This window comes from Amblyomma maculatum, chromosome 8 (assembly GCF_055883805.1).
Source record: "Amblyomma maculatum isolate TAMU_Amacu chromosome 8, ASM5588380v1, whole genome shotgun sequence".
In the NCBI taxonomy this organism is placed as follows: domain Eukaryota; kingdom Metazoa; phylum Arthropoda; class Arachnida; order Ixodida; family Ixodidae; genus Amblyomma; species Amblyomma maculatum.
In genome coordinates, this window is record NC_139351.1 from 54,728,255 (window position 1) to 54,800,343 (window position 72,089).

At 44.4% G+C, this 72,089-nt stretch overlaps 1 protein-coding gene across 1 annotated transcript; it reads left to right on the plus strand.

Annotated features, from left to right (window-relative positions):
- Positions 1 to 5,578: 5,578 nt before the first annotated feature.
- LOC146181185 (uncharacterized) lies at positions 5,579 to 49,626 on the plus strand. Its single transcript, XM_084575720.1, has 13 exons — positions 5,579 to 5,591; positions 6,177 to 6,248; positions 26,787 to 26,873; positions 30,408 to 30,624; positions 33,903 to 34,079; positions 36,675 to 36,851; positions 38,995 to 39,082; positions 40,421 to 40,545; positions 41,498 to 41,556; positions 42,567 to 42,648; positions 45,027 to 45,111; positions 47,463 to 47,535; positions 47,995 to 49,626. The coding sequence occupies exons 1-13, from the start codon at positions 5,579 to 5,581 to the stop codon at positions 48,153 to 48,155; spliced, it is 1,416 nt and encodes a 471-aa protein (XP_084431846.1). The 3' UTR covers positions 48,156 to 49,626.
- Positions 49,627 to 72,089: the final 22,463 nt, after the last annotated feature.

Sequence of the window (72,089 nt, forward strand, 5' to 3'; positions counted from 1 at the left end):
AGCAGCAGCAGCAGCAGCAGCAGCAGCAGCAGCAGCAGCAGCAGCAGCAGCAGCAGCAGCAGCAGCAGCAGCAGCAGCAGCAGCAGCAGCAGCAGCAGCAGCAGCAGCAGCAGCAGCAGCAGCAGCAGCAGCAGCAGCAGCAGCAGCAGCAGCAGCAGCAGCAGCAGCAGCAGCAGCAGCAGCAGCAGCAGCAGCAGCAGCAGCAGCAGCAGCAGCAGCAGCAGCAGCAGCAGCAGCAGCAGCAGCAGCAGCAGCAGCAGCAGCAGCAGCAGCAGCAGCAGCAGCAGCAGCAGCAGCAGCAGCAGCAGCAGCAGCAGCAGCAGCAGCAGCAGCAGCAGCAGCAGCAGCAGCAGCAGCAGCAGCAGCAGCAGCAGCAGCAGCAGCAGCAGCAGCAGCAGCAGCAGCAGCAGCAGCAGCAGCAGCAGCAGCAGCAGCAGCAGCAGCAGCAGCAGCAGCAGCAGCAGCAGCAGCAGCAGCAGCAGCAGCAGCAGCAGCAGCAGCAGCAGCAGCAGCAGCAGCAGCAGCAGCAGCAGCAGCAGCAGCAGCAGCAGCAGCAGCAGCAGCAGCAGCAGCAGCAGCAGCAGCAGCAGCAGCAGCAGCAGCAGCAGCAGCAGCAGCAGCAGCAGCAGCAGCAGCAGCAGCAGCAGCAGCAGCAGCAGCAGCAGCAGCAGCAGCAGCAGCAGCAGCAGCAGCAGCAGCAGCAGCAGCAGCAGCAGCAGCAGCAGCAGCAGCAGCAGCAGCAGCAGCAGCAGCAGCAGCAGCAGCAGCAGCAGCAGCAGCAGCAGCAGCAGCAGCAGCAGCAGCAGCAGCAGCAGCAGCAGCAGCAGCAGCAGCAGCAGCAGCAGCAGCAGCAGCAGCAGCAGCAGCAGCAGCAGCAGCAGCAGCAGCAGCAGCAGCAGCAGCAGCAGCAGCAGCAGCAGCAGCAGCAGCAGCAGCAGCAGCAGCAGCAGCAGCAGCAGCAGCAGCAGCAGCAGCAGCAGCAGCAGCAGCAGCAGCAGCAGCAGCAGCAGCAGCAGCAGCAGCAGCAGCAGCAGCAGCAGCAGCAGCAGCAGCAGCAGCAGCAGCAGCAGCAGCAGCAGCAGCAGCAGCAGCAGCAGCAGCAGCAGCAGCAGCAGCAGCAGCAGCAGCAGCAGCAGCAGCAGCAGCAGCAGCAGCAGCAGCAGCAGCAGCAGCAGCAGCAGCAGCAGCAGCAGCAGCAGCAGCAGCAGCAGCAGCAGCAGCAGCAGCAGCAGCAGCAGCAGCAGCAGCAGCAGCAGCAGCAGCAGCAGCAGCAGCAGCAGCAGCAGCAGCAGCAGCAGCAGCAGCAGCAGCAGCAGCAGCAGCAGCAGCAGCAGCAGCAGCAGCAGCAGCAGCAGCAGCAGCAGCAGCAGCAGCAGCAGCAGCAACAACAACAACAACAACAACAACAACAACCTGACTATACTCACTGCAGGGCGAAGGCCTCTCCTATATTTCTCCAATTAACCCGGTTCTGTGCTAGCTACTTCCACTTGACCCCCGCGAACTTCTTAACCTCATCCGCCCACCTAACTTTCTGCCGCCCCCTGCTACGCTTTCCTTCCCTTGGAATCCAGTTTGTTACCCTAAGCGACCATCGGTTATCCTCTCTTCGCACAACATGTCCTGCCCATGCCCATTTCTTCTTCTTGATTTCCACTAGAATATCAGTAACTTGAGGTATTTCTCTGATCCACTCAAGCATGGTTCCTATTCCTAATGTTACCCCTACCATTTTTCGTTCCATAGCCCTCTGGATTGTCCTCAACTTAAGTAGAACTCTCTTGGTTAGCCTCCACGTTTCAGCCCCATAAGTGAGTACAGGTAAGATGGAAACGATGAGCTTAAGTACCCCAATAATGCAGCACCTTACTCTAATAGGGCGTGATAAGAGAATAATGTAGAAGGAAAAAGAAGCTTACGCCGTTGCTCTTGCAATTCAACTAGGGTCAACCAGAACTAAACTGAAATAAATGTTTTCGCTTTTACCGATGGTGCCAGTCTAAAACCTGCTTTACAGCACTGCAGATTGGTTGTTTTTTTTTTAGCCTTTCATGATGCATATGTCAGTCGGCGAGTTGGACAGCTAGTAACCTCAAGCAGCTGTCGGTGTCTTATTTTACTTCTATTACTACCAGGTGCTTATTTTTGTGTTATTTTAGACACCGTCTTTAGATTTGAAAAATTACGATTCTAGCCTTCGCTGCATTCTCGGACCTTTTCATTGTGTCATTCGTGATGTTAAAGGTGTCTAAATTCTATGAAGATCAATTTGCCCAATTATCTGACCTCATCAAGTAGCGCGATAAGCGCATAGCTGAATGAACAAAGGAAAAAAAAGGTTCGTTCAGGGTGGCATGAATTTTGAAATGGCAACAAGCATTTCAGGCGTTGCTGGCGGCGTAAAGGCATGTAGCAGTTGCAGCTTCCCGAAATTCTTCCAAACATTTTCACGCCCAGTCCCGCTGCAAAAAATGTACAATCGCTTCAAAGGATGAGGCATACTGTATTCTATTTATAAACAAACCGGAAAGCAATAAAATAAAAAAGGTAACCGGGATCATAACGGATATTCTCTTGATGTGCTTAACCGCGGAGGTTTGCATGCATAATGCATTGTGATGATATCCAGGGCTCCCTTTTTATCCTGTTCTACACAATAGCTCTTGTTCACAATTCAGGACCGAGAACGGCTTCAGTGCAGAGTCTCTCGTTTTATATCCAGCAGATCATGCGAAGACAAGAGCGTCAGGAAGACTTTGTGTTTCCCTCCCGAGAACAAGAACTCTCAGGGCGGTAAAAAACTGGGTCATCACATTATAATATTTTTTTTTTGCTTTTGGCAGTAAAGATACCCGATCCCTAGGCGAGAAGAGAGAGAGAGATACAATTTTTTTGCCCTAGATGTTGTGAAAATAGGGCAGGTGGCTCCTGCGTTGCCCCCCGGGGGTGGCGACAACCTGGGCTCACGAAATAAATCCAAGCTGTGAGCTGTTGTCTAGGGAAAGAAATTCACGAGCTAACGAAAGCAATGATTACAATTTGAATTTCTCCACTCACTTCTATTTTTATGGCTTGCTCCGTGGCCCTCTCATTCTGCAAGGAGTAATAATAATAATAATTGGTTCACAACAAGGGAAGGCGCAGTATCTGTCATGCTTGTTTCTTGGACGCCTGAACCGCGCCGTGAGGGATCGGAGGAAGGTGGGAATGAAAGGGCAAAGAGAGAAAGAGGAGCCGTAGTGAAGGGCTAAGGAGTAGTTTCGACCACCTAGGAATCTTTGGTTTGGTTTGGTTTGGTTTGTAGGGTTTAACGTCCTAAAGCAACTCAGGCTATGAAAGACGCCGTAGTGGAGGACTCCGGAAATTTCGACCACCTGGGGTTCTTTAACGTGCACTGACATCGCACAGCACACGGGCGCCTTGCTTTTCGCCAACGTACTCAGCATCGCAGACCACATGGATGCCTCTTTCTTTCGCCTCCATCGAAACGCAGTCGCCTGCTGTCGAGATAGAACCCAGGAACTCCGGCACAGTAGCTGGGTGTCTTAACACTATACCACCACAGTGGGGTATTGTGCAAAGAGGATATCAGCATTGAGCACAAACAAGTTACTAGTAGTCCCTACGCAGTCATCACTATCGTTTATTATCAGTGATTTCACTTAAACATTCATATTATGGTTTTCGACCAGAAAGTCGTCAGTGGGTTAAATGACAAACATTTTTATGTTTTATGTCGCGTAACGTTTTCCCATTCGGGGCCAATTAATACAGTACGTGCTATGACTTGCTAAAGCAAAAACGTTTTGTTTCGTTTACCTGGCGTACCTAAAACGAGCAAGCTATGAAATGCCAATTTACTGCAACGAGAGCAAGCAAATTGTGGTTCGCAATAAAGTGACTTGCAGCAGCTTCCATAATCCGTCAAATACGTCTGTTCCGGATGGCACTACGTGTGTTATTTTCGAGGTAGATCATTCCGACAAAATTTGCTTCCCAGTAAAACATCAAAAATGCCTGGCCCAATTTTTGTTTGCTATCACTATTAAAAAGCAGAACGCCATTTAGCGATGTCGAGTTTACAAATATTAAGACCCTTGTTTAAAATTTACATTTATGAACCACAGACAATACCTTCGTTTTTTATGCTTTGTAATGTTGCTCGACACAGCCTGTAAAGTTGAATGATTCAATATGCAGTAAAATATATTGTGGAAAATATTCTTTTTCAAGTAACTGCTTCATGCTTTTTGCTACAGTGAGTGAGGAATTTGTGGTTACAATGCTGTATATTTTATACTGTTGCTGGCATACTGTTGCAGTACACGTACTGTAAGATAAACGCAAATTGATCAAATCGGAATGGTTGAGAAAACCGCGCCACTCAATAAATAAACCTGCATATAAAGGAACCCTTCTGATTGTAAATGATGGTTAAAATTTGCAGAAATTTTTGCTTAGAAAGTAAATACTATTATTGCACAGTACTGGTAGTACTAAAAAAGCGGGATCAGGAAAGTTGTGCCTGATTAATAGCTTCGCTTAGGAACACAACGGTCATGTATTCTAAGGAAGAGTTGCAAGAATATTAAGGGGGCGTGAGAGTGATACCGCAACTTCTCTCAGCACCATATGGTGAGGCTGAGACACAAATAGCCCCATTGGGACGCGAGGCAAAAAAGGAAAACACCTCACGGAGCCTGCGCACATCAAAGAAATGGCGGCACTGTCTTCCAAAGACTTTATGCCACCGCTAAAAATTTTGTACTTCCTCTTCTTAATCGCATAAAGCGTCGTTTAGCGATGCTGACACCTTCTGTCACTGCGACTTTGCTGTATGCATTGCACTCGAGGAGGCTTGTAGTAGCGCTATGTATGTGACTTGTTTAGGAGTGACCCATAGAGTGTGAAATATTTTTTCTGAGCGATATTTTAGGCCTGTCTAGCGTTGTATAGAGGTGCTCAGTTTTATGTCATGATTTAAATAAAACTCCGTTGCTGCTTTTTTGCTTGCTTACAGTAGAATGTATGTTGTTCATTCCTTTTCAGAAGGTTCTTAAACACTTCCTGTCATGCAGTTCAGCGTGAAGACGACCAGAAGGCGTACCTGGAGGTGATGGTTACAAAGCACATATTTACAGCAGAACATATATGCACAGAGTAAAACTGGAATCAGAAATGAATTTACTAAAATGACACTTCGAGCTACTTAACTCTTTGACCTGACTGGTTAGAGCCTAACTAAAACAGCCACGTAATATGCCAACGCATGGAGCCCCATCTCAGACTCGACTAAACTTTCTTCGCTCACATCCCGTTTTGCACACTCACGAAACAAAGAAATAGGGGTAGTCATTTTCAGCGACCGACCCCAGGTATCAATTGCCCAATGAAGAAATATGCTAGATGGGCATAGCCCCGGGGGTTGGCCTCAGCCTCTAATCCAGGGCCCCGCTAGCAATACAAATTCGTATATAAAAAGAATACGGCGGCATTTTCTCCAGTGAGGGTGTCGAACCCTACTCTGCCGGGAGACTTTCTACCCGCACGCCTCCCACACACCGCCGCCCCATCCACGATGCCACGGCTGGGTAAATCCCTTCCACAGATGAACTGCATGCGCCACCCGTGCCTACCTCTAAGAGAAACTACATGAAAAGGGGCAGGACCACCCAGTCGCTACGCCGGAAGAAAGGGAATCTTCTGACTTGCGCGCTTTGAGAACAATGCCCGAGTCAAATCCTGAGTGCGTCTTAGGGAGCTCTTTGTCGCATCAGCGGAAAATATAAGCGAGACCGCTTTTCGCACTGCCCAAGGTCACAGTAAGAAAAAAAGACCTAAGTACCTATAGGGGAGAAAACCTGGGCCAGGGGGCGCTGCGCCACTCTGTGCGTCAGCGCCCTCCATGGAGACCCCGTCAAAACCTCCGCGCAGCGCGGCCGCGTCGTCTGCTCCCCGCCGCATCGAAAAGCATGCTCTCGTCTGTTTCGCGCTGCTTTCCAGCACGTGTTTGCGCGCGCGCGCTCGGCTGTTTCTCGCCTCCTCCGGCCGCGTTCTGGCCGCCGTAGCGCTACAACAAAGGGGGCGAAAAAAAAAGAACTGGAATGAAAAAGGGACGGCGCGCTTTTTTGCAAAACTCGTGTTGAAACAGTGGTTGTCGGTTTTTTCTTTTTTAGGTATCTCGTACCGCTCGAATCTCTCACCTCTGTTTGTGACTGGCGGTGCCGCAGCAGCCATCGCGGAACCAAGTAGGCTTTAAGAAACAGATATACGTCATTAATGCCATCACTCGGCGCTTATAAAGGGAAAACACATACGTCAATCGTTCGATATATCCTCAGACGCGATCCAGTGTCGGGAGCTTAAGACTGCGCCTTCGCTAAAGGAGATAACTGTACTAGGAATTGCACAGCGTAGCTGTGGAATTAAGAAGACAAAGGTTTCCGTAGAGAGATGTCCCCGCCTGCATGAAAAGTCGTCAGGCATTTCCTCGCTCTTCGTCTCGTGGAGAGAGGAAACTGCCGCAAAAAGGGCATGCCTTGGCTTCCCGTCAGTGACGCGGGTCGTTAAGAAACCACTCATCGTTAAAGGTAGATAGGTCATTGATTTCGGATGGCAGCGCCACAGCACCGAACTCCCCCTGACCGCTGTCAGCAGGAACCAAAGGGTAAGGCGGCATGATTTGTGCCTTTGTAGGGAACGCGTCCTAAACGCACCGAAAACAGGCACCACGGCGCCGGCAGCATCGCCTAAAACGTCTGTCCCCAAAGAGTTGAATAGGCCCCTTTCAAGTGAGCAGTCACAAATGGTAAGGAAGCTCCCCAACCAGCGCCCGGAGCACTCGTACACGCATATCAATTCTCAACGAGAAGGCTCGATCCTTCATTATCTGAACAACATGGAAGAGACATCAAGAGGTGCCGCCTCAAGTCCTTCAAAATACATGTCGCTTGCTCTGCCTTCGAGTAGCGAATTCGCGTTCATGTTTTTTTTTAAATGTCTGAGCCTGCCAAAAACGCTATTTGAAAACAATGTCCGCGGCTGTCAATTAATCATAATTTCTCACTTTCGTGAGCACCGATAAAAAACGTGCCGGGGCACAGAAAAAAGCAAAAATAAGAAACCCCACTGGCAAAGAGCGCCGGCTTTGCGCGCGCAGACGCACGACCATCCCCCCTCGTCTTCACTCTCCTTCTCCCGCTCCGCTTGCATGTGTGTCTACCTGTGGCACACGCTTCCATGCGAGCGGGCTGCGCAGACTCCGCAGACAGCATTGCGCAGCGCGGGCGCGGATGCGCGTAAGTTTTGTAGTTCCTCTCCGCTCCGCTAGAAACCGAGCGCTGGCGTCGCGGAGCAAACTCCAGCTTTGGTTCCCTATTGGGCGCTCGTTAACGGCCAGAACGAAGGGTGCCATATATGTGACCACCCGGCAGCATGTTCCGCTGTGCCTCTCCTCGTGCTGAAAGGGTCCCAGGAAGCCGGCGACGCTGGTCCCATCGTCTTTCCCCACAGGCGGTACACATCATGAGTAGAAAGGGGGGGGGGGGGGGGGCGTCCCCAATACAAGGCTAGGGATGGCGGAAGGGATGCAGTGCTGAGCAGTGGAGGTACGTGTGGGCAAAATAGGGGAGGTGAGTGCAGTAAGGAGTTTAATGTGGGATGAATGACGTCACATATAGCAGCGGCTTGTGCCTTTGATTTGGTAAGGAATTAGCTCGTTTTTCATATATTTTCAAGCGTTTAGCTACATACTCAATTTTATTTATTTACTAATGACTATGGGTATTTGCATTTATATATTATTGTCTGAACTGAAATTAGCGACTATTGTTGCATAGTATGTGAAAATATGTGTTACTTTGAATAGTTGTAAATAATGTATACATGCATTATATGTCAAATATAAACATCGCGTTGAACCATTTTCAAAAACTTCTAATAATGACAAGCATGTGTAATAATGAACCTACTTTTTCTTTTATTATATGTAAATTATAAACATCGTGTTGAACCATATTAAAAAACTTCTGATAACGTAACGGCATGTGAAATATTTAGCCTACTTTTTTCTGAAATTATTCGCTGCTGATATTGCTAAGAACAAATATGTAAGCAATCTTTATACTACTGACTGCTGTATTTTTTTCTCAATGCATGCAGGCTGCCATGAATATTTGCGAAACACAAATTCGTTTTTTTAATATTGTTCAGTCAGAACAGACCTCACATCAAGCTTTGCTGTGACAAGCAGCTTACTGGTATCGGTCAAGAGCAAAGTGTATAGCAGTTGCATTCTACCGGTACTGACCTTTGGGGCTGAAACATGGAGGTTAACGAAAATAGTTCTACTTAAATTGAGGACAACGCAGAAGGCCATGGTACGGAAAATTGTTGATGTAACGTTAAGAGATAGGAAGCGTGCAGAGTGGGTTAGAGAAATAACTCAAGTTACTGACATCCTAGTCGAAATCAAGAATAAGAAATGGGTATGGGCAGGGCATCTAGTTCGAAGAGAGGATAAGTGATGGTCTGATAAGAGCAGCCAATTGGATTCCAAGGAAAGGCAAGCGTAGCGGGGGGCGGTAGAAAATTAGGCAGGTGGATGATATTAAGACATTCGAAGGGGTCAAGTGAATGCAGCTAGCACAGAACTGGGCTAACTGGAAGAAAATGACAGATGTCTTCGCCGTGCAGTGGACATACTCCGGCTGCTGCTCATGATGATGATGATGACGATGATGATAGATTTTAACAAATTTTATCCACTTTTGCACCTCCCCGCCTATCTATGTCTTCATGTAATGAATAGTCTCAAAGCACATTTCTAATGCACAGTGTTATTGTTTCTAGCTTCGGGTGTCTTGTAAGTGACGCAAGGCGATAAACATTTGCAGATTCCAATATACAGTGTTCTGCAACTTCATCGGAACCGTCTAGGAGAATTTTCCCGCCTCCACCGTTTACAAATTTTTCAAGGCGGTTCCAATTATACTTGCAGAACACTGTACATAGTGGTAATTACGTTCTATATTTGTAGCTTTAGAGGTAATTGATTTGAGTTTTTGAGTTGCAGCAGACCTGTGCCTAAATTCCACTTGCAGTTTTGTGTAAAGGCAATACTACTCGATAATAGAGGCCTGATGAATCAGAGGCCCTGCAGTAGCTATTGTGAATGTGCAATGCACTTCATAGGCAATAAAATACTATCATGAACTGATGAGTGGTGTGTGATACATCATTTCTATTTACCAGTTCCACTTATTTCACATGCATATCACAAGTTAGCAATCATGATTTGTTAATGTACAAATCAAGTGACACTTTTCAGATATTTTTATTTCTTGGTTTTATTTATGACTGATTGCCAGAGCTTTGCTCAGCTGAATTTATAGCATACGTAAGTTGCGATGCTTTATATTTCAGATTCCAATGACCTGGTGAAGAAGCTGGGGAAAATAACGAAAAGACTAGAAGCATCAATGGAATCCCCGAACATTGCCTCAGCAACGGTATGGCCCCTGCCATTTAGGTACCTTTAAAAGTGCCAGAGATAGCTCCAAATGCTGAGATGATTTGCAGATATGTTGCTAAATGTAATTAGGTTCCCAATTTTTTTCTAGTTTAATAGTTGGTGGTGCAGGCATGTCATGGTTACCATTTCATAGTTGGCATAACATATTCTCCACCACTAGTTACCAAAATCTCCCACCAGTCTGCACTAACGTCAACATAAAAAACATTTTGACCTGTCTTGGAATACTTTGGTTGCCAACGACTTAGGTCTTTATTATTTATGACTAGTCACTCGGCATCATATGCAATAGGAAGATTGTAATGTGAAGGTTACTTTTTACTATTGTGTACAATATGCCAGTGTTTTACAGTGATGATGCTTTCATTGTTTGCCTCTGCCACTGTGGTGGATTCAGGAATGCATATTCTCTTTAGTAGTGCAAGTATTTTATGTGAAATTGAACTTGATATGTTTGGCAGCTAAAGCTCGTTTCATTAGCACAGACATTGAATAAGTGAGCTGCCGTAAGTATTGAGTGACCTGTGAAATGAAGGGGAATTGATGTTGCCTTAGGTGTATCATAAATCACGCTTTTCGGTTCCTTCTTTTTATTCGTGAATAGCCCCTTCTGCTTGGGCCAAAGTATTGGCCTGCAGTTTTGATAAATAAATAAATAAATAAATAAATAAATAAATAAATAAATAAATAAATAAATAAATAAATAAATAAATAAATAAATAAATAAATAAATAAATAATGTAATGCCACTCTACAAGTAAAGGGAGCAGTTAAAGGGAAGGATGGAAAGAGTGCGCACACGTTATAAACCCCTAGTCAGAAATGTTTCAAGGCTTAGTTTCTTCATAAATACTAAGCCTCAAAATTGTGTAAAAAGCATGGCAATGAATACGTTTCTGTAGTAAAAAATATCACTGCACTTCATTGCACATGGTAGATGCTTAGTAGTCGTAGTCTGTCATGCGGCGTGTGTGCCGGAGTGACAGGATTTGGTATCACAGACCTCACAGCAGGTTCGCTATATTTGAACAACACAAGAGATGGTTAAATTTGCTAAGCCAGAACAGTTACGGTACTCGCGTTTTTGGAATTATAAAAACAGATTTGGCTATTAGAAACAGCTACCAACAGATCTGATTTTGGAACAAGGTGCCTAATGCTAATGATTTACTCAATAAAGAAATTCATTACAAATTTAGTTAAGCAGCATACTAATTCAGATGATTCACTGGTTTTCTTGTGTCTGCCAAGACTAGCATTACAATTCCGCAATGTGGTAGCGCTACCCCAAAAAGCCTTAATGCTTCGCATTATTTGTGTAATGCCCTGTGTATGGAATGTGTATATAGATTGAGTCTGCAGCGGCTGCGCAGCTTATGTTGACCAATATATTGTCACGCTAATGACGACGATTAGTGACGACGATGAAGGATGGTGATGGTGTGGCAGAAGAAGCGTTGGTTTTCTGGGCGCTAGTAGGCTTCATCTTGTTCCGATACATCAGCACTGTAAATAAACACCCCTTCTTATTTCATCGTAACAACTTGGTGGAAGGTGCTCCGTACGATCCCCTCGATCCCTACCTACAGTGCTGCAAGACCAGCTGGAGCTTCGACGTAGTCGAAGCATCACTGGACTGCCACCGCTCACGATCATTATGGACCACACCGACACAAACCATGCAAGCCGCGACGCTGCAAGCCAGGCTGGCGGCATGCCTGCCCACTCCAACCCAATTCCGTCCCAGCCTTACCTGGAACCACGACCTTTTGCCGGAGAAGAAGGTGAGGACGTTGAGAAGTGGCTACTTCATTATCAACGAGTTAGTCGGTACAACCGGTGGGACCCTCTTACATTGCTAACAAGCGTCGTTTTCTTTCTCACTCACACGGCTATGACCTGGTTAGAGAATAACGAGGATAACTTAACTACTTGGGAACGGTTCGACACCGAGTTAAAACTGCGTTTTGGCGATTCTGTTCTCAGCAAAAAGCGGGCTGAGCAGACCCTTGCACAAAGAGCTCAATTGCCCGATGAAACTTGTACAACTTACACAGAAGAGATCCTCAAGTTATGCAAATGCGTCAATTCCAACATGCCGAGGAAGACAGAGTCGGTCACATTTTGAAGGGTATCGCGGCGGACGTGTACAACTTCTTAATCGCCAAAGACAGCCTTGAGACTGTCGCCGATGTCATTAGACACAACTGCGCTTTTCAAGCTTTTAAAACACGTCGTATTGCGCCGAAATTTGGGCGGCTGGCCAACGTGCCTACCGTGGCCAGTCTTGATGACCATGCCCAACTAGATCTTCCGTCAACTATCCGGCAAATCGCGCGCGAAGAACTTCTACGGATCAACACGCTTCCCCTGCATGAATCTGCTGAGGTTTCTGTCCAGAGGGCCTCTAGACGGCCGGCTTCACCACCACAAGCGATTCAAGTGCAGCATTTTTCTCAAGCTCCTGAAATTGCAGCTTCTATTGACTACCCGCCATTGCATTTTGCCAGCCCGACTGCGTCGATGCTTGAAGCCACAAGGTATGACGTCACTTCAAGTGCACCTAGATCAATTCGATCTACAAGGATTCCTGTGCAGTGTTAGCATTCAGCCAGACCTACGATGCGCCCTGCTGTGCCTGGCGCGCATCCACAACAGCATTTTATACCTTCCCCACCGATATGCTACCGCTGCGGCGTCGAAGGTCACATCGCCAGGTACTGCCGCAGTAGGTTCCCGCCACGCTATAACCGCCCGGTGCCTCCAGCAGTACCCAACAATCGGCAATACGGCCCGTTTTCCAGCAATCCAATACTCCCCGTGGGTACTTCGGCAACGTCCAGAACGGGAATATCCGCGACCATTCCCCAGCATCTGAGCGAAGTGTTACTCCTCCACCCGCCTTCCGTGCACGTCGTTCTCCATCACCTCGGCGGCGCCCCATGTCGCCCCATCCGGAAAACTAACCAGCGCGACCGATGGGGGTGAGGCCGCTGGAAATGTGCTGTGTGCCAACATCCCTCCAACTGCAATGCTCAAAAACAAAATTCGTGTGTTTATTGATGGTGTGTGTACATTAGCTTTGGTAGATACATGAGCAAGCAAGTAGGACATGCTACGGAAGAAGGTGATACAGGAGTCATCTAGCCCCTGGGCTGCCCCTGTTATTCTTGTACGTAAGAAAGACGTTTCGTGGCGATTCTGCGTTGATTATCGGCATCTAAATTCTGTTACGAAAAAGGACGTCTATCCTCTTCCTCGCATAGACGATGCCCTCGACTGCCTCTCTGGTGCGTCCTATTTTTCTTGTCTTGTTCTCAGTTCTGGCTACTGGCAAATTCCAATGGACCCTGCGGATAAGAAAACAACAGCCTTCGTAACGCCAGGTGGCCTGTATGAGTTTCATGTTATGCCATTCGGGCTGTGTAATGCGCCAGCCACATTTGAACGCTTTATGGACACATTTTTGCACGGCTTAAAATGGGACATTTGTCTTTGCTATCTGGACGATGTCATATTTGGGAAATCCTTTCAAGAACACAATGACCGTCTAGTACGTGTCTTGAATTGTCTGCACAACGCCGCCCTAATTCTGAACTCTAAAAAGTGCCGCTTTGGAGGGCGCCAAGCGCTGGTGCTAGGACACCTTTTCAATGGTGATGGTGTAATGCCGGATCCCCAGAAAACTGCCGCTGTTGAGTCTTTTAAACCCCAGCAGTAAGTGAAGGAGTTGCGCAGTTTTCTAGGGTTGTGTTCCTATTTTAGACACTTTATACATCGCTTTGCTGACGTTGCTTACCCATTGACGTGCCTTCTCCACAAAAACTCTACTTTTGACTGGACACCACACTGCGACGCGTCATTCCGTCAACTGAAGTTTCTTTTAATATCGAAACCCCTCCTACGTCACTTCCATCCTACTGCATTGACAGAAGTACACACGGACGCTAGTGGAATTGGTCTCGGTGCAGTCCTTGTCCAACGGCACGATGCACGAGAGCATGTTATCGCGTACGCAAGTCGTACCCTGAGCAAGCCGGAGCGAAACTACACAGTCACCGAACAGGAATGCCTAGCTGTAGTTTTCGCTGTGCAGCGTTTCCGTTCATATTTGTACGGACGTTCGTTTACTATCGTAACTGGCCATCATTCACTCTGTTGGCTGCGGCACCTTCGAGACCCATGTGGTCGCCTCGCACGCTGGGCCCTCCGGTTACAGGAATATGACTTTGCCGTGGTGTACAAAAGCGGGAGGGGTCATGCAGACGCAGATTGTCTTTCTAGGATGCCAATGGCCACGACTGGACCTGAAAGCGACGATTTCGACAATTATATATCGACCCTCGAGCTAGCGTTCCCCGACACGAATGTTTTCAAAACGGAACAGCAAAATGATAGCAGTCTGCAGCCTCTCTTTGCCCAAGCCAACGTACCTACAAGCCGGTTTTGTGTGCATGATGGCCTCCTATGGAAAAAGAGTTATTCGCCTGTGGGCCAGCGACACCTACTCGTAGTTTCCAAGACGTTGTGCACAGGCGTATTGCGTGTTATGCATGATGATCCAACTTCTGGGCATTTGGGATCGGTTCGAACACTCCACCGTGCTCAAGAAAGATTTTACTGGCCCAGAATGCGCTCGACGGTTGAACAATGTGTTGCCAGTTGCAAGCAATGTCAATGCCACAAACGTCCAACTGCAACTCCGTCTGGCTTGCTGCACCCTGTGAAGACCCCGACAGCACCGTTTGATCAAGTAGGAATTGACCTCGTAGGTCCGTTTCCGAAGTCCGTGGATGGAAATCGCTGGATTGTAATCTGCGTGGACTATCTCACACGTTACTGTGAAACCGCCGCTCTTCCATCTGCTACGGCGCATCAGGTGTCGCTTTTCTTGCTGCACTCAGTCATCTTACGACACGGGCCGCCACGAACTGTCATCACTGACCGGGGCCGACAATTCACTGCTGATGTTGTTGAAGAGCTCATGCGTTTATGCGCCGTAACTTTCCGACACTCGACGCCATACCATCCCCAGACAAATGGCTTGACTGAGCGCGTCAACAGAACGCTTATCAACATGCTAGCCATGTATGTGGACGCAGGGCATAAGAACTGGGACACCATAGTGCCCTTCATCACTTATGTGTTTAATACCGCCACGCATGAGACGACTGGGTACAGTCCATTTTTTCTGCTCTATGCCAGACCGCCACGTTACTCTCTGGATACTATCCTGCCCTTCACAAACCGTGAAGACCCCTGCCTGGCTGAGACCCTCTGTCTCGCCGAAGAAGCTCGGAGAATCGCCCGATTACGGTCTGGTGCTTCACAAGAACGTTCTAAAGTGCGATATGATGCCAGTCACCGGCGGGTCACGTACTCTGCAGGGGATTTACTTGACTATGGCGTCCAATTCGGCGCCGTGGTCTACATCAAAAACTTTAGGCCCATTATGACGGCCCATATGTGGTTATCAAACGCCTTAGTGATTTAACTTACGGAATAGCCCGCATGACAGCATCGGGTCGCCGGTCTGCCAAAACCGAACTATGTCACGTTGCCCGCTTGAAGCCGTGTCAGCCTCGCACGACTCACGAACACGCCCAGAGGGCTTCGTCTGAGTAAGGGGGAAATGTCACGATAATGACGACGATGAAGGATTTTGATGGTGTGGCAGAAGAAGAAGAACCGTTGGTTTTCTGGGCGCTAGTAGGCTTCACCTTGTTCCGCTACATCAGCACTGTAAATAAACACCCCTTCTTATTTCATCGTAACAATATTGTTATATAACAAGTGTTATATCGTTAAATAGCTTTTGCTATCTATAACTGCCCTGGCAGATCTATAGGACAAAATTAATAAAAAAAGAAATGAGATTATATTGAAAAATAATCTATAACAGTATGGCCTATTTCACTGGATAGATTATTCCGAGTATAGGTGCATTAAACTATTTGCAGTTTCTGAAACTCCTAAGTGAATAAGTTTGATTAAAACTCAGCTTTAAGCTACGCCGTCAAGTAATATATTGTTGGATAGCTAAGTATAACTGCACAGTACCAATTGCAAGCCTTAATTACTGTTCATTTGATGACTTTGACTAGGACTGAAATTTGCGCTTCAACGTGAAGTCACATAATGATGGAAAACTTATGTATGTTATAACTTCACTGATCTAATGCAAGTCGTCACTAAATGCTATTCATTAGTTGTTTTAATGAAGAATTGAACGTTGTGCTATAGCATAAAGTTGTATATCATTGCATAGCTTATATTGGGTATGATTGCGCTACAGTAATTGCTGCTTTTGTTTAACAAGAATTAAGCAGTTAATGTGGTTACTAATAGAAATTTAGCCCAAAATGTAACCAGTATATCATTCAAATATTACCTAAGAGTAAAATCCAAACACCACAGAATATAAACACGAGCCCTTACTGATATTTAAAGTGAAATGTGCTAAACAGATGCAAATTTATTACATTAAGTATTTTGGCAAATTCCTATTCAGGCGTTTTGGTGGAAAAGACCACACGAGATGGGGTACATACGGGCTGCAAAGAAGCAGCGGCAAACTTTTTAGGGGCCTGATGCGGGCAATTTTTTGCCAAAGAACTGAGGGGAAAGGTCCTCTACGGCAAAGGAAGAAACCTGAAAAAAAAGGCAACATGCAAGGAAGCACTGGACGATGTTAGCGTACATTATATCATCGGTAAGCACTGCACTGTAGCAAATTGAGCATGTGACCAGCAAATACCATATATGTGACAGTGATTTAAATAATTTCAACTTCTCTACTTTCAGGTTATATATTGTGGCAACTCTGATACCACAGTGGTGCCAATAAGTAACAGCCTGTTATCAATGGTTTCACGTGAAATTAAATAAAATGCGAAGTTTTGACTTCGACTTCAAGTGTCTATATGAAATTAGAATTGCCTTAAAACCCTTTGGGCTAATTCTAGTCTCAGTGGCCATAACATTCTTCAACACTAATCTATATGCTTCACACTGGAATCTCTAGTAGCATTAGAAACACATCAAAAAATAAACATGTCGAAAAAAACTACAGAACTGTGTCAAAAATACGACAAAATATCCTGTAGTTCTGTCGTAACCATCACATTATTCTGTAGTTTTGTAGTATATTTCTCTAGTTCTGTAGTTTTTCTGTAGTATATTTCTGTTGTCTGTAGTTCTGTAGTACTTTTCTGTTGTAACTACAGAAATTTCTGATGTTACTACAGACTGTTCTGTTGTCACAACAGGTTTCCCGTCAAAAACCGCACAGAAATTCTGTCGTAACATGAGAAAATTTTCTGTAGTTTTTTCCGACTAGGTGGGCACTCATGAATTAAGAGTTCAATAAAAATTCATGACCTGAGTGCATCAGAAAGACGGTGGCCAAATGGCTAATGAAACTCATCAAGAATATATCTAGAAAGTGTAGAGAAATCTGACTGTGTATCATGAGATATATAATCAACCTTTATTCAGAAACTCATTAAGCTTTTTTGTACGGGAAATGAGCCAGTTTCCAGCTTTTTTAGTCGCTAGAGCATGGTAGCCAAGATTATTGAGATGTTTGAATAGACTTGCAAGCAAAGAAACACAATTACGGATTTAACACATCCGTAGTGTATAGTATTGATTCGAAATTTTCTATCCGTCGTCCACGCTGATCGACGGCAATGTTGAAGCCGAGATCTAAATTTAGGCAAGCGCCGCATTACGACCGAAGTTTCAAGAAGCCGTTGTCTGGGGCTTTTAGTTTTTCGATGCAAAACCTTTCTAGCTCCACGGGACAGTTCAAGAAGAATCGGTGATTTTTCAACAGCACATAGTTGAGCAAACACCTATCTTGTTCAGAGGAACAACGCTATACTTAAAAGGAACGATGAAAGAGAACAGCCTCAGAGCCAACAACGAATTTATCTCTGACAAGTCCTAATTACCGATTTTGCCTACACATTCAATTATATACATTTGTGAAACCCGAAGTTCAGAAAATGCTTGCTGCTGTAAAATAATTCATTTGATGTAAAGAAGTTTTCAATTTAGATACCCACACTAAACGTCTTGTTTTGAACACACTACAAGATGCACACTAGTTTTGGAAATAAAATAACACCTTTATTATTTTGTTGTTTATGGCCAGTTGGCGGTTAAACTCCCTAAGCGCGGACCCTAAGGAATACAAGCTTGATACCTTTTTTTTTTATGACATTGACGTGACTTCCATTACTCAAATTTCTACCACAATATCTAAAAGCGTCTAATCATTTATGTGCCATGAACTTCGTGTCATTTGTGGACAGATATAAGCTCATCGCTGCATAGGACGCAGAACGAGTCAGTGTTCAGGCGCCGCAACTTGCAGGAATCAATGAAAATTTTGTGATTTGAGAATACGAAAACGAATATGAAAATACGGAAACAGCACTTGCCAGTATAAAATTAGTATTACTTCAAGCGTCTATATTTCTAAGAGAGTTAAATCAGTTGATTGCTTCAAGCGGTCGTATGGAGAATTCATCAATAAAACGTATAACAGAAATTGTTCACCTGTAAGCTATTTCTCCTAAATGCGTCAATTATTTGAAGGTATTATAGAATTTTGCCCTAGAAGGCGAGCATAGATACAAATGACAAAAAAAATAGTATGGTAGGCTACCATTTTCCAGTCGCCGCACCTAGTCATAAGTAAAGGAGTCTGGTTGAAGTTCGCGAAGTGTGAGCCCCATCGACATGCATTTTGGAGAATAGGTGCTTTTGGGAACTAAGTCTTTTCGAATGCGGCACAACGCACAAGTAGGGAGAATTCCTTATAAATACTTTTGTTTTTCTTTCCCAGATGCAATTGTTCCCGTAGAAGGTTTTGCAAAACGAATATTTTCTATTGGAGGTCACCTACAAATTGAAGACACAATATTATTGGAACCCGTTTAATATGCACTGCTATCAGCATCTGAGATTTATATATTGATTTGTTTGATGATATCGGCAGCTACTATTTACAGGATGGTATAATGCCGCAGGAAATGGAATACGGGGAAAATAAAACATGCGAAAAAAAATATTCAGCCTTGTCTTGGTACGTTCGCATACGCATCGTGCTAAATGTGGCTATTAAAGACAGATGAATAATTTAATATGACAGCTGAGTCTTAATTAGACAGCAAAAAAAAGGAAATTTCGGACCAGAGCATTCATTTGGAAGCAGATTTAACTCTGTAGCAAAACGAAAAATATAAATCGTGCGGGGCCCGCTCCCCTCATGGCCTTCCGAGGAAGGCCTTGTAATAAATCCTTCTCTCGGATATCTTTAAAGCTACTCAAGAGGTCAGGAATTGTTTTCTTAATGTTTTTGCTCTTGCTGAAGGGCTATACTTGTTTTTCATAACTTCCGCCAATTACATGACAGTTTCGTCAGAATAATTTTGATAAACAGTACCATCCATGAGTGGCCTATATTGTGCAAGTTTAGGCATGTGTACAGCTTTTTTACGCCCGCAAAAAAGAACATTTTATTCAGCGTCAGAGAAATAAACGGGGCAGCCTTTTGTGTAACGTGCGATTTAGGTGACAGTTGAGCTGTACTAGATAGCTAAAGACGGGAAAATGTCCAGCAGCTATTTTTTGCAGCCGAGAAAACCTGTTTGCAGTTTTCATTCCGAAGCAAGCTATCTACTCCTGGCGCAAATTGTAGAAAGCGAAGATTAATGGGTGTTTACTCTAACTTCACAACCCAGCGTCGCAAATTATTGCTTTTGTGAGATTTGAACTGAATTTTGAATGAAAGTGCAAATGAGTACTGAGTAATTTGCGCTGTAAAATAGGGGTTTATTGGGCAAATCAGCAGGACTCGATCAGCAGGACTGGGTAGATGAGCGGCGAACACAGCGACAGCGAACAGAGTCAGGTCCAACATGCGCGGCGATCAAGATGTCACCGACTGGAATGTTCCTCGTGCACTTCCTCTTCACAATTACCCGCGTTACGAAGAGGCGCTATCCTGGCGACTTACGGCGTGAGCAAGACAGCAGGGTCGTAATAGGGTTTGAGGCGCTGGACAATCTCACGTCCGCGCCAGCGTAGATCATGGGATGGCGTAACAGGTTCCACCACATAATTAACCGGAGAGGTGCGCTACAGAACTCGGTATGGGCCATGGTATTTAGCAAGAAATTTTGAAGACAGTCCAGGAGCATTGGAAGGTATCCACAGCCACACAAGGGCGCCTGACGGGAAGTCCGGTGTCGCGTGTTGGTTGTCATGGTTGGATTTAAGCGGTACTGGGTGTTAGCCGTGAATGCGCGGGGCAATTTATCGACAGACGCAGGAGTATACTCTGATGCGTCTGGCTGATACGCGAGTATGGTGTCGATTGTAGCAGAGGGGTGACGGCCGTAGAGGAGAGAAAAAAGGAGAGAAGTCAGTAGTAGACTGCGTAGTGGTATTGTAAGCGTACATGACGTACGGAAGGACGAGGTCTCAGTTTGAGTGGTTGGAAGAGAGGTATATAGAGAGCATGTCGCCAAGGGTACGACTGAAACGCTCAGTGAGGCCATTAGTCTGGGCATGATAGGCGGAGGTGGTTTTATGTATAATGTTGCACTTGGTGAGCAAGGCTTACACAACTTCACTGAAGAAAACGTGTCCTCTGTCGCTGAGCAGCTCTCGAGGTGCGCCGTGGCGAAGAACAAATTACTGCGAAATGAAGGAAGCTACTTCTGACGCTGTGCCAGATGGAAGTGCGGCGGTTTCTGCATACCTCGTCAGATGATCAACGGCTACGATAGCCCAGCGTTTGCCGCCCGCAGTTTAGGGAAGCAGCCCGTACAAACCAATGCCGACACGGTCGAAAGGGCGTGTTGGGCTGGGTAATGGCTGCAACGCTCCAGCAGAACGTTGAGGAGATGTCTTGCGACGTTGACAGGTGAGGTATGAGCGAACGTACTTTAGTACGAAGGTGTACACGCCTCGCCAGTAGTAACGCAGCCGGAGATAAGTGTAGGTCTTGAAGACGCCCGCATGATCGGATTGTGGGTCAGCGTGGAAATAGTCACAGATTTGCGAACGTAGCTGCCGGGGAATAACTAGCAACAACTTGTGGCCATCTGCGCAGTAGTTGCGGCGGTAGAGGAGGTCACCACGAATGGCGAAGTGGGAGGCATGGCGGCGGAGAGCACGCGATAGAGAAGCAGCTGTAGGATTGGAGATAAAATCTTGGAGAGAATTTATCGAAGGATCTTGCCGCTCCGCGGACGGCATTTCACTGATGTGAAGCGGTTACGGGGAAATGTCGGAAGAGGAAAGGCTCGCGACCTCAGCTGTAAGGGGGCAGCGGGAAAGTGCATCGGCGTCGTGACGCTTGCGGGCGGAGCGGTAAACAACGCCGACATCATATTCCTGAAGGCGGAGAGCCCATCTTGCCAGTCTGCAGGACGGGTCTTTCAGTGAGGAATGCCAGCACAGCGCATGGTGGTCCGTCACTACGTCAAAAGGGCGGCCATAAAGTTAAGGGCGAAATTTAGTAAGAGCCCAAATAATTGCTAAGCAATATTTCTCAGTGACGGAGTAATTGGATTCAGCCTTTGTGAGTGTACGGCTAGTATAGGCGACCATGTATTCAGTATAACCTGATTTGCGCTGAACAAGCAGCACAGCGCCGAGACAAATACCCATGGCGTCTGTGTGGACCTCAGTAGGCGCTGTGGGGTCGAATTGACGTAGGACAGGCGGTGCCGTGAGGACGTGGTGTAAAGCATTGAAGGCATCGTCACACGCTGCCGACCACGACGAAAGGTCGGAACTGCCGGACAGAAGTTCTGTCATGGGAGCAGCAATGGAAGCAAAATTTCTAATTAAGCGGCGAAAGTAACAGCGCTGCCTGAAGAAGCTACGTAGATTTTTGGTGGAAGTCAGTTTGGGAAAGGCTGCTACGGCACGAAGTTTGGCAGGGTCTGGAGATACACCTTCTTTGGAAACAACGTGGCCGAGAATGGTGAGCTGGTGGGCGGCAAAACTATATTTTTTTTCAATTCAGCTGCAGTCCGGCATCAGAGAGGCAGGTCAAAACGTGCTTCACACGGTAGAGGTGTGTGTCAAAGTCAGGAGAGAAGACGACAATGTCTTCGAGGTAGCAGAGGCACGTCTTCCACTTTAGGCCACGCAAAATGGTGTCCATCATCCACTCAAATGGAAGCAAAATTTCCAATGATTTCCAAATGTTGCCGGAGCATTACAAAGGCCAAACGGCATAACTGTAAATTCGTACAAGCCGTCGGGAGTTACAAAGGCAGTATTGGGGCGATCAGCCGCTTCCAAGGGAACTTCTATTACCCGGAACGTAAATCTAGGGAAGAAAAGAGCTCGGCGCCTTCCAAACAATCGAGAGCGTCGTGGATGCATGGGAGAGGGTAGACGTCCTTTCGCGTAATCTTATTAACGCGGCGATAATCGACACAGAAGTAGGTAGAACCATCTTTCTTCTTCAAGAGGACAACAGGTGACGCCCAAAGGCTGCTTGAGGGCTGAATCACGCCATTCTGGATCATTAGGTCGACTTGCTCTTCAATAGCCTGGCGTTCGGTTGCAGACACACGATAGGGGCGCTGCCGAAGTGGTGCGTGGGTGCCGGTGTCGATGCGATGAGTGACTGTAGACGTTTGGCCCAAGCAACTTTGATAAGAGTCGAAGGAAGAGGGAAAGTGATGTAGTAGGTTCAAAAGCTGAGTGCGCTGCTCTGGAGAAAGGTCGGCGTCGATGAAACGGAGGAAGAAGTCTGTAGAGGGGGTAGCGGGCGCAGGTGAAAGGGGGTTGAGCGCAGTGACGGCACAGTGCGGCGCGTCGTCAGGTTCCTCAGAGATCAGAAGAGATATGATTGGCTGGATACTTCCGAGGCATTCACCGTGGCGCAAAGCAGTAGGGGAGTTAAATGGGTTAGAGACCCATAATATGGAAAGGCCAGCGGAAATAGCGAGCACTGCGTAGGGCAATGGAAGGCACTTGTGGCGCAGGAAAGTATGGGTTGACGTGAAGAGAATGGTGTCATCGCTAACAGAGGCACAAGCGACACGAACAAGCACTGAAGAGCAGAGAGGAAGGTCGATATTTTCGACGACGAGGGCTTTAGCACTGGAATTTGTTGCATCAGCATCGGGTAAGGCATCAGGCACAGTCGAGAACCCCACTTCAGCTCGAGCACAATCGATAATAGCAGCGTGACGTGACAGAAAATCCCAGCCTAAAATTACAGCTTAAAGCAACTTGGCAGCACGACGAACTCAATCGTATAAAGGAAATTCTGGATAACTACTCGAGTGGTGCACGCTGCTAAATGCTTGATATGCTGAGCGCTGGCCGTTCGCAACGAAAGTCCCGCAATTGGCGTCTTCACTTTTTTTAAAGTGCGACATAGTTTGCGTCCATAACCGAAATCACAGCACCAGTCTTAATTAGAGCCATGGCAGCAACACCCTCGACAAAAACTTCAATAAGTTTTCTGGCGACAGATGAGGACTTGGGAAGTTCGATGGGGTTGCAGGTCTCGCCTCAGGAACTGCGGCCTTTAGTTTTCCTCACGTGAATCGTTCTGTCGACGTCGTATCGGAGAGAGAGCGGCGTCGCGGCGACGGTGAACGGCAGTCGGACATGGCTGAGCGGTCTGGGGAGAAATGACGGCTGGCTGGAGGCACAGTAGGCGCGGAATACTGAGGCGTCGGAGACCAGTACCCAGAACTATGAGTAGGTGGTGCCGACACTGGGAGACGGTTTCGGCCATAACGAGAAATATTTCCAGCAAGCCCGCATGTGTAACAAATTGGCCGGTTATCTGTCGTGCGCCAGGGATTACGTTGTCTTGGAGCCGGTCGCATAAACTCTGCAGGTTCTTGCGCAGGCCCAGGAGGCGGCTGAACGTGGGCAGGTGGCGGCGGGGCATGTGTAGGTTGTGGTCGGGCCGCAACAGCCGCATATGTCAAAGGCACTGCGACAGGCATGGATTGAGGGGCCAGAGGAAGAGATTCAGCTACCTGTTCTTGAATAATTTGGCGCAAACTGGGAGCTAGGTGCGCGGAAGATTCTTGATGGCAGGAGATTAGGGAGAGCGGTCGAGCAACGTATTCCCGAATGAAGCTCTTGATTTCTGGCAGGAGCGCAGAATGTTCGCCTGCATCTCTCAGGCCAGCAAGCGACTCGGAGTGCATGGTGTTCGCGCGAGTTATGGCCATTTGTTTGCGAGCTCATCATAACTTTGACACAGTGTGACCGCTTCCGCGACGGAGCGGATATCTCGAGCCGAAAGCATTTGAAAGGCGTCATCATCGATGCCTTGCAGAATGTGCTTGACCTTGTCAGCCTCTGACATCTGTGCGTTCACGCGCTTGCCCAAGTCGACGACGTCCTCGATATAACTGATGAAATTCTCGCCAACCTGCTGAGACCGCGCACGCAAGCGCTGTTCAGCGCGGCGTTTCCTCACAGCCGGACGGCCGAAAACTTTAGAGAAGCTGGCTTTGAGCACGGACCATGATGGAATGTCCGCTTCATGGTTCTGAAACCATAGATTGGCTACGCCGGTGAGACAGAACATCACGTTGCTTAACTTTGTTTCCGCATCCCATTTGTTAAAAGCGCTCACTCGTTCATAGGATGTGAGCCAGTCCTCGACATCGTGGTCGTCAGTGCCGCTGAAGATGGCGGGGTCTCGCTGGCGGAGGGAGCCGGGACAGAAGATGGCCGAGCCAACTTGTACGGCTTGGTGGTTAACGTCCTCAGGCATTGCAGGAGGTGGTAATGTGCGGCTGTGGAGTTCCAGGGCGAGAGGATAGATCTTAACAGGCCCCTCCACCAAATTTAAAATGGGGGTTAATTGGGCAGATCAGCAGGACTAGTTTGGCAGGACTGGGTAGATCAGCGGCGAACACAGCGACAGCGAACACAGTCAGGTCCAACACGCTCAGCGATCACGATGCCACTGACTGGAATGTTCCTCGTGCACTTCTTCCTCTTCACAGCGCGTAATACCACCAGAAACAAGATATTCCCGTGCTAGCTATTACCACCAGAAGCAAGGTATTCCCGTGCTAGCATCATCAAATGCGCGAGAAAGGATTCACTGCTGGTCACATGATATATACACTATATTCAGCGCTGCAGCGGTGGCGTAGTGGTAGAAAATCCGCCTCGCAGCAAGAGGACCGGGGCTCAAATCCCGGTGCCGCGCAACTCTCCACCGGATAAAAAAAAATCCGCGTGTCGATGGAATTGCATACACAGATTTGGGGTGCGACCTGATGCCGGTGAACACCTCCGGCAACGCACTCCCTCACCAGAACAGGAGTTGGCCACAGGAGTATTAATGAGAGGGTTGCAGGCATCGTAATTAGGCTTAATAAGCGGTATAGACTGAAGGTTGTACAGGCCTGTGCACCTACATGTAGTTATGATGACCAGGCAGTTGAAAGCTTCTACGAAGATGTAGAATCGGCCATGCGAAAAGTAAAGACGCAGTATACTGTACTAATGAGCGACTTCAATGCCAAGGTAGGGAAAAAACAGGCAGGAGACAAGGCAGTAGGTGACAATCGCATTGGTGCTAGGAACAGCAGGGGGGAATTCCTAGTTGAGTTTGCAGAGCGCAATAACTTACGAATCATGAATACCTTCTTCAGCAAACGGAAGAACCGGAAATGGACATGGAAAAGTCCTAACGGAGAGACTAAAAATGAAATCGACTTCATAATGTGTTCAACCCCCGCCATTATGCAAGATGTAGAGGTAATCGGGAAAGTGCGATGCAGTGATCAAAGGATGGTGAGGTCCCGCACCATAGAAAACACCCAAACATTTTGGTAATCAAGCTCTATTCGCTTCTGGTGCTCCTGCGGAGGTTTTTGCGTCATGCTAGAAGAGAGACTAATGCACAATTCGTGGTCTTCTTATCAAAATACTTGTTTACTTACAGACACATCGGCTGTACACACCGTACTTCTAACTAGGAATATGAAGTAAGGCCATTAAATCAGTTTTGCGTGTGGTTGCAATCTTCATTACGCACTTCGAGGATTCGCTCCCTATATAACAAGGCGATGCGTAATTAGAGTGGATGATCTGTGCTCACACGTGTGTGCTGCAGGCTTTTCTCTGCGCTCGTGGAGCTTGGTATGAGTGGCTTGAAAGCATGTCACGTCCTGCGGTCCTTTGTTCAACCAATTGAACACATCTTTTCGCGAAGCAGTTCTCTGCTCCTAGTATTGCTCCTCTACAGAGCATGTGGAGCGTTAAATTATTTATCGTGAAGAACGGGGATCCAAGCAGCATTGCGAGCGAGATGGCATAAAGCAAAATTGATTGATGGGATAATTTTTGTCTGCCCATGGATTGAAATTTGTGACCGCGTAAAATTTCATGCTTATCGGTATTCTAATACGTTACATCCATTCTTGAGCGCTGAATGTTAGAGATGCGCTGCTGCACAAAATATGGATTGCAGACCGTTTCATGTTTTTCTTTCGTCTATTTTTAGTGAAGCGCTCTTCGTAGAGGAATTCCATAACATGGACTCTGACTCTCCAGTGTGTGAACATAAATAATTTAACCAGAGTGTACGTCTTGGAAATCATTTGCGCATCATTTCGTGTTCTCTGAGGGAAACTCTTAGACATTATTTCATCTCACTAATTTCAGCTCTATTGCGAGTGATTCAGCACTTTGTACCCTCGCCTTCGTTTTTTTCTTTTGGCCAGAACAATCATGTTCACTTTCATGTCAAGTGTGCTGATCATATTTCATGCTCAAAATTATTGCTTTGAAATAATGTAAACCAAGTGGCATAAATATCTCAGAAATGCAAAAGCCCAATTACAAAGTAAGCCTGGGATTATACGAATGGTGTGTCATTATTACTCGCCCGCTTGGAGGGTCATTTCTAGTGTGATTGCCCCTACATATGAAAATTGTTTTCAAGCTTCAAGAACAATCGTGACTTACATGTTTCTGCTTCATTGCTACTTCCTGTTGCTTAACTTTTCTCACCTCTTTGAGTACTTCCTGGTGAGTTATTCGCATAGCTTTCTTTGAAACCAAAAGAAGTGTTACATTGTATAAGTTCAATCACAATGTTAGCGCTTGAACACGCCCTGCAATCACTTCAGTTTTTTTTTAACAATGTATATCACTCCTTTTTTCCTTCTTTAAAATATAAGAAAAAGCTTGGTTCATCGCTAGCTTCTATCCCATTTCTGTGCAGAGGTCGTCCAGGAGTGGGAGTCCAGCGGACGTGGCCAGCAAGTCAGCAGCCCCGAGCTATCCCCAAGTGCGCAGCACAGTTCGAAAGGTCAGTCAGTCTCTGTGGTGCAAGACTGCACTCTCTACGCAGCACTGGCTGAAATTTAGAGCACGCATCGGTAGTTAGTATAGCAAATAATTCCAAGCCCTGCGAAAGAAATAAGCTTGCCCCAGGTGGAGCGAATACTATATCATTTAAAAAATATTAAACAGCACCGCAGAATCTGCATTGGAGTAATGCGAAAGCACGGATGTGGCTGCTGGTAGCTTCTATTTGCTGAATTCACTTCGTTTACCCATTTTAGTCTTTGGTACTTTCGAGCTGCGCGCCAATCCCTTCTTATGCCCTTTCTTAGTTCTAGTTCCGGTTGCGTAACGTCACATCCTTCACGTTTCCACCACGGCAGCCCTTTCTCTCTTTCCGCTTTCACTCCAATTTCCTCCCTTCACTCACGGCACGGTTAAGGTGTGCACAAAACAAGTGTGACAGATACTGCGCGTTTCCTTTCATTGAACTAGTTATTTTAATTGATTACCTAATTACTTATTGGCCTAATTATTTTTGGACACAACATTACGTCACCCTAAATTGATTGACACCACTCAATAACCTCTACCATTTCTCAATTGCTCCAACTGCGGCGGACACAATTTTGCGGCCACGTTCTGCGAACACGGTCTGCGGACGCGGTGTGTGGATATGGTGTGCGGACACGGTGTGCGGACAGGTTCAGCGGACAGAAATCTGTGAACATAGCGAAGTGATGTTTTCGCATTATTAAATATCGGAGAGCCAACCGCACAGTCAGGCCAAATATGATGCAGGGCACATAACTACCAAAAGAAAAGTTGCGTTTCTTGCTATGCCAATAAAAGGCAGGACAGTAATCCTTCCCAAAATTGCCTCAGAGGTTTATTACGAAAACATAACAAAATAAACAATGCTTTTTCTATTTTGTGTAGCTGTTGCAGGATGCCATTAACATCAGTTATGTAATGTTGATAATCCTAGGCAGACAGTGCTACGTGTTCGAGCAGGAAACCGGAAAGATAAGTAATTGGGCGTACTTAAACAAAACAGCGGCACTATAAGTGAACGCACCATCAAAATTAAAAACTTAAAGGCTGATTACTCAGTCTGAAGACGGACACCCCTCAACTCATATACACAAAACATAAAGCCGACAAAACGACAACGCTGGGGAGGCCAGAAAGTGCACTGATGTAAGGTCGTATAATTGTGAACTCCTGACAGACTATTTAAATACTGCTTTCGAACCTGGCCTGCAAGGAGCGTGGCTACAAGATTTACTCACGTTGCCTGGTTTACTTGTCAGGCGTATAACCGAACATTTAGGCGACTGCTGAAGCGGCTTAATCATATGTTGAAAGAACCCTTGCAATTACATCCAACACGGTATGATAAATTTGTACAGGTGTAAGAGCTCCCATTGAGCCTAGTTAGCTCTTATTAATATAAGTAATAGATAGCTCTTATTACTACAGATGTTCACAACTTTAACCATTTTTCTCAGCTTTAGATTGTGTGTCAGCAAACTCATCATTTGCGCGTCCTAGTAATAGCATGCCTTATGAATTCGAGCTAAACCGCATATTGGTGTGGAAATATTTTAAGGGGCTAAATTCTATGATGAAGTCTAAAGGACAGCCCTACATGGTCTATTACTCTTCATTGCAAATAATTTGAATATAGGTGACGCCTACGGCACCTGAGCCCTACATTGGACGAGTTTTCTTGCAGTATAAAAAGCAACGCTACGACAAAACCTCCAGGCATAAATTTCGAATGTCGCAGATGGCTTCTCAACAAATTGCACACGGACCACGTCATCATCGTAAATGGTTCGGGGGTGAAGATTTTTATTTAACTCTTCAAAGAGTGAAGCCTGAAGTACAGACACTTAAACTGCAACATTTAAGTCATGCATTATTAAAAACCTACAGGCACGCTTGGTTATCTTCGTACTGTGATAAGGATAGGCCCTCTTTTTGCCTTTACATGATTTTAGGATGCCAGCCGTCAGACCTCCTATTGTCATACTTTTCAGCTCTGTATGCCTTCTGCTTAAAGAGCGTGCTCAAAGCAAATGAAATTTGAGAGGTAGATTGGCTGGGCACTGATTTTTCAGCGGATGTCGTGACATCACGAGATCATACGTTACGGCAGAACTGCAAAGAGCTCCCAACATGGGTCAATATTCTGAGATGGAATTCGAATCGAGTAGGATCCTGGGATCCCGAGTAGTGCACTCTACTCTTACACTGTACAATCTACTCTTGGGTCATGCAGGCACGCACGTACGACTTCGTTAAACCATGTAGCTGTGCTGGGTTAATCCAGAATTTCTATTACGACTCTATGCTACTCAGTGATAGTGACCCTAAAGACAAGTGAAAACAGCAATCTTAGCGCACCTACTTCCGATTTGGCGGACCTACTCTGCTTAGGCCATCATTTTTAACGCGAAAGCGTTACTTCGCTATGTTAACAGATTTCTCTCCGCAGACCGCAGCCGCAAAATTGTGTGCCCAGCAGTTGCGGGTAATTGAGAAGTGGTAGAGGTTAATGAGTGGTGTCAATCGATAGAGGCTGATGTAATGTTGCTGCATAAAAATAACTAGGTCAATAAGTTATATAGGTAAATAATTAGAACTGGTTCACAGGAAAGGAAAGGCGCCGTATCTGCCACACGTGTTTGTAAACACCTGAACCGCGCCGTAAGGGAAGGGAGGAAGGTGGGTGTGAAATCGGAAAGAGAGAAACGGGTGCCGTAGTGTATAATGACGTCAAGGATGTGACGTCACGCAACCAGAAGTAGAGCCGAAAAAGGGCATAGGAAGGGATTGACGCGCAAGTTGAAAGTACCAAAGACTAAAATGGGCAAACTACATAGAACCAGAGGCAACCAACAGTAGCATCCGAGCTTTCGCATTACTCCAATGTAGATGCTGCAGTGCTCTTTAATTTATTTGTAAGCCTGATTAGCGATATCATTTTATTTTTAATATTTGTTTTACAGAGTGTACGCATCTATTCCCAACTATATTGTGTCTTTTTTCCCCTCTAATAGAGAAAGGGCCATTTTTTTTGTTTCAATTTTTCAAGGTGACGGGTGCCAGAGCATACGCAATCCTACACAGAAAATCAGGTCTTTTACACGATGCTGCTTCTTAATAACAAATTAAAAGTTTATTCATCAACTATTTAGGCCTTTAAAAGTCAATTATAATTGATTCCTTCTTGGGCCTATATTCTGTGGCTCATTATAAGCCACCAACGGTTAAAATTCGCTTAACATGATCGTAGCGTTTTTATCCATCCGCGCATTGCAGCTACGTGTGTAATGCAAAGATCTCAGAGCACGGTATGAAGTCTAGCACCCTTACTTATTTCATTTAGGAAGGCTGCAGTTGAAAGTTCGTCGCCTGGTTTGAACAGAAATAAAGATAACCGATAGCTTTCGCATCCGTAGGTTTTCACCCATTTTCCTTGGAAAAAGTGTCGCTATTGAGGGAATTGGGCTATCGAGGCCGCCTCGAAAATGCCTGCTCTCTCTTACAGAGATCAACAACAACCCACCAGAGAGTAAGGGGGAAGCGACGCCTGTGACTTCGAAGCCGTGGCAGAGGATTGTGCCGCTGGACCGAACAGCTGAGAGCGTCGGTGGCTCTCGCCAAGCCTCAGAAGAAGAAGAAGTTGCACCCGAGAGCGAAGAAGAAGCAGGTCGCGCCGACAACGAGGAGCGCGACGACCGCGTCTGGATAGCCTGGTCAGCCAGGTGAGAATGGGAGTGGTTGCGCTTACCAATAATTCCGCTGGGAACGCTTTCTGCTTCAATGGCGCTGTTGAAAAAAAAAGAAGTAAAAAAGAAACATCTGAGTTGAGTGCCAAGCTTCTGTTTTTTTCACTCGCACATAGTTTGGCCCTTAGCAAGGTTTGCATCAATCCCCTGTAAGAATGTTTCTTACTTCAAATAGTGGCAAGACAGATTTCGAACGGTGCGCGTGCTGTATTTCTTGTATTCAATGAAAACCTGGTTACGCAAAGGAAAGTTCCTTCAATACTTTTACGAATGGTCTTGGAAGGGTTGATCATTGCTCTTTTGCATCTAGTGCTTTCTTAAAAGCCATTGAAACTTAGGTTAAGAAGTATATGCACAATAAAAAACATCCTTATAATTACATACGCGTATCATATCTACAAGAAAAAATCTCACTGACTTGCCTAAGTTTGCGTTTGTGTGTGTGAGAATTTATTCCGTTCTACGGTGCTTGACACTTGACCGCTATAGTGGAAGGTAATGGAACATGGTGGAAGGGCGGTATGGTGAGGTAAGCGAAGTCCAATGTGCTTAGAGGTAACCTTTGTGTAACGATACGTGCGAAACGCTTAGAATACATAGCCGCAACTGTTTCTGCTGAGTGAACAATCAACATCCAAGTCCAGCTTCCTCTTTCCCTTTTTTTTAAAAGCAATAGTTGCGGTTCCTGTATGTTTCACTCCTCCGCTCATTAACACAAAACACTGATTACAGGTAAGCAATTCAAATCTGAGGTAGCGTTCACATCTGCCTAGCATAATTCATAAATTACCTCGTTGTTTCTCGTTTTACTGTGGGTATACGTAATGCGCATACGGGCTTGACGTCTCCTTTCTCCCGCCCTTTAACAAGCAGAACACAGAACTTCGGACACCAGACTTTAGTTTAGTCTGAGCCACAGAATGCCATGTGCTAGTTGATGAAAGCCATTTTGAGTTATCATTGCTTTCACAACGTGGCAGATAATTCCACGCCGTATGCCCCTCGAGTGCGTCCTACGTCTTGTTTCATAGTCAGCCGGACCATTGCACGACACGAGCATATTTAACATTTTCGTAGCCTTTATCCCTACTTTAGCCTCTAGGTGCTGCCTCGGGGACACAGGGATATAGTACTGGATCTTTTGATAGAACCTCACGCGCCGGCTTCTAGTCCCACTGCTTCATTAGATTCATAGAGCTCTTGCGTAGAGAGGAAGTAGCTGAGTTGGGCGTTGCGTGGCGCAGATTTAGTGTAGAGCTGAATCAGAGGTGGATGATGCTTCTAGAGTGTGAATGTTGCAAGGGCGAGGAAGTAGAATGAGAGCAGTGCAGCACGCGGGGAGAGAAGATCATTAACTAGGTTGGTGAAGTGGTGATGCGGATTTGGGTTTCCGAACTGTGCCTTGCGGCCGCAGTACCTAGTCGACTGACGCCCTATTCCTAATAATAGTTCTTACGTTGTGAAACATCCGGAGGCAAGGATATAGCCCTACCGAAAAAAAAACGTAATGCTGTGACCATAGTACTTAACATTGAAAGATATTTTCTCTTACATATACTAATATATCATAGCCAAGTATGTTCTTCAAAACGGCAGTATTATGTCATTAGCTCCGTGTAAAGCGAACCCATTCCCAGCAAGGTAGCGCAATGGATTATATTCGAAAAAAATGAGTAGTTAAAGAAAATGTTTTCTCAGATTTTACTCAAGGTCGAGACCCCCATTCCTACAATTACAAACTTTTTGCACCTTGTAAGACTCCCAGCAGTATTTCATCAGTAATATTTTACATTACTGGTGTAACTACTTGCTAACAAGCATCCAAGCCAAATTCTTGACAGCGCTGCTCGTGACTACAGATTGTCAGATGCACACCTCTTATATATCTTTACCAAGAAGCCCTATCTGTGAACTCATGCGCACACTACTAGGGAGATAATTCGGATGTGCAAGAAAACCGAAGGTACTTATAGGCATTGCTTGATTACCACCAATGTCGTGCACTACCAGTTGGTGCGTTGGTATCAAAGAAAAGCGTTTACCTAAAATTTATATCTTCGCGGGCATCAATGTCAATTATGTTTGTAGAGCAAAACGTTTCTCGAATATGAGGCAAAGTAGCACGCTCTCGCGGGGTTCCGCTGCCCCGACATGGTACAAACGTCCATGTGAATAAAGAAAGAACGCAGACAAATTCGTATGCAAACTCGTTTCCCCGAAGAAAATTCACACCACGGTATTTACTTTTTCCGCTCTCTGGGACAGTTGCTTTCCCGGACTGTTGGAACCGGTACAATAAGTTAAGTTTTAGTAACTCCATTTACATTAACAGCCTTAAGGTGGGTCATGCGAAAGTCTTAATATTTAGAACCATGGGCTCTTTTCTTCACCAGATACAGCAGCGCTCCGGTCGATAGTGTGGTGCGTGGAAGGTCAATTGCAGTTGCCATTGAAGTCTTTTAGCTTAAAACTTTGTCTTGAGATTTTGCAATTTTGTAGGTGTGCTGATTGGAGAGGAGCTTCAAAGCATCCAGGATAAGAGCAATGAGAATTAACATGATGCAAGGTATGAAAACCTCTTAAGGCTGCAGCAGAAAAATTTGCTATTCGGATTTTTTCGAATGCAAAGATCGAGGACGAAATAAATCAAAGTACTTATAGGGAATCGGGCCTTCTTGATTTTTTGTGTTTGTACAAATTTATGCAGAAAATTTACAACTAGTTATATTCTTCGCACCTGCTAATTAGAAAACTTTGTATTTTTTTTTTGCGCTTTCGCTTTATACGTATGTTCTATAAGATACGGCAACCACTCTAAATATTCCTCCTGTAACATCAACCCAGAGGGCTATGGAAGGAAAAATGGTAGGGGTAACATTAAGAGATAGGAAGCGTGCAGAGTGGGTCAGAGAAATAACTCAAGTTACTGACATTCTAGTGGAAATTAAAACGAAATGGGCATGGGCATGACATGCAGTGCGAAGAGAGCATAACCGATGGCCGCTTAGGGTAACAAACTGGATTCCAAGGGAAGGAAAGCGTAGCAGGGGGCGCAGAAAGTTAGGTGGGTGGATGAGGTTAAGAAGTTCGCAGGGGTCAAGTGGATGCTGCTAGCACAGAACCGAGTTAATTGGAGCTTCGCCCTGCAGTGGGTATAGTCAGGTTGATGATGACGATGATGATTCTGATGATGAACTTTCCACCTTTCAATTTTTTGTAATAAACACGAATTTACATGTACCTTGCGCATGCAGGCGGGCCGCATCTGGTGAAGGCAGTGTAGAAGAGGACGGTGTTGAGCTGACTCTGTGTGGCGGCGACGAGACGTCGACGACCAGTGGCCACGGGAGTACTTGCTCTGCAACTGCTCGTGATGCTTCGCGGACTGACCCTTTTTCTGACGTCTTCAGCGACCTATCCGACTCGGATAGGTGCGCTTCCTACCAATCGTACTTACATCTCGTGCTGCAGCTGCGTTTCCACTTTGCTTTACCAGTTTCTCCAAAGCAACAAGTACAACCTGACCGAATCGCAGTCTGCTTGACAATTTAGTTTGCAGCCGTGGTGCAAATAAAGGCTCACGTCTCTGTTTTATAAAGTTATTAAAATAATTGAATTTTTACTGCAGTAGAATGAAACCCTTGTTTACATTTCTCTGTACTGTGGAGAAGTTCATACCAGAGGCGTTTTTTGGCTACTAGTTTGGAATTGCCTTCATGACCATGCATAAGTGCACCGTGCTTAAGACATCTGCCAAAATGCCCGCCAGCAAAGCGCTACGAAAGACTACGTTTAAGCGCGGCCCTTTGTCGTACCAGACAAGTATGCGCAATCAAATGATGGCGTGAATTCTATTTGCTGCTATTGTTAGTGCTTTCCTCTATAAAGAGAACAAGGTTGGACAATTGTTTCTGAGAAATGACGTGCTATATAATTTCACAAAAGTGAAGTTTCTCACGAAGAAGAATCACCCGTGTGGCCTGTGCGTTTATCTGTACGTTATTGTGCTGTAAGAGTACTGAATTTAGGTATTCTTAGTGCAATTATGCTCACTTAACAATTGCTAAAACTCTTGAAGCAAGAACTAAGAGATTGTATCAGTGAGAGGTAGCGGGATCCGTCAAAGCATGCAAGGCTCTGGTTTAGTTTTCTTGTTTAGATATATGTCTAATGTAATGCGTCCTCAATATAAATAAGGTTTGAAGAAATCACAAGTTTGTTTCCCGCGTGCGGCTAGTTTACAGCAAAATGTGTTGTGAAAGGTGTTGGCAGTTTCAATAAATGCTTTGTAGAGCTTTCATCAGGAAACGCGTATCGTACTATATGTTTGACAGTTATTAGGTAAATAAACACTCTTAATGGGCAGTCTCATAGATGTTGCCGAGCGGTTGACAGATGGATTCTGCAGCAGCTGCTGCATTATAGATGACAATTAAGGCGACACTTAGGCTCAGCTTTGAAGGGCATAACGCGATAGCGTTTCACTAGTACAGGCGGTGTTTTTTCATTTTTGTAATTTTTACTCCTTCTTTCTCTTTTCCTTTTTTTTTCATACACCAACACTTAGTATCAGTAAACATTGATTTTCATTCTGAGCAGTCCGACACCTTTGAACACATATTTATTTTTTCAGCTATTTCAGTTGAATAATTGAGCAATTATGTAATAAAGTTTTTCAGTTAGCTCTGAGAAGCATTGATTTTCATCTAGAGCATTTGTCTCTTTTGATCCCCTTTTTAATCTCTTCATTCATAAATTAGTCACAGTTATTTTATTACCTCCTCCGCGCTTATCATCAAGCAATCAATTTATAAATTTCTAAAACGTGGTGCCGACTACTACGCGAAGGCTTTTCGACCGAATGAGCAGTATAAGCTATCGCTTAGCAAAATATTTATGATGCGTAGCGCATAGGCATAAAACTGATTGCTGAGCTGCTCTTACTCTCAAAATAATTTGGATGGACCTAATTCCCAAATTATGACACATTTGTATTTTGGATCAAATCTGCTAGAATACCTTATGCTATATTGCCAAATAATAATAATTGCCTGACATTTCACATTGTTAGTTTATATTTTAACCCATGTACAAATTGAAGCACCCGAAAAGCTCATTGCGTGTAAAGCCCGGGAATCGTCAGAAAACTAATGCCGCTTTCGACCCAAGCATCAGCCATTGGTGCGCAGCACGAAACTTTCCTTTAATATACATATGTAGCTCTGCAAGCGGCAGATATCCTCCTCCGACTAACGCAATACAAATATCCCAAGCTTTCTGCCGCAAAAGTGTCCTCATCGCTCGGTGATTGGTGAATAATGTGAAAGTATTTAATGTTAATGGATAATTCGCTTCGTTAGACTTCTTTTGTTTTTAAATTATTTGAGCCATTTAAATTATTTGAACCATTACAAAATGCAAAACATGTTTTTATTTATTTATTTCGAATAAACTGCAGTCTCGAAAGAACAAGGTGGTGGGAAAGTACAGATCGAATACAGGTCAGCGCTTCAGAAAACGTGCTTTAAACGCGCACTCGATTTAACAAATGCACACCCGATAATATATTCATACGGTCACATGTTCGCAATCTGCAGTGTTTTTTATTGGCTGTTTTCTCTTTAACTCAGGATGCTCCCGATTGGTCAGTTTAATTCTCGGCCATAATGAGCGCGATCGGTGGTACGTCATTGTAATCCAAAGTTGTTGAGATGCATTTCTTTTTAAAGGTTCTATGCCATGTACTAATAACTAATGCTTATGAAACTCGTCTCGGCATTATCTTGGCATCAAAATTTTAGGCGACGCACATAGGCAGGGAGAGTACAAGTACTTGCTGTAGGGCTAGTTGGCCCATGCTGACAGATGGAATGGCGCAAGGACACGATAACAGGAAAAGAAGAGGGATAGAAAGAGCGCCTTTATATCACTCTTCTTTCCCTGTGATCGTGTCTTCGAGACGTTCGATTTGTCAATAAGAATAGAGTACAAATCAATCCTTCCTTACATCCCTGATCCTTACGCAGTGAGATGGATGAGGAAGAAGAAGAGACTGAGGAGGAAGGACTGCAGCGCTTCCTTCGCGCCGTGGCCTTCAGGCGCCGCGAAAGGGCACGCGCCATCGCGTCCTGGAGTCTTGCGCCGCGACACGTGGGCCCCGAGCATCGGCTTCTGGGCTGTGTGACTTTTGTCAAGAACTACAGGTTAGAGTATTCAGTGGACTCGCAGGAAAACAAGTGGGCAGAAGGTTCATATATGACTCCCCCGACAGTTTGTCGTCATCAAGGCAATACATTGTTCATAAAACATATATAAAATCGACCTGTATTGGGATACCATTCAAGTCTGATTAAACCATGAAATATAATTCCTCCGCCTCAGAAAGTAGTTCTATGTCAAAGAATTTCCTGTTGCCTATATAAACAGCTGAACATTATCCCATATTAGAAGCTCAAGGGTTTTTTCATGCCTCTAGCTTCTTTGGTATCGTCACAATATCTCAAAATGATTTTATTTACACTTTTAGCGATAAAATAAACATACCCCGCACCACTTCTATAGTTCGCAACTGCTGTTTTGTAAATTTCATCTTACTACAGCAGTAGTTCGACCAGAAAATGCTCACGGCGTAGGGACACTAAAATCATGATAGCTTAAACAAAATTGCTATTCAAATGTGCTCTTGTGGAAGCAGTGAGTAACTCACAAGGTAAGAGGGGGTATACATGCATGTATAAGGGCCAATTAATTTCCCACGACATGAAATATGGTAGGGCTGCCTTTCTGCCAGTGTAAGGTTCTATTAACGTTTTGTGACTATCAGATGCCGCTGTTGAACGTTTATTTCCTTTGCGACAGTATGAAATTCGTTTCACTACACAGTTTCTGGCTTGAGCTTTTCTCAACGACACAATGTTTGAAAAACAAGCTTAAAAGCCGCAATCATAGCTTTGATGTTAAACCTTTTTGGGCAAACCTGTTAAAAACGTCTTGTTTGCTGTTTTGGATAAAAGCTGGATTCGGAGAGTGAAATGCGGCGCTCTAAAGCTATAGGAAATAGAAGAAATGTGCAACGTTCTTTGAATATATTCGCATAAGCGCGAATTGGCATCCTTATATTGATATCCTTGATGGGATGATTGCCAGCAACATTTATAATTGGTTTGGTTGGTTTGTAGAGTTTAACGTCCCAAACCAACTCAGGCTATGAGAGACGCTCTAGTGGAGGACTCCGGAAATTTCGACCACCTGGTGATTTTTAACGGGCATTGACATCGCACAGCACACGGGCGCCTAGCTTTTCGCCTCCATCGAAAAACGGTCGCCACGGCCGGGATTCCGTCCCACGTCCTCGGGCACAGTAGTCGAGCGCAGTACCTACTTCACCGCAATTATGAGTTCTCGAAATATTTACATCATGTCTTCACCGTGCACATGTATTTTTAACGGATTCCAAAGTAACATATTACATTATTAATGAATATATCATATTAGTTTTTGTTTCCAGGTTATGCTAGATTTGCACTTAAAATTTTCCTTTCCACATTTTTAAATATTGTCCCGCTTCGGTAGCTCAGTGATCAGGGCGCTCGACTCCTATGCCCAAGAATGCGGTATCGAATCCCGGCCACGGCTGCCGCTTTTCGATGGAGAAGCAAGGCGCTCATGGCCTATGCGGTGTCAGCGCACGTTAAAGAACCCGAGGTTGTCGAAATTTCCGAAGCCCTCCAATACCGCATCTCTCGCACATTTTGGGATATTAACCCCCTAAACCAAACCAAACCAAACCAAACGTCCTGAAATAACATATTTGGACAAAAGGGAATATAAGCATCGCTAAGTTGTTTTTACAGAGCGCTATATAGAGCTTGGGAATTATATGCATACAGAGATGTTTCAAGTATATGCGTGTTCAAAAGGTGATTCAGAAAGATGACGTCCTCATGTTGCCAAAATATGTCGAACACTCTCGCTCTTTTATTCACGACCATAGTTTCTGTCAGGAGCGTAGATGTATTAATTTTTTATTTCAAGAACCATTTTTCTCGCATTGGGTTTGGTATTATGTGCTTTCCTGGTGGATTATACGGGAACATGAGTCCCTGTAGCTGTACAGTCAGATCAATGCAGAAAGAAAGATAGTTTCTTTAGCTCATAGTGGCACTTGTATTTTTTTTTTCGTTCGGGCCTTAGTAATGGAGCAAAAAGGCGAATCATGTCTTTATGTTTACTGTCACATTTGTGGACGTAGTTGTCTTTCATTTAGTGCGCTTTTCGGGTTTTGAAACTGTGTTGTACTAACCGAGAGACCTCTTTTACAGAACTGTGCATTAATTTTTCTTACAGGATACCGGGAACGAGGGCTTGCTTCCTGTCCTTGCTTGCTGTGCGCAAACGCTTTCGTCAGCACGGCATCGGAAACTACCTGCTCAAAGTAATCATACGGTCTGCTTTCTTATACAGCGTATCAAAGACATATCAAAATAAGTGAAAAAGTGTTCAACTGTCTATTTTTTCCATTAAATATTTTTTCTTCTGTTACATTTTTAACTCCGCATCAATGGACTTTCCTAGTAACTGCATTTCTCGCAAAACGTAACAGGTATTGTATTTTAAATGACAGTCTTTGACAGACCAAGTAGCGGACCCAATGCATCATTAAATTCATATATATGTGTTAAGCATGCAAGGAGCTGCAATACTTGCACTAGTCATAGTAAGATAAGTCATCAAATGACTGCCTTGTGTTTTTGCAGGCTGATTAAATCCCTAAAATTCTTCTTCTTTAGGCGATAAGTTTTATATGCGGGGCGCTCAGTTGATTTCGATAAATAATGTAAGGGCCTTACTTCCAATATCATGTGATTGCAATGTTTGGTTCGATATGAGTACCATAAATGAGCTAATTGTTCTAACTTTCCAAACTAGCAAGACCTCTGTTGTAATTGCGGCAGAATGCGGGCTCACTCCTTACCCTCAGTAGCACTGACGTTACATCTGGGCCCAATGACAAAGCTGCGGTCTCCGTCTTTTGAACATAAATATTTGTAACACGCGCATGGATGGGTTGCCGACTGGAAGAGTTATTCAATAACTTTTATATCACTGCATCATGGCACGATACCAGCCAACAGGCAACAAGAGCTTGTACGTATAGTTAAACGTGCTGAGTACAACGAGCATTCATCGAAGTAGGAGTTTCATTAGATTCATTTTCTTTGCAATCACACTCGGCGAGGAAGATTATTTTTCAAGGGAATATATCCTTGAAGTAGCTGTGGTTCCTTAAATTTGGAATATTGGAATGGCCTTTGTAAATTGAAATTTTAGAGATCTGTAATAAAATACGACTAAAGTAACTCAGAAGGCCCAGGTTCTTAATAAGAGCCTTTTGGCGGCCTAGTTCGTGCATGAGGAATGGGGATTAGAAACTGCTTGAAAAATAGGGCTCGACAACCCAACACATCCTTTTGTTTGCTCTGCTTTTTATGCCCAGGTTCTTAATGAAACGGAGAACAGTCGATGCTTTTATTTTTGAGAAAAAATTACCTGTCGCAGGAAAAACATTGATTATTACTAAACCACCGTTAATGAAAAAGAACTGAACAAGGGTATACCCTGGTGCATACTCTTGTTCAGTTCTTTTTCATACCGTGCAAACCATCTTCTTCCTTTCGTTCTACCTGAAACCACCGTTAAGGCTCTTTCAATAATTTTTACTTATTCTCGTTCCTACGTATCTTCTCCCTTGCCGTAATTTGACCTTCTGCAGCAAGTAAAGAACCCATCAGTGATTGGCCCGTATGAAGCGCTGTTGGTGAGAGCACCAACCACAAGTCGCCGCTTCTTCCTGAAGCAAGGCTTTACTGACGACGTCATTCTCGCCAGCAGGTTCAAGTAAGAGCTATTTCTCGCATGTATTAGGTATACCCCGGCGATGGCGCTAGGAAATCTGGAAAAAGTTCACTTTTTGAAGAACGTCATGTTACTTTACGCTCGCACTGCCCTACCAAGGTCACCAAAATATAGTTAGTGCGTAATGGTGCATAGCAACGTACCCGGGAGGTAGCAATTTCTAGTAAAAAAAGGTTTTGGGCTGGAAGTGCCGTGATTATCTTTTTTATGATCTAAACTAGATTTCAAAGTCAAAAGACTGGCATCTTATCACTCTCCTCCTCTTTCTTCCTTAGTATCACAGCGTAATATGCAAATTTACCGTGGATGGCGATCATAATAATTTTGTCCAATTTTGAACGGAAGCGATCCGGGACGGGGTGCTGAGCCATTAACATAAGTGCGATCTATGTTTGTATGCTTATTTATTGAGGCGTGTGTAGCAAGTTTTACTCGCTCAAAATATTGCCCCTAGCGATGCGCTTTCACTTTCGTATCTCGGTGGGTAGCTTTTACCCGCAACTTTTATAAGCACTGCCACGAATCAGTCGCGCATCGAAACATGCAGAGGAAACAATGCCAGTACCATTCAAACGGGATTATTTGTGCGTCCTTCTACAGATTTTAAAGTTTCCTCGCTTAAGAGATATACGGCAGTTGTAAGCGATACCAGGACAAAAAAAAAAGACATTTTTTCAGAGAAGCTCTACAATGGCGAGGAGTGTCAATTGTAATGTCCGGTTATCGAAAAAAAATGTCTCGCAGCGGCATCCACCGTACAAAGAGCATTATTGACTGCTTTTTGCTAGCGATAGCGCGCATCATAATTCAGCTAAGGCTGAAATAACGTAATTAACACATGTATATTAATTTCGTGAAGTTGTCCTCAGGGTCTTTTTAAAAATATGTGGGCGAAGGATTTCTAAAAATATATGCTCCTGCATATCTTTTCCAGAGAAGCTGACGAAGCTGAATATGATGGAACTCTACTCTGCTATCTTCCTCCGTTCGATGGTAAGCAGGTATTTCCTTACTAAGGACGTAACTTTGTGCTTGCTCTGATGAATGCTTCTGGCACTAAGCACAAATTAGAAAATTCTTTGTTGTGCTCAAAAGCAGAAAACTAGCGGCACCCGCATCATTCCCACCCTTTTTCGAATTTCGCCTGCACGTCATTAAGGTATTCCATTCACACAGAATTAACACCTTGCTTCCGTTTTACTTTACATTGGTTAAGTTCGACATTTGGCAAACATGTAAATGTTTAGTTCATTGCACTCCTCGAATAATTTCATCCTGACCACGTCACAGCCTTTACCTCGCTGGAATTTGTATTGTTCGAACTAATATCATCATCCTTAAACGCTGCAAACTCGGTGTAGACCGCAACCTTGCGACAATTTTCGGATATGAGATTCTTCTGGCCCTAACGAAAAAAAGAAACCAAACACAAAGTAATAAATAATTCGACTACACAATGCTTGAGTTCTTCAAAGTGCACTTTTAACCCTGACGGAAACACCAGTTTTACAACTCTGCCAATTGGACTAGGCGATTTCGTCTAGATAGCAACATTCTAACGACAATAGTATATTTTACAAAATTGGTATCGCACTTTAGGTGCTATATTCTGATCCATTTGAAAACAGAGGAAGAAAAGGCTACTTTGAGAAAACAAGCAAATATCTGAATCATTTTTTCAGACTTCCCCTTCGTATGGGACTACGCTATCATTTTGAAAGAACAGAGAATATAAATGCTATTTTCTATTGGATGAGGGTATTTCTTTCCCTCGTAAATAGTTATTTCTATACACTTATTCAAAGTTAGGCTGCTAAGATTAACTTCTGTGCTAAGTTGTGGTTTAACAGCACCCCCGGAATGATACAGAGAAACTTTTGCGCTTTAACTCATAACGGCAATGCTGACCCGCTTTTGTTATGGAATTTTCAATTTGATTATCAATGCCCTACTGTAATCTCCACATTTTGGTTCGTACGAAAGCTGACCTCCTTTCGCTACAGGGCACTACCCATCCTTACCTGGCACGCCAGAGTGGAACCGGCCGGAAGCGCTAGCAGCCATGGAGGAAGAAGTCGAACGATGGTAAGAGAACATGGATTACAGCGGATGGCCACGCATATTGGTGTCGTAGCTTCAAAAAAGAAGGGGGCCAATTAGGGCATCTCAATGAACAAACATAATTCAGACTTCGCCGAAAGCCATTTGAAAGATACATTACTTAAAGTTTTAGCAAAATGTTGATTTTTATACGCACTTAACTCATGTGGAGTAATTATTCATGGTCACTTGCAATTAAACTAGTGCAATTGGAATACGCGCTAATGGATATACAACGGCGGTCGGCAATAACATAAAGTTCATTTTTTTAATCACAATGCACTAATACAGGAAGGACCTACAATTAGTCAGGGGCAGTTATGCTCCACGTGAGATATCAAGCATTTTGGAGAATGCTGTAGCACAATGTTGAAATTCTAGCTACAGAGAAAAGATTGATTCTTTACAACACGTAATTAGTAAAGCGGTGATTTATTCAGGTGGTCATAAAGGTCAGTAAGCCATGTGATCATGCACCAGTTCATCATAGCATACTATAGCAGAGGAGATGTCTTTGGGCAAGCTAAGTTCTAATTTGACCTTAAATTTGAACTATCATGACGCATCCAACTAATCCTGATGCATCCTGGGTTAGTAGAGTTCTTGTTCTGAAACTTGTTCTATAGTTAAAAGTAACGGTTGGTGTCAGCTGAAGAAAGGAGAAATCGCCGGTTGTTACGATGAGTAGCGCGGCACACAGCCTAACTGTGACCGAGGCACCTGCTCGTTGTATGGCAATTGCATGGCTGATTTGTATTTATCTTCCATATCGTACTCGCAGCATTGGAATCCGAAATGGGCTAATAACTGGACGACTAGCACAGTGCAGCCGTTCTAATTATCTTAAGTGCTGAAGAATATGCAGTCTCGTGAATATTGCCTGCACGCGACTATAACATCTAATCCAAGATGGCGGTCAAATGTAGGTGGCAACGATGATTTCACGGTCCAGTAATGGCGGATATAAACGGAACCACGTGATTATAAAGTTAGGGGACGAATTCGCGCCGTAGTTTCGGTTTCCTAAATTCAGTATGGCGGCTCTCAGTGGGACGTCAAAACATTAGTTCCGCTATATATACTACGGCAACAAAGGGCGCCCATTCGGGGCCAGTTGTGCAGCGAATTGGGCACGTAAGTAAAAAGTAAAAACCAATGGACAATGTTATCTAAATAAACATTGTATACACATAATTCTTAAGTGAAACGTAAACATATCGCACCGCAAGCCGAATTTTAGGCCCACCTTAGTCCCCCAAATGGTGCAAAACTTATTTTGGGCGTATATTGAGAAGGACGGGGGGGGGGGGGGGGGCTGTAACTTGACAACTGGTACAAATACACAACTGGGACCGGCATTAAACAATTTGTCTTTACGAGATCAATTGGAAACGACACACAGATGAAACTAATCACGTGATAGCCGTGTTTGCAATAGATGGCGCTCGGCGTCGATCGCTCCGCTAGGAGGCGTACGTGCCAGCCAAACAAAAGAGGAAAAGAACTAGGAAACTAACCAGTAAGTATGCTGGTCACAAGGACAAGAAATAAAGAGTGTTAAGCAACAGGTAAAAAACACAGAAGGTAAAAACTGGATAAATTCTAAGCAAAAAAAAAAAAAAAAACAGTGTGCAGCTATACCCAAAGAAGAAAAGGCAGACCAGGAAGGACGCTGTCTGCTTTTTGAAACTAGATCGGGGTGCCTTAGAACACGCAGCTACAGAAAGAAATTTAGCAATGAAGATGACACATGTGCAGTATGTAATAAATCCACAGAAACTATTAGCCATCTTATACTCGAATGTGATGGCATCCATGTGGAAGTCGATGCAGGCGCAGTTCCATCCTGAGGCCTTGGGGTTTAGAGATAGTGGCCGGGTGAATGAACCTGACGTGGAAGCTAGCAAAAACCGATTTGAAGATTGATGGCTTAAAAGCAGAAAAGTAACATAATGTCAGTAATGTAGAATCAAAAATTCATTGAATAGAATGAAGGCATATAGTTAACTGATCTAAAACAATTATTAAGATATAGGGAAAAACATCGAGCATGATAGCAACTGCTACCATCCCGTATCAAAGGGGACGCTCCTATATTCTATTCATCTGTGCAAACCAAAAAGCTAACACTCGTTACTTCAACGTTTTCCAGTTGCTGGAAGAATCTTTTTTCTACCTTATATAATTTATGGCCTAATGCGGCATCAGTACTAAGCGTGAAAAGCTCTTTGTAGTATTTCACATGTTCCTCTCGTCACGGTGTTGGACGGCCCGTATACGAGGACAATGAATATTTTCGAATAGGCATAACCATGCCTAACAGGGACTATATTCGCAACGTGTGATTGCCTTTTTGCACGCAGGAAGCAAAAAAGTCTGGAGTCGTACCAGTGCCAGGTGACATGCCTTGTCCGGCTCAGGCACGAGGTGCTTAGACTGCATTCACTGGTGAGTAGCGTATGCCAAACCCGCCTGACCCCTGCTCCAGCTGCGCGTAGGTTGATAGTTTTAATCATGTTTGTTTTCTTTACTATCAGTATAGATGTAATTCCCATTATTACACGATATTTATTCACTCAAATGTGCGATGCAGACATACTTACGAAGCCAGCACCGTGATTTCAGACCGCCACTTCATGCTCGTAGAAAGCAACGCTGTCCACGAACCGATACCTCTTTAATCTTGCTTTCCCCACTCCTGTTCAATATTGCGCTGCTTGGCCTGCCCAATCTTTTGGCAGATATTCCCCACTTGCACCACAGCCTATACGCCGACGACCTCACTCTGTGGATTACACACGGCAGTGACGGCCAGATCGAGGACACTCTGCAGACAGCCATCTATCGCGTTGGTACCTACCTGGCCACAGTCGGCCTATCCTGCTCGGCCACCAAGTCTGAATACATCATTGTCCCAACCCAGGGAAGACGCCCCAGATCGCCTCCGGCATCCTTCAATCTGCAAGTACAGGGCACTCCCATACCCCGTACCGACCGAATCCGTATCCTGGGCCTTCATCTACAAGATAATGGAGGAAACGCCACTACTCTTCAGCGAATAGATCAATCTGTAATCCAGATCAGCCGCCTGCTCAAGAGAGTCGCCAACAAGCATAAGGGCATGAGCGAATCCAACCTTTTGCGCCTCGTACAAGCCTTCGTTTGTACGCGCATTGCCTATGTTGCCCCTTACCTTCGCCTCACGCGAACAGATCGGGAACGACTGGATGCATCACTGCGCAAGGCATACAAGACAGCATTGGGTCTACCCATGTCCACTTCCACCACCAAACTGATGACCCTCGGGATCTCCAACACAGTCGACGAGCTGATTGAAGCGACTCTAACTTCCCAATATGAGCGCCTCTCGCTGACACATGCGGGCCGTGCAGTACTGAGCCAGGTAGGAATCACTCCTCTGAGGGCGACTTCTACGTATATGGACCTCACGCCTGAGCAGAGACTCAGTCTTCGTATACCTCCGCTTCCCAAACGTATGCATCCAGAGTATCATACAGAGCGCAGAGCCGACCGAGCCCGGCAGCTCCACAAACGTTTTACCGGTCGCCCCGACGTTACGTACACAGATGCCTCCCACCACCCCCGTCGCCCCGCTATGGTTGCGGTTGCATTGGCACCGCACCGAAATTGGCACAACGCCTGCAGCGTCCTCAACGCCGCAGCTGTTACCACTGCAGAAGAGGTTGCAATCGAGTTAGCTCTGACCGACCCCTCTACCAAAGTAGTCGTTAGCGATTCCCAACAGGCAATTCGTAACTTCGATGCAGGTCGCATATCCCGACAGGCACACACTATCCTCCGATCTCTCCCCTTACCGTCTACACCTCGTCTTCTCATATGGACCCCAGCACATGAGGCGCTCAGCGGGAACGCACAGGCGCATGCTCTAGCCCGAGAACTCAGCTACCGGGCGGAGCACCCTCCTCAGCCTGCCGCTTCCTCTGACACTCCCCAAGGCACTCATTCACGCCTTGTTACATACACGGACATCCTCCAGCATTATCCCGGCGCGAGGCCGTCCATTGGCGCTAAATACAAACAGAAACCTTTCCCAACCCATGGCTATATAGCAAAATTTTCCCAAATCTTATTGCACCTAGCTGCAAACACTGCTCACAACCGGCCACATTCATTCACATAGTGTGGACATGTATACGACACAACGCAGACAATACAGCTACAAGGGATGCGTGGGAGTCCCTCCTGCGTACCACCGAGCTCGCCCAACAGCGCCTGCTCATTTTGCGCGCATTGGAGGCCGCAGAGTCCCAAGGGATCCCTGCTGACCTTCTCTAAGCAGTGCAACCAGTCTTTCGGCTGGTTCTCCTTCTTTGGGAGTAAATAAAGAGTTTATCATCATCTTCAATCTTGACAGTACTTTTAAAACTTTTAGTCCTTAACATCAAGGATGACACGGCTTGCATTTCATCTATGGTAGGTTAATTGCATGCTGAAGCACCAGTCATGTATATGACTGGTGAAGGCTCCAACTAATGAGCGTGGACTTATTCAGTGCTGGTACGGATTCAATGTCATTCTGGTCGTCCTGCAGTGTTTGTATGAATATTTTTGAGTTACATTCTTGTGGTAGTAAGAATGCTATGCTTTAATGAGTAGCTGCGACAAAAACTCGGGACAGTTAACGGCATTTCATAAAATATCTTCCCGCCAGTGGTCAATGTGTGTTCCTTTTATGCCGGTTAATGTTGTTACTCGTAAACAAGAAAAAGTGACAATTCTTTCTAAATAGATCACATGTATTTTGTCACTTCTTCCAGCTTCAGGAACAGGAGCACGCGATGCAGGCGCTCAGAAAAGAGAACTGCAGACTGCAGTCCAGGTTGTCCCGAGGTTAGTCCCGCCAATCTTCTAGCCTATTTCTACCGTGACTCATGTTTATATTTCTTGTTATTATATACAATCCTCTATGCGTGTACTATCGGTGACAAACATCGGTGCATGACGCAAACTGCAATCAAAGCGAATTCCTTTCGTATCGACGAGTAGTCTCTGACATACTTATCGATGTGAAAGTAAGAGTTCAATTCTTTCATATGTGCTAGAGAAATAAGGTGATAATTCGATTACATCGGGCTTCTAGTTCAAATTACCTAGATGTGTGGTCCAGAGACTTTTGTCTCCGATAGCACATTGCCGGGCGGCTTTACAACGAACTGCTGGGCCGGCAAAGTTTTATAGTAAGCACATATCAAATACAAGCGAAATGGCATGTGTTCACTTTCACTATCTCAGTGTGCTTGCCAGAACACTGCAGGTAATAATGAGAAATGCCAAAACTCTGTTATGCAGCCGAGAAGAAGTCTGCCAGGTCCCTGATCGAAACGCTGGAAAAAGAGGCGGCCGACTTCGAGCGCCTCTGCAACCTAGGGCAGGCGCTCCAGCAGCCACCCAGCGCAGCCACCAACGCTCTGCTCGAGTCGAGGACCAAGCTGCGTTCAGCGTTTCGTTGAAGATGTCGGCACAAGTGGCTGCAGTGATGCGATATTTCATGAGCGCCACGTGATCTCTCACTTCTCTTTTTGGAAGTACATTAGTGTTATCGTGCATTTCAAATGCAGATCTTTAGCGGGCCTCCCGCCTTGAGGCAGAGCGCCTAAATCTTCGTAAGGTCACCCTGAGCAAAATGAGCATTGGGAACACTTCTGTTTCAGATGGAACTTTCCACAAACGTTGGCACTGCGCTGACGTTAGCAAACCTCCGCATTCCTTGTTTTCCAGCATGCACGTCATTTCCTAGCGCATGGTGACCAAAAGAAAGTCGCTCAAGCTTCCAGTCCAGGTGGATAATTTTGGTGGAGGGAGAACCAGGGCTGTATTTGCGTATCTTTTCTCGGCGACTGCTTCAAATATGGAATTGGAAAATTCGCTATATTATCGTGGGATGCCATTTGTAGTAGGGCTACACTGAAAAGTTTGAAAGTTTTTTTCGCGAAGTACGTCGAGCATGCGGTTCAAGCTCACGAGTTATCAATGAGAAAATGTCAAATGCTCTACGCCCGCACATTTTTCATGCTATCCCGCTGCTGGTTCCTGCAGGTCTTCTGCCACCCTAGACTCTTTGAACGGATGGATTTGCACAGTCTATTTTTGAATATCTTGCGAGTGAAGGTATAAAAGAAAAGGGAGAATAGTCAATCTTGCCGTCCCAGAGTCAAGCATGGTAGAAGCACCGGTGTTCTCCTGTAAACCTTATATAACCTGCCTCGCATGGACGGAAACGATTATCGCATTTCCAAGAGCCCATCTGCTCTATATATGGGAGAGGCTTCCGCTTGTATCTTCCTTACATTATTCTGTATTGTTAACAAAACATATTTTCCCATGTTTTCCTGGTCGGTTTATGAGAAGCACACGGATGAAACTAGAGGAGGACACTGGAGCCGCGAGATTTACCACCCATGCAATGTACATAAGTTGGTCGAAAATGAAGTAACTCTTGATGCAATCACTGGATTTAGCGGTTATCACAACAACAACAAAAAAAAATCAATATGCAGAAAGGAAGCCTAAGCAGCTATCCTATTCGATATGAATTGACTTTCTTCAATAATTATGTAACACACTCAGCTAGACAAATTTTTTTCCGCCTACAAAACGGCCTTTGGATAAACCAACAAAAATATATATACACACAAACAATGGGCATACCAAATTTATCGAGCTCCACCGGAATGGGTGCCAGATATGCTTCGCATCAGGGGCAGTTTGCTTAGCTCTGTTATTTGCGAAAAATTGAAAACCAAGCACTAAAAAAATGCTGTTGACAGAGAACTCTGTCCTGCAAAATGTGCACATACCACGGTGCTCTCATACACGACATGACAGCGCACTGTCAAATACACGTGTTCGGCGCTGCTCGCTGATTAACTAACTGATGGGTATTCGGAACAGCTGCTAAAACATGTGAAATTTTACAATTGTTCCTACACATCTGGAGATAATTATTTATGAATTGAATGTATGTCCTGAAGTTTCTAAGCTCAAACTTCATTCGGACGATATACCTTGAAACTTTGCAAAAACCACTGCCTGCGCCCCATGATCCAAGTATCAGCTAATTGAAGTTCTCAAAGTATTAGAAAGGAAGATTATACTTATGGACAGTGCTAGAGAAAAAATGCAGCTGAGTTCATTTCAGAAGTAGGAGGTCTTGCGCGTCTCTAGCCGCGAGCTTTTATGAGTAACGTAAAATTAGGACCACAAATATTGGTTTCCAATTGAGTTAAAACAATTTTCAAAATACCCTACTTGTCCGGGAAAGCGGTTATTATTACGGGCAGGTATTAAATAATGCCTGACAGTGTTATCGAGAATGCCTTTCCAAACGAGAACATTGGTTCTAGCATGCGCCACGGGATGGTCCGCGAAAAATGCACTAAGCTTTCTACAAAGCGTAGAACTGATGTAGAGGGAGGTGCGCTTTCTTTTAACACGTGTCTCGTGTTCTAGCTTTTAATGTACTGTAGACTTGTTTCAGCTCGCATCTTAATTCCAAAGAGGCAGAAAAGTATTGTTTGTTTTCAACGGCTGTACAAATTTTACGCTCTGTTTCTGCAATCCATGATTTCATTAAGCAAGAGACAGGTGGCTCTTCAAGTGATGCTAAGGCTGCATTCGTGCTAAGACATTACTTATCTTTGACAGATGTTCGGTAATCGCAGGATTATTGAATACACAAAAATCACGGACATTGAGTCAAATATTCTCCTATTTGAATAATCGAATGAATAAAATTGTATATTCTGAAGTTATGCAAAACAATTCAAAAAATATGTTATGAACAATTTGAATATTTTTTAAAATTATTGACACGCGAATGATTGGTGCATAAGAACAGGAAAGAGCTAAACGTATATTGCAAAATCAGTCTGTTTTAAATATTGCATAATATTATCCGATCATATAATCCCCAGGAAGCTTTCGCACGATTCGCGGGCGGAGATTGCCGCCGTACAATTTCAAGTAATGTATGATGGTTATCCGTTTCTTGCCAGAGGTTTTCTTTACTATGCAGCTGGTTTCACAATAATTTGTATGTTTGTGCGGCGAATCCGCGTAACTCATTTAGGGCTTATTAGGCATTGATTTGCAGTGTACGTATTCCTCATATCAACCTGGCCTATGAACACCGTTTATGAGATAAATGTTGACGCTACTACAAGCAAGGAAGCTTGCTGTCTTGCTGTATCATATCATTTTGGTATTGATTTTTGCGCCTCCGCAATTAGTGCCTCTTTGCTCACTGACAGAAGCTAAGCATGCGAAATGTTATGTTAAAAGGAAATTTTTGTTTCCGCTAGTAGCTTGGCACAGCCGATGTTAATGGTGTAGGCCCAGTATTATTCCTAAAATTAATCCCGAACAGAATCGCCTTACATAAATATTTGTAATATGACTTGAAATCGCTCGTTTACTCTTTTTAAGTATTTGTTTTTCTTTTGCATTTTTACAGTAACGATTCACCCAGTGCCCTAGAATATCAGCCCCTGGGAGTTGTCCTGCTTGCACACTGGCGTCGTATGTATCAACATGCTTTCTTTATAGGAACACTCATATCGCACTGTTGCTCTAAATAGTGTACCTTACATAAGTGCAGTACTCACCATGTTTGTGTTCATTTTATAAATATTTATAACAGCTGTGGTTGGCCCCAGTTAGCATTGCGTTAGAGGATAAGCTGGCTTTTATTGACGAAAAATAGCGAGCGACGATATAGATGGTGCCTATGTATTTTACTTAGTAGCCCTCGATGTCGTTTCTGAGTGAAGAGCCCAGGTAGAGCCTAAAATGGTATAAGATTGCTTAATATTTTCCTGAGGCTGTTCGTAAAATCTCACACGCCGACAGTACGATAATAAAGAACACCTATTTTGCGCTCATGATATGAAACAAATACTCAGTTTCAAACAGGGGTTTATCTTAGAAGTCATTCCCAATGCCGGGTTGGCCTGCATTTTAGGACTCATGATAGATAAAGCCCATATGGGGGTTTCAGAACATCAATACACCAATTTTTGTCATATCGTATTTCAAGAATATTTCTACATTTAAGTTTAGGGACCTTACTCTGTGCACTTGCTTCAACGCAGCTTCTACTGTTTGTAAAACTACGCAGTGGTATTTAGTAAAAAAAATAGCAAAAACGGCCGAATGCATATCAACTGCGATGGTTTTCCAAAGTAAGCCGCTAAGAAGAAAACGGTGTCATTAGGAGACTTTAAAGGTTAGCTTCCTTAGTTGTATCGTGATGAAGATGAGATTCTCTCTCTAAGGAAGTTATTCTCAACACACTTGTCAACGAGCAGTATTCCAAATTGTTAAGCCTGACAATTTTAGTGTAGCAATTTGACGCACCAAAATCCTATCACCTTAATACCAGCTGCAATAACGGGTGCTGTCAACACAAAAATAAGAAGAAATTTTATGTCCGACGTTTATTTAATGAAGGCTCGATAAAAAGTATATATACACGCTACTTAATTCGCCACCGTTTTACGTGTTTTTACTAATTCTTGGAACAGTTTGACAGTTTGATAAGTTTGACAGTTGCATGAGGATTTAAGAACGTTCGTACAAACGCCCTTCACCTTCTCTGCTACTGCTGAGATCTCTGCAATCATTAGTATCCTTATCTAAATTTGTATCCATATCACATTCTTAAAACAGAACGTATAGTTGGTGGCTGATAATTTGGCTGGTACTGAAAGAAAAATCAAAATGTGAGAGAAACACAGCAGGACCACCCAAACCTCTAATGTTTAAGCAAAAAAAAATTCTCAAATTATTTGGCAATTGATCTACGGCAGCAAAGAACCAGTACCTAAGTTTTCTGTACATTTCCAGAAATGTAACTCAGAAAACTAATAAGGGAACAGTTACTCATTGGTAGCCACCCAAGCGTAGCTATACGGTTACATAGGAAATCTGTACAACCACCTAAATATTCTACCAATTCATAATTCTGTGTGCAGAATAAAATTAGAGCACTAACCTGTAGGCCCTAAAAGAACTGGAATCACGGAATCATTGAAAGCATGTACTTATAGTGCAACTCACCCGGTGTGAAATGAGATCGAGGCGGGAAAAAGCCGTGTCGTCTTTCGGAAATTACAGAGGAACGTGGTGACCATCATTATTTGTTACGTTTTTACATCCCATCGCTTTGGTATACAGAGTGTGTTGGGTAAAATAGATTAAGATTAAAAATCCGACTTGTTAAATATTCCCTAATTGTGCCAATGTTATGAGAGGGCATGTATAGTACAGACAGATATTTTATCTCCTCTCCTTCGTTATGATTATAAAAAATTGTTATTGCAACTTTAACCGAGTCTTCAATCTTTTAAGATTCAATGGAAAAGTTTCCCAACGCCATACGTATGGTCCGACCAAAATTTTCTAAACCATTACCTTTACCTTGGTCAGTTTTACTGGGGAAAACGAAAGCTACCATATCTAAAAATTACCACTTGACACCGTGCTACACATGCCCGAATACAACCTTATTACCGCACGTTCACAGACAAGATTTTAGTGAGTTTAGACACCCGTGTCTTCTCCGTTGCCCATCATAGAGATTCGCGTATGCACTGCTTTAGAGATAAGCTCGAGTGGCTGCTGGCTAGTCGCGTTTCTGATAAGCTGTCGGCAGCGCTCCCTATTGGGTGCAGAATGGAAAGAGTGAATCTTGCAAGGCTTTAAAAAGTCGTGGGTGGGAGAGCAGTAATCGCGACAGTTTCGGATGCGTGGAGCAAATTCTCCTTGTTTATACATATATTTTCTCGGGGTTTCAATTTTCGCGTATAAAACATCACACACTGATGTTATCTCCTTAAAATTGCCTCTGGACAAGGATATTACTCTCCACAACTTTGTCAGTCGCGCACACTTGTTGAGAGCCAGATATAAAATAAATAATTTGGGGTAATATTTAGGCAAATTGCGTAAAAGCAACTTGATGGTTCATATGTAACATGAAAACAATCCACTAGATTTAATTTTCAAAACACAATTAGGTTTATTTTAAAGCTTGATGCATTTTGCGTATAAGAACTTAAACCCTATTAGAATAGGAGCCAGTCACAGATGCGCCTCAAATATGTTCTTAGCAGCTAAATATACATTCCTTGTGTTTTGACTCTAGTATATAAAAATATTGTTACTGGCCAAGTCAAAAATGAAAATGACGCTTCGGGTCTGTTCACATTACAACCGACTTCGAAAAGGAGGAAAAAATTTAAAACCTTTTTTCAATTAGGGTGGGCAGGAAAGAACGCTTTCCAACGCCATACATGTCTGAATCTCGAGAAGCACAAGAGCCTTTCATGCAAAAGTGTTTATACTGCGACGATGGTTATAGACACAAGGGAATTAGTGGATATAGATTATTCTCGTATTTTCTCCTTTCTGAAAGCTCCTTTCTCAAATGATGAAATAGTGTGGAGATCTATGACAACAGTTTCATGGCTAGTAAGAAGTGCTCATGGTCTGTGGTAACCTGTAGGACTCCGCTGACCTACAAAAACAATGCTACCAATTCAGTTCATTGAGCTTCCATGACATGAATGAAACCGGGGTATCCAAAGTTATTGAACCTATTATTTTCTTATATGCGTAAATTAGTGTTTAGCTAAAGAATGCAGCTTTGGCAGATCTCTGCTTTCATTCATGAATAACGTATGCTTATGAGAAAGATAAAGTTAATGTTTTCGAGATCATTCATGGTGTATGGTGGCAAAGAGCCATAAATGTATATCGCCTATGATGATCTCTGCTTACGACTCCACATATACTTGAGGGTAGAGTCGAGGTAGTCAAGTCGGAAGGTTGCTTTTAATTAAGCCTTTCTTTTATTATCAACAAGCCGCTATTTTCAAGCGTATTTCATCCATTTTTTTTTTCGAGACATGGGATCTACTGACTTTGAGGAGGCATACAGGTGACCTTGCCATATATATCCTCAATCCGTCCAGAATTCATTATTGCAATGAGCAGTGCAGTCATGCATCGTAAACGCGAGATCCCATAGTGTAACCCCTACACATAAGAGTGCTGCTTAAGGGTGTGTCTACAGGCTCTACTTTAATTCGGGTTTTAAGGTTTGTAATCATGCGCCGCTCATGAAGGAAGAACAAAACCGGTGAATGCTCAAGTGACACTCTCACCCTAGTCGTATTCTTCAATAAATCTTGTTATTTTATTTCCAAGCGCGCCAATAATGTTATTATATAGGCAGAAATATGTGCTGTACGTGGCATAACGAAAACTGGAATGTATTGGTGAAGTGCAAAAAGCCGTAACACTTCTAAAAGGAGTTTTCCTTTGCTTCACAAGTCTAAACAGGCGGACTGTTCTCATAGTAGTATGTATTGTGCTATGGTTGTTACCTTCAGGCGACGTAGGATGAAGGGCTCTCAAAACATCGAATTCACAAAGAAATCCGAATAGTGAGTTCAATGAAATAAATGTTATAAAAAATGTTTTTTGATAATGTTCAAATACAGCCAAAATGATTGAAATATTATAATTACCGATTTTATGGCAACATTCTGCAAAAATAGCATTTAATCTCATTCAGAACATTGAAATTGAACAATCATAACCTTGAACAGTCAGAATTTCGGGTTGCTAATAGAAAGCATTTAATATTTCTACTCGTCTACCTGTCGCGAGGCGCTCACAAATGCTGTGTACACTTCTGAATTACGATTTATGCCACTGACCACTCCCTGCGGCGGCCCCTATATTATATTATGATTTGTAATACGGAAACCCAAAACGCTGCATTGTTAGGCCCAATTTTTTGTTACCTTTCAGATCTTAGCTCTTACCTGATAAGGAATCTCGTCATGTTTGCAGAAAGAGTACAGATGTGCTACTTACTCTACACTACTTCGCACTGCGCGACTCCGTAAAACTGACCATTTATGACAGTTGATAGCTGCACATAAGTTACACAAACGTCAATGCCTGAAAACAAACAACCCGTGAAGACTCGTGCTAATTGCAAGCGAGTATATTTTATCCGCTGATTAACCCAGGGCTTCCTAGATGATGATCAGTCATGGACGTTTTGGACGTGTTCGCTGCCCGTCCCGAGCAAAATGAATAGTGGAAGTCATAAAAATTGCTCGCAGAGCAAATGTTTTTATGTCCATATTGGTCGCAGAGACGGAAGTAGTGAGAAAGGTGGACAAACAGCAGTACTGATCTAGCGTAGGACGTGCAGCAAGCACTTTTCAAACTCTCTGATTTGGGACCGGGTATTTGCCTCAATTATTTTCATGGTTTAAGTTCGTTGTGGCATTGCGTCTTTTCTCTCTTCAGAATACATTCATAGTCACACATGGTGCGCAACACACTGGAGTTTTAGAGCCTGCTAAGGTAGCCTAAGCATAGTGCTCACTGTATTGTTTCGTGATTTTCTTCGCCTAACAGGCTTTATGCTCCTATTTGCTTATCCCTACTGAGCTGCCTTGTGAATAAGGCTGCAGCAGTTCAACCATGTGTGACTAAAAACGATGGTTGAGCGTATGATTTGCAATTACCAACCAGAGGCTGTAAACATGTCGGCATGCTGACAAAAAGCCATAGCGCAGGGCGCAACGATCTTGGGAAGGATGGCAAAAGGAAAGATTCTGTTCCCCTCATTGTACAAGCGTCGTAGAGGAAAGAGCATAGCTGCCATAGGGCAACACACCTACATATCGGCTAGCAAACAGGAGTGTATGTTCACTACATGCTACGTCCTTGTTTAATGGAGACTTATGACATTAATAACAGTGGCAAAGAAGAAGCATGTGATCTAAAGTGCAAACTAATTCACAACTGGAGTTAGATCTGAAAGCATGTGGTCAAAGACCACAACCAAAGTTCTTGCTTTGTTGGCCCGTAACTGCGGGACATTTTGTTGAGGTAAAGCTTCTAAAAGCGGTGCCACAGCTTCCTTCGCCACTCAAAGGAAAACATGTTTCTAATTGTACTGCTTCTACATACGAGATCTCTATTGATCTCTTTATTTCTTCCACTTGCTGCAGCGGAAGACATTGCATTACTCGCGTTCAGTTGTTTGCAAGGTGGCGTTATCGGTGTTTCGAAGTTATCCTGCGTTTATCTTGTATGAAGCTGTTGTTCTGAATAAAGAGTATATGCTATGAAAAATGCTATGTGATCATTACAAACAACCTTCACACAAAAACCACATGATCGCGTGGTGCAGAAAGCTACGTCATGACAGTAGGAGCATTATGGTCCGGATACTGGAATTTCAATTATGGTTTCATATTTTTGGATGTTAAAACCAATGTTTCATTTATGCATTGTATACCGAGAAAGGTAATATATATTTATCAAAGAAATAAAGAAATAGCACAAGAATCAGTTTCTGCATTTTAGATAATTAGATAATTCAAAACGTAGCTGTGCACAATTCACCAATTAGGTTGTTGAATATAGCCAATAAAATAGTATATCCCGATTTATAAGCTTCACAAAACACTTTCCGATGCAGTCATCCGTATTAATCATTTCTGGCTTCAGTCACAAGTACGGTATTCTGGTGTACTGTTCGTAGAGAATAAAAATCCATTTGCAGCTGCTTCCTGTTCAAAACGTCTCGATTGGTACTGTAAACTGCCTCAGAAAAAAACACCTATTTGGCCGTACATGACATGCAGCTCGTCATAGCCCGTTCATACCGTCAAATGTACTCAGAGAACAACCAGTAACTATCTCCAGCGAGACTAAAATGAAAAACGCCTAACGAAGGCACTGGAGAAACCGTAAATGATCTCGTGCACTGATAGCTTCATTTGGAAAAAAAATATCGTAAATCATCCGTATTAATCATCCGTATGCTCTCAATGGGTTCGTAATGTTTTCTCTTTCATCTGCCTAAGGCCGGAGACGTCGCGCTGACAGCTCCACAGTCGCGAGAGTAACTACATTGCGACGACTCTGATGCAAAGCACTAAAATACTGAGTGAATATCTCTGGATGTGATCTGCTTGATCCCTTGCTTTTGACGAGCTAATTTCATTACAGATAGCATCGCAGCCATAGACTACTGTTAGAGTGGCTGACTCAGATGCAGAAGGCAGTTGGTCCGACACCCACATCCGGACAATCAACCGTTAAAAATGGATACAAGCGCCCCTGATCTGGAGCCCGATATTCTTTATAGTGCTGCACTTGGGAGAAGCTCAGTAAACCCTTTAGCCCCTTCGCGGGCCGTAACAACGTTTCCAACAGCCGACACACCCTGTCAAGGTGGGCCGCCATCATGGATCTCACATTGAACCTTCGAAGCACACCTGTAACTCCAGCAACACTCAACAGTTGTCAGTTAGCACTTCGTCTTGCCTGTTTGCAGTATGCACCGTTTATTAAAGCAAATTCGTGTAGATAGGTACACCCTCCCACGTTTTTAACCTGAACGCGCGAGCGTCGACCACCGAGTCGATAAGCGCCGTACGACGGAACACAGCGGCGAAAGGAGCGTGAATACGCGCGTGCGCGCAATCAGCACTCTGGTGCAGCGGTCCTCTTCAAGGCTGTTACAGGAACTGGATCCAACCCCACATGCGTTGTTATGCGTTATCGCATTTTCTTCTGTTTTCGGTATGCCGCTGGGAAAAGATTAGAAAAGGCCACGTGGTACCGCCTGCTTTCCTGTATGATAGAAAGGTGCGAATTGATAAGCGAAGTAATTCCATCAGATGTCGTTGTGAGATGACAGAAATAAAAAATAAACAAACTGCTGATGCTCATGTAGTATAATCAGAGGGCGTATAGCGCATTCCATCCAAAACTAGCGCTACTACTTGACCGCTTATTTATACTTGATGGAAGCTTGATTTAAGCTTTATGGAAGAGCTCAGAAAATAAAAAAGGATGATGACGATAACGGTGCTCAAAAGAAGCAGGGGTGAGGTCCCGTTCCCAGAACAGCCTGGAAGAGGACAGTTGCATCGGAGTGCTCATTGCGCGCATGCGCGTATACTCGCTCATTTCGCCGCTGTGCTCCGTCATGCGGCGCTCTATCGACTCGACGGTCGACGCTCGTGCGTTCAGGTCAAAAAAGGGGGGGGGGGGGTGTACATATGCCATAAACTAGGCCTAGATCAAGCTCTCTTGCGCTAATACACCACATCATCAATATGTAAAGAATCAGCAGCAGAACAAGCAGCCACATATTTTGCTACAAGTCAAAACTACAAGAAAGGCTTTCGTCGGTGAACATCCAGACAAAAGGTAAAGAGAATACTGGTAGAAGAGGAGCTTCGTTTAGGTGAAGAAAGCCGGTGTAGCCTTTACGTGCTCGTACAAGGTAAATCGCTAGCTTCTTGCGTACATACACATCACATTTATTTTCTTTGTTAGACGCATGTTCATGATTTTCAGTATTACAAAAGAAGGTTCCGAAGTAAAAACTGTCCAGGGGACATCCTATGACAAAATGAATAAAGTTCGCGGGTAATATAATAGGCAGGTATAAGAAAAGAATATACAGGCATGCAGAGAACAACTTATAATACTAACAATGGTATATAATACAATGCAACCTATAAACAGCATAAAAAATTCTGAATAATCAAGAACTGGAAACAAAAGTGCACTTATTGCAGAAATCTGAGAATGCAATTAGCTGAAAAAAGAATGAAATAATGTAAACACGGAAACCTATGATCCAGAAAAACATATTAAGTCGGAGGAACAAGTCAAGGTAGAAAATAAGTAAGTCTTTATTGAATGATGAAACGAATGAAGAGTACGCTGTGATTTTATTTCGAAAGGCAGTGAATTTCACACAGATATGCCTGAAACGTATGCAGTTTGTTTGCCATAATTAGTCCTGATTTTGGGTAGTAGTAAATTATGATGTTCAGCGAATCTGGTGTTATTATTGTTAAAGAGCTTGGAGGACTCAAAACCATGATTACTAAGCGTCTTGAAGATAATTGATGCCAACCTAAAATTAGCTGTAGCGACAATGGCAGTATGGTGATTTAGCGATAAAATTGACAACGGATGCACGGCAAGGGCTGCGAGTAATCGTTCGGAGTTCTTGATTTTGAAGGTGGCGAACACATGAAAGGTGAGTGTTGTATGTGTTACCCCAAGAAGATAAGCAATACAAGAGGTGACGATGTACGAAGGAGAAATATAACATGCGAAGTGTAGGTAGGTCAAAAGTAATGCCGGTCTTTAATTATCATGTGAATGCCAAAAGCTGCTTTACATTTATTAAATTTTGTATGCAGATGAAACTTTAGTTGATTATCTAAAACGACACCACTAAGAGCGCATGGTAAAAAGGTATAGATTGTCAAATGTTGAAGCCACTGCGTGCGCAAACTATGTGTGAAGCATTCAGCCCGGAGCGTAGACCAGCAAGTCTAACATTTGGGGTCTCCGTCAGAAATTGACTTTTATATTTTACCGCGAATACACTTCAGGCTACTTAGAAGATTTAATTTCCACTCCGCTTAATAGTGGAAATGATGAAAGCCAGTTTAAATGACTGTTTTCACTAACTGCATTGTCATTTGCATTCCTACTATCATCATCATCACTATCTCTCACTATGATCGTTATCAACTAATAGAAACTATTGTTATCGCTACTGTCATTATTCGTGTCGGTGACTGCGTCGTCCTTGTCATCGCTGCAGTCGTCCTCACGCTAGACAAGGAGAATTACGATCGGTTTCTCCCAAGCCGGTCGTGTCGAGTGGATTGAGCTTGCGGCTGGGAATTGGAGTGATTGGGGTCAGATTTGCGCCAGAGAAAGATTTACTAAACACAGCTTACAATTTGACGAACATATTCGCAGCTCATAAGTCGAAAAGGCTTTTGCCTTAGAAACGCGAAGAGGTGGCGGTTGCGCGAGGATATATTGGGATATCTCTGGGTGTCGTTCGGGACTTCTGATTATTGTCATGGCTGGTGAATTCTCTTTACACATAGGACCACTCCAAACTTTGCAGATATGAAATTTAACTGCGCCCACTAGTAACGTAGCATATATTGTAACGTGAAGACTAGTTATGTTAACAGTATATCAAAAATAAAGTTATAATTGGCATCGCAGTGAGCAGCACCACAGAACCAGTCCCACTTCGTCGTCTTCTACCTGCCTTCCACGAAGCAAGAGCAGGAAACATTTCGTCCTCGTCTTCTCGTAACATGGCCTCCGGTGGTGTAAACGCCTTCCGGCGTTAAACTGGCAAAGAAGGCATGAGTTCGTATGGCTTCCGGCGAGAAACATGTACACTGTCAGTAGCGGGACAAAAGGAGGTGGACGCAGGCACATAGGTGGCTAAGCGCACCACGCGGTAAGGGCCCATGTAGGGTGACAAACGTTTCTCCGAGAGGCCAAAGTGGCGTGCCAACGTGACCATAGGATACGTGCCGATACCGCCCATCGTAAGCTGACTTCTGGAAAGATTGTGAGGCGAGGAGCCCCCTACGGGCCTCTTGGCGCGCTTCAGTAGCTTAAGAAATGGAGTCACGTGCGTAGTGGTTATGGGATGGCCAGCAGGCGGGACCAGCGTGCCCAAATATAAAGCGGGGTTCCTACTAGAGAGCAGGAAGAAGGGTGAATAACCCATCGTGTCCTTCTTCGAAGAATTGTAGGCAACTGTCATATGTGGCAGTGCGAGGTCCCAGTCGTGGCGGTCAGGTGATACATCCATAAATAACATGTCGTTAGCGCGCTGTTTAAGCGCTAGGTAAAGCAGTTGGTCTTGGGATAGTAGGCGGTCGCGAGCTTATGGTTCGTAGAACATCAACGCAGGATATCTTCGTTACCTCGGGACAAAAGGTAGCGACTACGGGCGGTGATTAATTGTCGAGGAGAGCCGTGATGCAGAATGACGCTGTGGGAAAGAAAGTCAACGACATCCGTAACGCAGCTCGTGGGTAAAGCTTGTGTGATGCCGTATCATGTGACCTAATCAGTTGCCACTGCAATCCAAATGTGACCTGACTGTGATGCCTAAAATTAGCCAAGACGATCAAGCCCAACATATTAAAACGGTTCCATAGGCACGTAAATAAGTTGGAGAAGGCCAGCTGGTGGCCTCGATGGTTTTTTTTTTTTTCCTACGCTGACACGTTTTCCAGGCTGAACTGTAGCGCCGGATGGTGCGCTATATTCCGGGCCTAAAAACAGCGACGCCGTACTTGGTCGTAACTGCGAAACATACCAAGGTGGCCAGCAGTGGACAGGTCGTGGAATTCAATCACAAAGCAGTGGAGCTGCTTGGTAATCTCCAATAGAAGTGGATAGCTCTCATTATGAAAGTTAGGCAATAGAGGACAGCATCCTGCGCAACAAAAAGCTGCAGAGAAGAATCCCACCTTCCAGTTGCCAGGACTTTAATGATTGATCTAAAAAAATGAGTCACTGCACTGTTCTTCGCCTCTGTTGGCAAGATTGGAGAGGGCGAGGAGGCAGGGAATGACTCCTGTGTCATCGAGATCAGGGAGCTCTATGAAGGCATCAACGACATGTCCCAGAATGGTTAGTTGGCGGCGACTAAACTGCCATTTCGATGAATTGAGCTGGAGTCTGGCTGCACAGAACAAGCTGAGAATACTGTTCCGGAGGTCAAGCAGCGCAGGAAAGGTCGGCAAGGAAACGACGACATCGTCGACGTAGCACAGACAGGTTGTTCATTTAAATCCGTGAAGAAGGGAGGCCATTATTGATGCAAAGGTCGCCAGTTCATTGAAGAGATCAAACGGCATGACTTTAAAGTGGTACAAGCCGTCTGGTGTGACAAAGGCGGATTTTTCAAGATCCTTCTCGTCAACAACAATTTGCCAATACCTGGACCGTAAATCGATCGAAGAAAATTATTTAGGTCCATGAAGGAAATGTACGGCATCATCGATACTAGAAATAGGGTACATGTCTTGTGTAGTGATGCTGTTGAGATCGTTATAATCGACGCAGAAGCGCATGCTTCAGTCTTTCTTTTTAACCAGAACGACTTGAGACGCCTATGGGCTCGTTGAGGGATCGATGATATCTTGAGCGACCATCTTGACAACCTCGTTTTGGAATACCCGATGCTCAGCTCTGGATACGAGATAAGAACGGTCATTAATAGGAGCGGCATCGCCGGTGTGTATGCGATGCTGTACAAGAGTGGGCCGAGTCAAATGGCGCTGATAAACATCGAAAATGTCGTCGAAAGATGCCAGCATACGACAAAGTACTTCAGTTTGTGGAGAAGAAAGATCCCTGGCGACCATCTTGGCGTAGAATTGGAGACTGGAAACTTGAGGGAGAAAGAGAGCAGTCAGAAGAGGATGGAGGTTTAATTATCTTAAAGTTATCTTTGAAACCGACACGCATTGGAAAAAACAGACACGCAATGCATTCTCAAAACTTCCTTATGCCTGTTATTTATTGCGACTGGCTCGTGAGTGCTTTTGTCTCCCTATCCTGCGTATTTTGTTTTTGTTCACAGCCAGGTGGTTTACTGTACAGAATCTAGGGGAAGCAGTTATAAGACATATCTGAACACAATGTTCTGCATGCAAAACGAGCGGTTAGGACTAAAGTTTGCAAAGTGCACTGAGTCAACAAAACCTTTATTCAGATCACTGAGATTGCTATCTCTGAACTCTATATATCTACTAAAACTGCAGCAATAGTACAAACTATTCTAATATCTAACCACCCACTTCCACTAGACCTCTTCTGACTTGCCAACAGAACCCCAAGAGCAGCAACTCTTCGAAATTTTAACCTATATCACCATGCAACCATACTTTTGGCCGGAGACTAATCTAATCTATTTATTCCCAAATTTACAATAGAATTCCTAATGAAAGGTTAAAAGTAATTTTGTGTCCACACTTATGGCATTCCTCCTCGATCAGTAGAAATCCTATGTGAATTGCTGCAGTTTTCTTTTCGTCATCTATAGTTGTTTAAACTCTTTGCTGTTTCGTCTGCCTATATTGGTATCATATTTTGTATTGGACCCAAGAGTAGCCCTCTGGTTATAGGTACAAATAATTCTTGAGTATTTTCTTGCCTATTACGTGCATAATAAATGAAACGAAACCAGCGGACACAACAGAGAAATGACATTCATTTAGAGAGCAAAGTGAGGCGAGCGAGATGCCTTGAGGGAATAGCTGGTCTTGTGACGCAAAGATAACAGGGAGGCATGTTTGGTTCATGATCATAGTGTAGACGGTATGAGCAAGGGCAACACTTCGTGTGAGGGTTGCATAAAAGGTTGGAGTAACAATATAGTGTCCAGCGGGAATTGGGGATACTGAGCACAATGGACGTAATTGCAGCTTCAAGGGACAGGCGGTTAAAGTTGACACTACAAACGCTCTGCATAACAGGAGATTTCGGGTTGAAAGGAGAGGAAAGGTCAAGTTCAACGATGCTTGTAGCACGGTCTATGATGGCTGCATGGTCAGAAAGAAAGCAGAGTCCAAGAATTACGTCGTGAGGGCAATGCTGTAGAACTGTCAACAACACAGTAGTATGGCGGCCAGATATCGTTATGCGGGCAGAGCACAACCCAACGACTTTTGATGTCGCATCATCTGCGACACGCACAACATGCACAGGGGCAGGAGCCAACACATTCCGCAAGCGACAGCGGAGTTCTAGCTCATTACAAAAACTTGCGCAACGGTATCAATCAGAGCTTGAACGGGTGTTCCATCGACGAGTACGGTGAGCAAATTACGGCGCGCACGAAGAGCTAGACGAGGAGACTGCAACATCACCTCTAGAGGCGACACCACCTAGTTTTACGTCGGGAACCTGCCATAGGAACTGGGGGATGAAATGCGACGACGTTGGGGTGAACGGAACTGACGGCGGTGTGGGGAGAGCGAGCGATTGAGGTGTGCAGGCTCGGTAACAGTAGCAGGGCTTTAAGGGTCGTGACGAGGAGAGAAGGAACGGCAGCCGTCATCGTAGACAGAAAAAGATGGAGGGCAGGACCTTTGTGGCCGTAACCATCGATTTCGGCAATAGCGGGCGATACGACTGACGCAGCGGCAAGAAAACAAATAAGCCGGTTATCATATGTGCGCCAGTCATCTGGATTACGGTGATGCAGGGCGAGATAGGCAGGTCGGCAAGGATAAACTGTGCGAACGTCGGCGTCATAAGCAGGTCGAGTAGGATACGCGGGGGAAAGTCGGCGGCAGTTGGCAACCTGATGGCAGCAACGGACATATAAATAAAGTCAGAAATGGTTAGGAGGGTTTTGGCGACAAGCATGTGGAATGCGTCTACTTCAGTTCCTTTAGAACGTGCTTTATCTTCTGTGCTTCTGCCATAGACGGATCAAGACGCTTAGACAGGTCAACAATACCCTATATGTAGCTTGTGAACTTTTCACCTTTCTGTTGGACTCGAGAATTCAATCGCTATTCGGGCGAACACCTGCGTGAGACTAGTTCTGAGTGCTGTCTAGTTTGCAAAATCGAGTTCGTGGTTTCGGAACGACAAGCTAACCACATCACTTTAATAGATGGTGAGCTTAACGTGGTCATCTCATTTATTTTAAGCACTGACACGCTCGTATGAAGTCAGCCAGTACCCTATGTCAGTGTCATCCATGCTTTTGGAGATAGGTGTGTCGCGCTGCCACGCTGGTCCCGAACAGATGATATTGCTGGGAACAATCGGGCCAGACTGGGTTGTGATGTCAGTCAATATGGTAGAGCCGGGCAAGGCGCAACTGCGCAGCTACAGGTTGGAACAGGCAACACCTCCACCAGGTGTAATGAAGTGGTTGAGACGATTCGCACAGCAAAATATATGTCTTATCGTAGCTGCTACGAAGGCCAGCGTTCACAGCGACAGATCGAGCGCAGTCCGCTTTGTCGTCTTTAGAACTGCATCCTCCTGGCGCGCGACGTCATATATCTTCCTCTCCTTTCTGCTTTTTCACAGGTCAGTCGTCTCTCTGACAATATATATATATATATATATATATATATATATATATATATATATATATGAAGGAAAGAAGCCAACAGTCGGCGAGGCCAAGGAAAGCGTTGGGGATGTTATACTTTATGTCTTTCTTTTTTTAATGTTTACTTGGATAATCACAGAAATTAGTAATGTAATCTTGTTTAGGGGAAAGATAAACACAAAGTAGAAGAAAAAACAACGTGCCGATGGTGGGAACCGAACCCACGACCTCCGAATATCGCGTCCGGTGCTCTTTCAACTGAGCTACATCGGCCGCTGTCCCCCCTGCTACTTGCTTGGGTATTTATGTTGTCTGTATACGAACCTTGAGAGTGTTCACCAGCGCCACCCTCAAACATAGCGGCGGACGTAGAACGTCCTTTGTTACCGCCAGCGTCACGTAGAACGTGATCAAGAGCGAGGGGAAAGCTGTGCAAGAACCCTCTAACGCTACCTATGGCTTCAAGACTGCCAGAAGCGAGACCCCCGTAAGCTACAAGCAGGTCAATTAAGGGGAAATGAGGGGGCTCGTTATAATACATGAAGGAAAGAAGCCAACAGTCGGCGAGGCCAAGGAAAGCGTTGGGGATGTTACTTTGTCTTTCTTTTTTTAATGTTTACTTGGAGAATCACAGAAATTAGTAATGTAATCTTATTTAGGGGAAAGATAAACACAAAGTAGAAGAAAAAACAACGTGCCGATGGTGGGAACCGAACCTGCGACCTCCGAATATCGCGTCCGGTGCTCTTCCAACTGAGCTACATCGGCCGCTGTCCCCCCTGCTACTTGCTTGGGTATTTATGTTGTCTGTATACGAACCTTGAGAGTGTTCACCAGCGCCCCCCTCAAACATAGCGGCGGACGTAGAACGTCCATTGTTACCGCCAGCGTCACGTAGAACGTGATCAAGAGCGAGGGCGAAAGCTGTGCAAGAACCCTCTTACGCTACTTATGGCTTCAAGACTGCCAGAACCGAGACCCCCGTAAGCTACAAGCAGGTCAATTAAGGGGAAATGAGGGTGCTCGTTATAATACATGAAGGAAAGAAGCCAACAGTCGGCGAGGCCAAGGAAAGTGTTGGGGATGTTACTTTATGTCTTTCTTTTTTTGATGTTCACTTGGATAATCACAGAAATTAGTAATGTAATCTTATTTAGGGGAAAGATAAACACAAAGTAGAAGAAAAAACAACGTGCCGATGGTGGGAACCGAACCCACGACCTCGGAATATCGCGTCCGGTGCTCTTCCAACTGAGCTACATCGGCCGCTGTCCCCCCTGCTACTTGCTTGGGTATTTATGTTGTCTGTATACGAACCTTGAGAGTGTTCACCAGCGCCACCCTCAAACATAGCGGCGGACGTAGAACGTCCTTTGTTACCGCCAGCGTCACGTAGAACGTGATCAAGAGCGAGGGCGAAAGCTGTGCAAGAACCCTCTGGCCTGGCCGACTGTTGGCTTCTTTCCTTTATGTATTATAACGAGCACCCTCATTTCCGCTTAATTGACCTATATATATATATATATATATATATATATATATATATATATATTGATACGTGGCAAGGTTAGTGCAGGAACACGAAGGTTAGTCCAGGTTGACGCAGGACACAAAGAAGAGAATCACAACAGCGTTAACCTTCTTCTAGCACTAAACGTTGCTACTACTTTGTCGTATTCTGCGTCACTGTTTCTGATCGTTGTCTTCTTTAGCGTCCAGTGATGCAGGGCATATATGCCACATGACCCCCCCCCCCCCCCCACGAAAAGCACAGTCCCCGTGCGCACTTGGACGAACTACTACAGGGGTAGTACGGCTTCATTCTGGCGACATCAACAATCTCGGTGCGTGGCGTAGAGTACTGTCGCGGCGGATGTACAGGGGCGACCTCGTATGTCACAGGAGTGGCTGGCCATAAAACACGGTAGGGTCCTGCGTAGCGTGGCAAGAGCTTCTCAGGCCATATTCACTCATCCCTATTTTTCATGCCTGCCATATATATGACGCTTTCTACATCTGTGGAAAATGCACCGAAACTGAAGAGCATAAAATACATTAGAAAAAAAACTTGGAAATGAGTAGGATTAGTACTGAGCTCTCCACTGTCAGGCTTGAAAGGGGAGATATTTCGCTGCAACTCTTCGCCATATTATATACCTTGTTTTTTAGTTCTGAACCGTACGCATCATACGTGCAGGCTAATTTACATTGCTAAGTTACTAGCACAGCTGAAGAGCAAATGATTCACTTTCCTTTGTATGCATTACATTTATTAGGAAAGTACTAAAATCAATAAACTTGAACTTGATACATACGTAATAAACTTGTCAGATAGTTTTCTGACATTGCACTGCATGCTATGGAAAGGGTGACGGGGAGTTGATGAAAACGAGTTAAATAAATTGTTTGGTCCTATTGCAGTAAGAAAAAAAAACGCGCTTACTTTTTTTTTTTTTTTTTGAAGCGCATTACCGATACTTCTCTTCGGAGAAGTCAAAGCGTAAGAGAAATTCGGATAGGATGCAGGGAAAAGACCAAAAAAAGCAAAAGGCAAGCGGCTGATTATTAGTGCGTTACTCTGATATCAGCCTATTACAGAAGTTAGATAAGCATCAGAAGCATCCCATTACAGAAGTCAGATAAGTGCGCCATTTATCGTTAAAACATCACTTACGCGCTCATGCGCTAAAAGGAGCCTTGAAACTGCAGGTATATGCAAGTTGCAGGGGAGGGCTGAAAAATGTTTTAAATCATGAGACGTTGGCCGCGTACAACCGCTGTAGAATAGTTCAAACTCCAGCTCGAAGTATCCAATAGCAGTTACCATGGAAACTATAAAGAAGCATTCTTTTATGTTTGTGGGAGCGTTAAGCTCTGAAGTTTAATTTCGGCTGGCACAGATTTCTTATGCTTTTTGGTCAAAGCTGAACAGTCACTTCCAATTGAGCGGAATAAGAAATTTTGATCGCTTTTGCTGTTTTTATATATTGAAAGGGAGAAGGTGCGTACTACGTCCAAATATTAGAAAGAGTCTTTAAAAATGTTTTGTATATAACGCGCAAAAAACTAACTGTGGAGAACAACAGACGATGAGAACGCTCTAAAAGCTCGCAGCAAGCTTTCGTTATTAACCTATTCCTAGCTCAAAACTAGCAAAAGTTAATTTCGCCTCGTTAACATATAAAGAAGCAAGAAACTATTGCTCTAAATACACATTATCCTGATAGCCTACGGCTTGAATAAGGGGTAGAGCTTCTCTAAATAGAATTTACAATCACACATCTAACAACGCCTCAGCTTACGGCTTTTAATTTTGTAGCCACGAGCTACAAGTTCATAGGTGAGTGATGGACCGGTCTGATGAAAATTCGGAGCAGTTGACGTTCGTTTCTCCTGCGCTGCACGACATATCACGCACGCAGGCGGTTTTATTGTACACTTAGTCTTCATTTGCCTTTACACTTTACCGCAATAGCGAATTCATGTACGCGCACCCCTTACGCTCCGATCCAAACTTTTCTTCTGAGCTCATTTTTTTCTTCTTGAGTGTCCGCTTTTGTCAGCACCGACACACAAATTTGCTAAGTAGCGTAGTACGTCGCCTGCTTCAGATACTCCTCTACCCACTGCAGCTACCTTCTTTGCCATTACGCGGACAACCTTCATTCATCCTCTCAAAACACTTCGTGTAAGGTGGCGTATAGTGCTCAAAGGATGAATAAAACGACGTAGTTGTTGTATTGCCTAGCTGCGGAAAAAGTTGTTAGAGCGTTCTCTTGTGTAATCTTCAATTTATGCTGCCCCTTCTTACAAACTTGAAGTATTCAGCCGATCATTACTGACGAACTGCCAAAGCATTCTCATCAACACTATGTGTAAAGATCTGCTCTTCAGCCCTTGCTATCTTGCCTCTGCCATGCCAAGTGCTACAAGCAAAGAGCAAAAAGACCGATGAGCACAACTGCTCCGCCACTGAAGTGATATGCAGTTTATTTATTTATTTATATATGGCACCGAGTTTGCCACACGGCATAAAACGTGGTGGTAGAGTCAGAGATGTGTGCAGTGCAGCCATGTGCAAGAAGTCACATTAACTGTGTGCATAAATGTTGTTTGTTATCCATAAGTGGAAACAAGAGTCATTAGCCGGTGAAAGTCCAGCTTTTTGTAGAATGGTCTTGCACATATGCGAAGTTCCTGGGCACGTCCATATTAGATGCCGGACAGTGCTTTCTCAAGCGGGTTCTTCGCAGTGTGGGCATTTGTTGGGCAGATATGCAGCTGTGTTAGCCAGATGTCTCCCGGCCGAGGAAATTCTTTAGGGTTCATTTTGGTTCTTATGATCCATCAATCGCATTTACTGGCGACGATATTTCATGATCAACTCACATGTGTAAGTAATGAGTATCATTGCAGCGTCGCAGTGCCGCCAAAGGTGAAGTAATTAGCAATCTCGTCGCCATTCTAAAAAAGCAAAACAAACGTATATCTGGTGTGATCTGAATGCTTCAAAATGAAAAAATAATGAGGACCTTTCTACAAAAAAGCTCTGGTTTTTGGAGCTTACATCTTTAAACTAATTACATTACAGAAGTACACAGAACAACGCTTTGATCAGCAGTTTTTTCAAGCACGAAATAGTGATTATTCGCCAGTGCAGATGCAAACAATTAGGCATACTTAATTCGCAACGCGCGCAACTCGAACAACGCAAGCAAAACGTATGCGGGCGACTTAACGAAGGACCGTACCCTGATAGTAGCGTACCTTGTACACTACTATTATTTTTGGTTCTCTGAAGAATATACTGTGAAAGAAGGCTAGGTCAAGACTGCGCGGTCGTGGCGGCAAGGACAGCGAATGAAAGAAAGAAGATGATGATGGCATGTACAAATGAAAGAAGGTCCACAGAAGGCTCACAATACCCATGGAAAATAAAATTCATTTCTTAACCATCTCTTTCATATTGTCATCGATACGTAACATTGAACACACTCCTTTTCTAGATCTCGTAATAAGTAACTAAAACTCTAAGCGTAAAACCTAAGTGCAGTAAGAAAGGAAGCTTCAGCAGTTCGAGCGGCAATCTACGATGCGCTCATCGAACACCCGAAAAACGACGGCGGACACATGGCCTCGCTCCTCACCGCCGTTGTTTCGACGAGAACAAACGGGTCTTCACGGGCCGCCGCGCCCCGTGGCACCGGTTTGTAACTCAGAGCGCGCCTTTTCCCGCGATCGATCCCGATTCCCCACGAGCTTCCCTTTGCTCCCCATGCACTCCAGTGACCGAATGAGAAAATTCAAGCCTCCCGCGGGTGCAGGCATGCACGCACGCTGTTCCTCTGCTCAGACGTGCCTAGTTGCGACAATTGAGAAGTCGGTTTCAGAAAGCGTTACATAAAGCAAAGGCTGCTTGAGACGACTACAGGGAGGCAACTTCATTAGTAAGGTTTGGCCTATTGAAGGATTTGTGGTGTGATGGTCTGCTTATGCTATTTTCACCATTGTGGAAAACTCGCGTTCTTTCGGCGGTTCCACCTATATTGGCGAACTTCTTACAGATCTCAAAAAGTTACGGCAGGTTTTAACGGTTCCAATATTTATTGATTGCTGATATGAAAGCTTTTTGTGGGAGACGAAAAGAGGGTTCAAACTCTATACGGAGCACGCATGGAAGCTTGCACGCAATACTTGCACAAGCTGTGGCTAATATACAATCTACAAAAAGAGTCCGATTTGCAAGTGGCCACTCATAGAAATACGTATACTCCTAATCACACATTCCTTAATCTGAAATCTTACTTCGTAAAATTTCATTACTGCGTGACTCTTACTGCCCTTGATCAGAAGACTTCGATTTGTCACAGCCTTTGCCTGAGGATAACTTGAGTGTAAGGCGACTGCTGATTCGTCCGATAGTCGCGTTCCATAACATCTCCTTCAAATAGGTGACTCTTTGTTTCGATGAAATAATGAATGCTCCTCATTTTTTTGGTACAGAAAACTGTTTCTTATTTACTCTCATGATTGTTTACTGGACTACAAATAGTTTGCTTCTCAAATAAGCCCGCGTCCGTAGAGAAGAAAACTAAATAAGAAGAAAAAGTTAAATACGGAACGATTTAAGCATCTTCTCACCCATAGCTATTTCAGTGAGAAAATTGAAGATTTTCTTAAACTTTATGTCTACGTTAGAGTTAGCGAGCAGGTGAATAAAGGTTTCATCTTTTGTAACTCCAAAAATTCAAAAACGTCACGACAGGTCGAGATGATGAGTCCATGGGATAAGAAAATCTATAATCTTCAGCACGGGCAAATATATACATTGCTAAATAGATTTCTCTGCCCTCCAAAATTGGAAGCTATGGACGATAATAACTGACTTTTTCTTGTTTAAAAGATAGCCAAA

Bases quoted from the DNA above. Each gene is read 5' to 3' on its own strand.
- LOC146181185 (XM_084575720.1), top strand. The intron at 6,249-26,786 runs GTAGGCTTTAAG...ATTTCTGTGCAG, and splicing joins AGCAGCCATCGCGGAACCAA to AGGTCGTCCAGGAGTGGGAG. The intron at 30,625-33,902 runs GTGAGAATGGGA...TTGCGCATGCAG, and splicing joins TGGATAGCCTGGTCAGCCAG to GCGGGCCGCATCTGGTGAAG.